Here is a 72,089-nt window from a genome sequence, read left to right on the forward strand (position 1 = left end):
TAGAAACTGAATTTGGTGCCTTATTTGCATTCAGGGAGAATATACCTTATTCTTCTAAATAGATCTTTGAGAAAGAAAACAATGGCCAATAACTGTTAGAATTAAGCAGATACGTAACAACTTTGTTCAGACATAATCATTTTTTACAACTAAGATATTTCAATATACATATTTAAAATCTTTTTTTCGGGGCACCTGGGTGGCGCAGTCGGTTAAGCGTCCGACTTCAGCCAGGTCACGATCTCGCGGTCCGTTGAGTTCGAGCCCCGCATCAGGCTCTGGGCTGATGGCTCGGAGCCTGGAGCCTGTTTCCGATTCTGTGTCTCCCTCTCTCTCTGCCCCTCCCCCATTCATGCTCTGTCTCTCTCTGTCCCAAAAATAAGTAAATGTTGAAAAATAAATAAATAAATAAATAAATAAAATCTTTTTTTCATGATCTAAAATATGTAAAAAATGGTTTCCTTTTTTGATAGTCCCTACAATATTATATTATGGATATTTAGTTTGTGTCTTATAGGAAGATAAGAATTTTAAAAAATGCACCTTTGTCTTCCAGTAACTTCATACTATCCAGATAATATCCACTATATTGAAAGCTGATGTCTCATAGGAGTTTTACTCTAAGATAAAGAATTATTCCTAAGTATACAAATAAACAAAGTATTGCCAAGTGACAGACCATACTGTGTGATCTTGAAAGGCAAACTTTCACTGAACCATGATTGTACATATTACAAACTTCCATATGGAAATATTTACAAGGACAATAAAATAGATCAGATTTCAGCTATCCTCATTTGACCATATTAATGTTCAAAATGCTCATCTATTCCATATTTACTCTTAAGGAAAAAGGTCAGAATAAAATATGACATTTTAGATAAAACTCTGACCTAAAGTTTGTGTTATCCAGTGTATTAACAGCAATAGTCAGTGAACAAAATTTGGGACATTTAGCATTCATAAAATATATTTTCACTGTGAAGAATTTCAAATGATCTAAAATGAAGACTAGCTTTTCTTTAATAAACTTTCATAATTTTCAACATTATTGATATATTTTAAAAACATCTGGTTGAAGGGGTGCCTGGGTGGCTCCAGTCTGTTAAGTGTCTGACTTCAGCTCAGGTCATGATCTCCTGGTTCATGGGTTTGAGCTCCGTGTGGGGCTCTGTGCTGACAGCTGGGAGCCTGGAGCCTGCTTCAGATTCTGTCTTCCTCTCTCCTCCCTCTCCTGCTCACAGTCTGTCTCTCAAAAATGAATAAACATTAAAAAAATTTTTAAAAATCTGGTTGAAGAATATAGTAGAAATATAGGATTATAAATATGGATCTGATGGAAATTTGGGGAAATTATTTTGACCAGCCCACCATTTTCAGGCTGGTAAGTTATTAATGTGCTAAGGTTATATATGAAGCATCTGAGAGGCTCAGATAACAAAGAAAGTTGGAAGGTAGAAATTCTGCTATATCCTAACAAACTACTCTGTCTTCTATGCCAAACTTTTTCAACATGTGGCCAAATTACTGTGTGTGTGTGTGTGTGTCTGTTTACATACACCTATGTGTATGTACATATAAGTTTTACAGCCAAGGAATGTTTTCTCCATTTGAGGTCAACATGAAGATTTGTAATAACTTGGTTGCTAAAACTTTTTTTAAATTTTTTTTAATGTTTATTTTTGAAGGAGAGAGAGACAGAGTGTGAGTGGGGGAGGGGCCGAGAGAGAGAGAGAGAGAGATGCACAAAATCCGAAGCAGGCTCCAGGCTCTGAGAGCCCGACGTGGGGCTCGAACTCACAAACCGCAAGATCATGACCTGAGCCGAAGTTGGACACTCAACTGACTGAGCCACCCAGGTGCACCTTGGTAGCTAAAACTTTAAGTTGTGCTAGAAATTAAGCCCATATACAGTAATATTTCTTTAGTTTTTTTAAAACTTATTTTTTATGCTGTTCTTCTTCAAGTTAATTAGATACATTTAACTAAGACTGTGAAAAGCTATTTTTCATTTCTACATTACCAGTGAAACACAAAATACTATGACATCGTATTTTCCCTTATAACACAGAAATGGTAACACATGGTAAGGTCATGATAGATTACTTTGAAAACAATAAAATCATAGTAAATATTGATGTATTTTTCTTCTCCTAAATCAGAAAGCTTTCCAAAGTTAAAGGTTTTTTTTTTCTGTTCAACATGCTGACATGCCAATTATGTTTGTTTTGCACATGGGATCAATAGATATTTTATGAGTTAATTTAATGTTGACTTCTCATAGTGTCTACTTCAGAAGTCTGGGAATACTTTCAGGCCCCCTACAAAAATCCTTAATATATACTGAGTTGTAATCTATGACTACATAATGTGATTTCCTAAATACATATTGGACCTATGTATATATTTTTTAAGTTTATTTATTTTGAGAGAGAGAGCACATACAAGCAGGGAAGGGGCAGAGAATTCCAAGCTGTGCTGATATCACACAACCTGATGCAGGGCTTGATCCCATGACTCTGAGATCATGACCTGAGCCAAAATCCAGAGTCAGGTATTTAACCGACTGAGCCACCAAAGCACTCCAGGACCCATATTTTTATAATTGCTTGTGTAAACAACTAGCATTACTGTAAAAGGACCCTTGCTCTGCTAAACACTGTGCAGTTTAGCTTTTCTTTGGTCAAAACAAGATATATTTTAATATGCTCAAGAAACTAATGTACCACATCCTAGAGATGAACCTACTCATAATCAAAACTTCATAACATAAAAAACATAAAGGGCAACAAATCATCTGAAATGCAAATAAAATCCATTTTCATTAGTGAAGTTACATGTCTAAGAAAGCTACTTACCCTGAAATGATAAAGACTATATGCATTTAAATTGGTAACTCTAGGGGCGCCTGGGTGGCGCAGTTGGTTAAGCGTCCGACTTCAGCCAGGTCACGATCTCGCGGTCCGTGAGTTCGAGCCCCGCGTCGGGCTCTGGGCTGATGGCTCGGAGCCTGGAGCCTGTTTCCGATTCTGTGTCTCCCTCTCTCTCTGCCCCTCCCCCGTTCATGCTCTGTCTCTCTCTGTCCCAAAGATAAATAAACGTTGAAAAAAAAAAATAAAATAAAAAAATAAATTGGTAACTCTACCAATTACTTATATGATTATCTATGATTTCATGTTTCTGAAGACTGTTGTGACAGAAACATGTAGTCTTCAGTCATTCATATCTTTCATAAGTCATATCACTTCTAACTTTTTAAAAAGTTTGTGATTTTGTTCTTAGATAATGTCTGGAAAGACACACTAACACGCACAGTGTTTCTCAAACTTCATTGTGCCTATGAACCACCCACACACATGAGCCATCCTGGTAATATTCAGGTTCTGATGCAGTACTTCTGGGATGGATCCAGCCAATTCTGCACTTCTAACAGTATCTCCCATGATGCTGATGGTACTAGTCTAACCTAGTGACTACATGTTGAATAGTAAGATTCAGAATGTTATCAGGTCATAAGAACTTCTGGTCTACATGGAGACAAAACATGCAATTTTGAAACTGTTGTACCTTTGAGGGACTCTACACTAGTTCTAGAGAAATCAGAGAGACCTAGTAGTCCTGAAGGTTCAAGTACTAGTAGGGTAGCTGAAAACTGCACCCCTAAAATATACGCACATTCTAATCCTGCAAACTATAAATATTACCTCACATGGCATAAAAAGGGGTCTTTGGAGATAGGATTAAGTTAAGGATTTTGAGATGGAGAGATTGTCCTGGATTATCCTAGTGGGATAATCACGTACATTTTTATGAGAGAGAGGCTTAAGAAGGCTTTACACACAGAAAAGTCAATGTCTAGATGGAGCAGGAGAGATTTGAAGAGACTGACCTGAATGTTTAGAGTGATGCAGCTACAAGCCAAGGAATCCCAGCAGACACCAGGAGCCGGGAGAGGTAGGAATGATTCTCCCATACAGCCTCTGAAGGGAGTAAGGTCCAGCTAACATGTTGATTTCCATGCAGTGGTACTGATTTCAGACTCTGAAATTCAGAACCAAGACAAAATTGATTTGTGTAGTATTAAGCCACCAGGTTATTTGTTAAGAACAGCCACAAGAGGGGCGCCTGGGTGGCGCAGTCGGTTAAGCGTCCGACTTCAGCCAGGTCACGATCTCGCGGTCCGTGAGTTCGAGCCCCGCGTCAGGCTCAAACAGCCACAAGAAACTAATGTAGATAGATTTTTGTCAGACACTTCTTTTTGTTTTTTAAGGATTTCATTTTTAAGTAATCTCTACACCCAACATGGGGCTCAAACTCACAACCCCAAGATGAAGAGCTGTGTGTTGTACCGACTTAGCCAGCTAGGTGGCCCAGAAACTCTCATTAACATGTTAGAGTATCTATAAACATGTTACCCTACAGCTTAAGGAAGATTTTCCTCAAGAATCTGATGCTTATATGAGTATTATTTTATTACATTTCTATTTTAAGTTCTTGGGAGTATGAATATTTTCATATTTTGCATTGGAATCTACAGGTTTTAAAATTGTGAAATAAAAAATTACAATATCTTAGAACACTGCATAAAAAGATACAATGCCAAAAAAGCAAACTTTAAAAAATGAGAGCATTAGAAAATATTCTCCAAATAAATCAAGGAATTAAATCAGTAGGTATATGGAAATTATGCTCTTTAAATTAATATCACTTAATATTTTTTAGTGATTAGGTTTTCCAAAAATGAAACTCAAGTAATAATTTTAAAAAAAGATTGTCAATTCTAGCCCATCTGCATAAGTTTAGCTGCAATATGATTCTAATCAAATCACGAATAGAAATTAAATTAAGTCAATTTTGATTTATACCTGAGGTGTCTCAATCAGAACATTTCATCAAACTAATCACACTAATTCCCACCTAATGTCATGAGAGTAATCTGTGCAAAGCAATAGAAAAACAAATTTTCAATAAGCATTTCAGCAGCTAATTTCTATTACTATGTACTCAAAATCAATAGAAAGAGAATAGACATTTATATGTATATGTATATGTGTGTGCCCAAATATGTTATATTAACACTCCATAATTCTATGCTATGTTGAGAAAAACAGCAACTATTATTTTAATCCAATTTTAACAATTACTATTTTCTTAAGAAAATCATAGACTCAATTAAATAAGACACTCAAGGCCTGGAAATTTTCTTTTTCTTTTTTTCTCATTTGAATGTCCATCAACAAAGATTAAAACAACCTGGAAAACAGTCATGTAAGTTTCTCCATTTCTTATTTTGTAAATAGGTAGAGGTATTAATTTCCTTTACCTCCTAAACATATGAAGAATTGAAATGATTAAGTGCATATTGTTAAAATAGTAAAAAGATACTATAAGGCTTATTATAGAAATAATAGTTTCCTCTATGTACACATTTATCTATGAATCACCAGATCTGACAAACTTTAAGTTTTGCTTATGCAACTTACTTGCTTTTATTTATTTAATATACATATTGTGTTACCTCTCGATTCTTAACTTTTTAATGCTATACAGTGCCTTAAACTTATAGAAAAAGAAAATTCAGGTATACGTCCCAAAGCACCACACATAATTCTCTATTTCACTAACCTTCCAAGATATTTATACTAGAAACTTCATTTGAAACAATATTCAGTGTTTTATTATTGGAATATAAATATTATTAATAACTAAGTAATTTATGCAATGTTCTCTTGTACTCAGAATTCATATTTCCCAGTTCTTTCAGGTTTTTTTCCTTGCAGGTAAACCCTCATTAATCTGAAAATTTCTGTTAAGCTGTAAAATTGGAATACTGCTCTCCCTAAAGAAAGAACACATTAAATAATATACTAGTTTTATGTTTCTTCTTAATGATCACTCTTTTATGTGCCTTTATTTTAGACCGGTTGCATTCTTTGCCAATAGATCTCACAAATCTCTGTTTTTGGTGAAGAATATTTTCTTATAGCTTTCTCTATGCCCTTGAATATTTAAAAATACCTTTATTTCCTGTAATGACTGACTAATGTTTGGCCTTCTTTTAGTCAGGGTACACTGTAAGTGGTTGTAATCAATGAGAAAATCTTTTTGGCCTACATGGATATTGATCTATATATACTGGTCTTAACCAGTGAGATGGATGAAGGAGAAACAAAAGAGTAAGATTACACAGGGGAAATTTTTTTGTGACTGGCCTGGAAATGTCATTAGCATATTCATAATGTTAAACAGAAATCAACCACATGGCTACAGTGAATACAAGAAAGTCTGGTAAGTGTGGCCTACGTATGTGTCCAGGACAGTGAATAATGGGTATGGCAAGCAAATAGAAATCTCTAGCAAAAAGCCAACTATCACTTTTGTTAAAATGTTTTTATCCCTTTATTAACATAAACTTGGTTTCAGAAAAGTAGTGAGGCATACCAAACAGCAGAATGCCATCTCATTTACCTGTGTAATGTACATGTACATCGAATGTACAAAAATGTATCTTAAATAACATAATTTAAAAAGCAATTTTTATTTAAAAATTTTTAATGTTTATTTTTGAGAGACAGAGAGATAGAGCATGAGTAGGGGAAGGGCAGAGAGAGAGAGGGAGATACGGAATATGAAGCAGGCTCCAGGCTCTGAGTTGTCAGCACAGAGCCCAATGCGGGGCTCAAACTCCTGAACTGCAAGATCATGACCAGAGCCTAAGTCGATGCTTAACCGGCTGAGTTACCCAGGTGCCCCATTAATGTAATTGTTAAACATATCATAACTGTATACAAATAGCAATATATAAATTTTATTTCTCTTATTTCCATTAAAAGTTCTCCATATTATCAATAATATGATTTCTCATTTCTCTTTCTCCTTATTAATAAGGGACTCAAAGTAGCTATGAGTAACTACGCCAGCTTTTAAGAAACTCCAAATAACTATAGTTAATTTATAAGTTAGATTAAATGTAGTATTAATTTCATAGCAAATTGTAACCAAAAAAAAAATCTAGTTCAATTTATTAAATAATTGTTCAACTGGTCAGAATATTTGCTTTAAAAGAATGACTGAATGATTCTTTTAACACTTGATATATACTCACATTAGGTAACAGAAATTGAAAAAAAAAATTATTGTCTGTATCACTCTAGAATATTTAGGTAAGCAATAATGAAGACTTTACTTTTTGACAGTAATATGCATTTTTAAAAATATAATTGTGGTTAGAAATTATACAGCTTAATCACATTCATAAAGCTAAGTAGTTTTATACCGATAATAAATGATCACTTATCTAGTAGCTATTAAGTATAAAACTACAATGGTGAATTTGTAACTTGAACAAACCACTGAATATCTTGTGCCTAAGCCAATTTCTCATCTATAAATGTGGGTACTTTTAGTATCAACATTAACAGGGTAATTGTGAAGATTGAATTATTTAATTGACATTAATTACATAGAAATGTGCCTGACACTTGGTGAGCACTCAATAAATTCCAATTGTTTATACTTGCACATGTACTTTAAAAAATATATATACAATCCTGGAAATTATACATTCTCTCCATTATGTTACAGATAAGGAAAACAAACCTCAAAGGGTCCTTCAATAAGTCTCTTATCACTTTAACAAATAGTAAGCAAAGACTGTATGAAATTAAATTTTAATGATATGAACCAGGATAAAGCTAATTGTATAAAATGGATAATGTATGAAAATACAATAATCTAACAAAATGTTTAGGCTCTTTTGCTAGTAAGATTTTTCAAGTTATTTTTAACTGGTAACCACTATAATAATTTCTAGATAATATTAAATGTATTATACCTACAAGAATTAAACTTATTTCCCCAAATGGTCAAAAAACTCAATGTGAGAAGCATTTTTGGTGAATTTAACAATAAAGAGTGATTAACATGCTGAGTATATATTTATCCCTTCTTTACAATGCTGTATGATACTGTCTTGTATGTGCTCTTACATGAACATTTAGGTTTTTTAACTGGTAACTTATAAATCTCTAGCCCTTTATAAGAAGCTGGTGAAGCTAGTGAAAGATATGCCCCAGTAAAACAGAATGTTAATCAAAAAACCTAAAAATAAGGAATTCATATGATACTGGATCTATGCAGGAGATAGGTGATTGGGAATCCTAAAATGATTATATAATTGAATTATATAAGTTGGATGTCCACATATTTCAGATCCAAAGAGCATACAATCCAAATAGCATTCAGAGCACTGTGGATTCCAGGTGGCGGTCTTTAAAGGAAAAAGAAATAGAACTGATGTGTTTTAATATTTAAATACATTGTTGAAGGCAAGTGGATGAATTACTTGTATAAAATGAGTAACTACATAGAAAATGATGTAAGTGAAAATAATTTGACAATAGTTACATAGTTACACAAAGAAAAATAGAGATATTCAAGAGAAAACAGGAACTATATTACATTAGACTGAGCATTTAGTTTATTTATTTTGAGAGAGAGAGAGCATGCCCTTGCACACATGCATGTGTGAGCAATTAAGGGAGGGACAGATGGGGAGAGGGAGAGAGGGAGAGGGAGAGGGAGAGGGAGAGGGAGAGGGGAGGAAGAGGGGAGGGAGAGGGAGGGAGAGGGAGAGAGGGAGAGGGAGAGGGAGAGGGAGAGGGAGAGGGAGAGGGGAGGGAGAGGGAGGGAGGGAGAGAGGGAGAGGGAGAGGGAGAGGGAGAGAGAGAGAGAGAGAGAGAGAGAGAGAGAATCCCAAGCAGGTTCCACACTGTCAGTGCAGAGCCCTATACCGGGCTTGATCCCATGACAATGAGATCATGACCAAAGCCGAAATCAAGAGTCAGTTGCTTAACCAACTGAGCCACCAAGTGTCCCTGAGTATTAATTAGTGAGTCTTTGCATAGACAGAGTGCAGATATTATCTATTTAACAAACTATTGCGATTTTACCTGTGAGGGATGACAAGGATGAAAAGGCTGATGGTTTATCTACCTTGCAGCCGTCATGAATTTATGTAAAAAATACATAGATCATAAAAGAGACTTTCAATTATGTAATTTAGAAATATAGATATAAGTTCTATAAAAAATTACCATATGAGTTGAGGAGGGCTGCTTTGAAAGCAGAGAAGAGATAAGGAATGTGAGTAGAAGTTTTTATTATAGGACTTCTAGACATACGTTTTTAAAGCAATGTGGATATATTACATCAATGAACATTTTTTAAATATTAAAAATTTATTGTTGGAGAATAGATTTTTCTGTTTCATTAAAATATATGTTTTAAGCAAGCAGCTTTATTTTCAAACATGGACAATTACATTCTATATCAGAGTTGCTTTCCATAACATATATCCCTTCAATTATACACAAAGATTTGTCCATAACACTATATGTTAATTATACTTAAAAAAATGACAAGAAAAAAATAAAATAAAATTCAGTTGCCTCTGTTAGAAAAAAAAGAAAAGATCTGTCCAAGTATCCTGTTTCAAAATAGTCTTTTTTTTTTCATTTATTTTGCAGATCTTTTCTTTTTCTTAAAGTTGTTTATTTATTTTGAGAGAGAGAGAGAGAGCGCGCGAGCATGAGCAGGGCAGGAGCAGAGAGAGAGGAAGAGAGAAAATTCCAAGCAGGTTCTGCACTGTTGGTACAGAGCCTGATGCGGGCTCAAACCCACAAATGGCGAGATCATGACCTAAGCTGAAATCAAGAGTTGGATGCTTAACTGACCGAGCCACCCAGGTCCCCCTGCAGATCTTTTTTAAGGAGCATCTATACTTTATGCATACACTGATTGAGAGGAAAGCATTATAAATCCAGAGAATGTTGGTCAGATTTACATTTATTTTATAAATATTTGAGACTTTTTAAATATAAATATGTTTGTAGGCAGGCATACATGTCTTGCCTATTTGTTCAATCTGCAGACAGTTCTAAGAGTACATGTTCATTCTCAAGCTGTAGTTTGGAATTGCTGTCTCAGATCTTACAATTTGGGAGAAAAACCTGCAGTCATCAGAAAACTGTGTATCTCTACACTTGTAGAATTGGACTGTTTTTAACTTCACTTGTTATTTTTCTTCATATCTTCCTTGGCATTTTAGAGTATCCCTTCCATTGTTCCCTGATCCTATGAACATATTGCAAATATTTTTTTTCTTTAAAAGATGCTAGATTTTAATCCCTATTGTTAAATGCCTCCATCAGTATTACTTAAGACAAGTTACTATATCTAAGTAGTGAACATACTAAATTGGTAAGTTTGCCAATGGTAATGAGTCACCACTAAGCAATAGAGGTTTCATTAGAAATGCAAACAGAGAGACCATCAACATCACTTTATACTATCTATGCTCCATCTCTTTTATAGAAACATAACCCTTCAAAAAGGTAATTGGTTAGCAAGTGTCTTCAAAAGCATGTCATCTATCTGTGACTATGTACAAGACCAAATTAAAAAATTCAAATGTATTATGTTACAATACAAAACTCTATTGACAGCAGGCACATAAAAAGTCAATTGTTTTGGGGTGCCTGGGTGGCTCAGTCGGTTGAGCGACTGACTTCGGCTCAGGTCATGATCTCACAGTTGGTGAGTTTGAGCCCCACATCGGTCTCTGTGCTGACAGCTCAGAGCCTGAAGCCTGCTTCAGATTCTGTGTCTCCCTCTCTCTCTGTCCCTCCCCCACTCACACACTCTGTCTCTCTCTCCTTCAAAAATAAATAAACATTAAAAAAATTTTAAAAAAAGTCAATTGTTTTGAAGCAAAATCATGTAAAAAGCATGAGCTTAGGTTTTAAGATTTTAGTGATAAGATTAATATAATATATAAATGCATAATTTATACTAGCTTTATACTTTTTAGTTGATGTATCTGGAAGTGAATGTAACAGAAAATGGAGCATATAATCCGTACACACCATTAATAGATTTCTATCCCATATAGATTTTAAGCCATTTCTGTTATTTTCCCCCTTTTGATATGAAGTGTCTTATTAATGCATACATAATTCGGTAACATTTCAGGCTGTTGAACTTTAGAACACAGCAGAGATGTGCAATTATATTTGGGTAATTCGCTTTGAGAAATTGCTGGCATGTACCATAATTCTATCATTTAAACCTTCTCCTTCAATTTTATCTGTTGATAATTTCAATTATTTTATATTGCCAATAAGTCACTGATTACTATACCAGTGAGATTTTGTTATAGATGTTAGTCAGAGAAGCAAATTAGCTTAAATTATGTACTGTGCAAAGCCAGCAAATTTTTCAACACTGAGAACTGGCATTTAATATTAACTTTATACATGGATTGTTTGGGTGTACTATTCTTGGAAGATAATTTGTGTCAGGTGCCTGTCCTCAGTTTGGAGCACACAAACTTGTACATTCCTGAAAAACAGTTTCAAGCTCTCTTTCTTACTTGCTGGATCACTGGTTTTATTTTGTTTTGCAGGATAAAGGCATTTCTTACACACATATCGCTGTAAGGTTTTTTATTTGTGTGTGTGTGTGATACCTGATCAGTATTTATAAAGCTATCACAGTGCCCTTCCCATAATTTCCTGCTGTTGTATTTTGTGTAGAGAGCACCCTATACTCAATTCCACACTGTCCATCTCTGCAACATTTTCTTCATGATCTGCCCAATGTAGCGTTAAAGATCCCAATTCTTAGAGGATTCTACACATAGCCGTAGAAAAGTTTAGTAAACTATTCTTTATACCTTTTGAAAATGCTGCCTCTTTGTTTTACAAAATTACACCATAATGTATTGCCTTATTTTGAACAGTATAATATAGGAATGTATAGTATCTTTAAGTAACATTATTCATGATACTTATTAGTGGCTTATGTATTAAAGTCTTCAACGTAATTTAAAAATCATTTGTGGCCATGAGCTATATTTTGTATTTCATTTACACCACATGGTACATACCATGAGGTTAAGTATTTTGGCAAGTCAATCTACCAACCTCATTTAATTGATATTTATAACTTATTTATTGCCTACCTACTATGTGCCAGACACTGTATTGGGTGTTAGGTACATTTGTTTCTGTTACCGTGAAGCTTTACTCAGGCTCTTAGTAGCATGTAGCAATTTATTAATTTGGTGCCTTAAGGAAGAGTATATTTAAAAGTGTTATGCTTGGGCGCCTGGGTGGCTCCAGTTGGTTAAGTGTCTGACTCTTCATTTTGGCTCAAAGTCCAGAGATTAAGCCCCTTGTTAGGCTGTGCATTGGGTGTGGAGCCTGCTTAAGATTTTCTCCCTCCCTGGAGAGGCTGGGTGGCTCAGTCAGTTAAGCATCCTCTTGATTTCCACCCATGTTATGATCTCATGGTTAGTGAGTTCCAGCCCCACATTGGGCTCTGTGCTGACAGTGTGGAGACTGCTTAGAATTCTCTCTTCCTCTCTGTGCTCCTCCCCTGCTCTCCAGCACTTGTACGCTCACTCTCTCTCTCTCAAAAATAAATAAATAAACATTAAAAAATACTCTTTCCTTCCTATCCATCTGCCCCGCCCCCCCCGCCACTTGTGTGCACATGCACTCTCAAAAGTTTTATGCCTAATGAAGTCTATGCTTAATGAAAAATTTATGCTGAGTTGATTTTACTTTAGGGTTTTTATAGTTTGTCATGAATAAAAAATGAGATTATTAAACATTTGACAATGTTGGACTTGGGGAATAGATGAACTTTGATACTTCACCAAATAAAACATCATATCTCTAAAATGAGAGAGCCTTTTATGGAGTAGCACTCAACTGACAGGCTGGCTGTCTTCATCCAAAAGCCAGGTGAACTCTAAAAAGATCTCTCCCTGGTTTGCAGAAAAAGGCAGAGTTCTGAAAGTCAGAAAGAAGTAGTGCATAAGGAATCCAATTGTGATGAAAATTGCAGATACAGAGGAAATATCCTAGGGTTGCATTGGATGAAAGACTTCTCCTAAAATCTTTGAGAATACAAAAAAAAAGTTTGAAAATATGAATAGACATAGCTGGAGGCAGAAAAATTAAATTGATAAAGTGAAGCAATATGGGCAGCAAAACTAAAAACACAGGTATATATAGACATGCATTCTATGTCAGATTTTAGGTGACTGCAGTGTTTAATTTTATGTGTCAATTTGCCTAGGCCACATCACCCAGATATTTGGTTAAACACCAGTCCGGATGTTTCTGTGAAAGTATTTTTTAGATGAGATTAACATTAAGATTAATAAATTTTTAAAATTTATTTATTTATTTTGAGAGAGAGAGCAAGAGCGAGCAGGGGAGGGTCAGAGAGAGAGGGAGAGAGAGAGAATCCCAAGCAGGCTCCCCACTGTCAGTGCAGAGACTGACATGGGGCTCAAACTCGGGAACTGTGAGCTCCTGACCCGAGCTGAAACCAAGAGTCAGAAGCTTAACTGACTGAGCCACCCAGGTGCCTCAAGATTAGTAACTTTGATTAAAGCAGCTTACCATCCATAATGTAGATGGGCATCATCTAACCAGTTAAAGACCTGAAGAGAAAGCAATTGAGGCTTCCTAAGGAAGAGGAAATTCTATCTCCAGGTTGTCTTCAGACTCAAGCTCCAACATAAACTTCTCCAGAACTCTAGCCTGAAGGTGTACCGGCCAGCTTCTGCAATCACATGAGCCAATTCCTTAAATAAATTTCTCCTCTCTTCTTGATATCTGTACCTGTATTTATATCTATCTATATACCTATCTCTATCTGCCTATATACCTATCTATATATTTACATATCGCTATACATTTGCCTATAGATCTATGGATAGAGAGAGATCTATAGCTAGATAGAGAGACAGATGCGAAGGTTCAGAGAGACAGTAATGTCCTCAGGTTGGTCTTCAGGGGAAAGACTTGAAGAACTCTCAGAAACAGTCTCCTAGGGCAAATTTTAGATACTATGAAGCTGCCAGGAGGAACAACTGGACTGAAGATGTGCAATGGAGTATGCGTTCAGGTTGCTATGGCCTTGGACTGTTGTATATACCAAACCGGGGACCCATGCTTTTGTGCTAGAAGCCCGTAAACCTGCCCCAGGACCTTTGGGGGTACTAAGAAGGTTACAGATTTGCAACCCAGTCAAGCACGCATCACTCCCCCATTTTTTAAAAATGTTTATTAATGAGAGAGACAGACAGAGAATGAGTGGGGGAGGGGTGGGGGTGGGGAGAGGATCCGAATCGAGCTCTGTACGAACAACAGAGAGCCTGAAGAGGGGCTCAAACTCACTAACTGTGAGATCATTACCTAAACCGAAGTCAGATGCTTAAGACTGAGCCACCCAGGCACCCCGCCCCCTTTCTGGTTTTGGGTAGGCCCTGCCCTGTGCAGTCTCTGGCCAAGCCCGTTCCCCCATACCTGGGCAAGCCTCTGGGCGAAGCACTCTAGCATGGTGTCTCTGCATGGGGTGTTTTCGGGCCACCACGAAAACTGGGGTTTGCAGTATAGGCGGTAGGAACCAGAGCTCCGTACTGAGAAGACTAGCACCAGGGGCCATCCGGCATCCGGGTCATCCAGGAGTTTCTCACGCCTCCCGCGCAGAACCCTGGAGATCCCGCGAGATCCCAAGATCCCGTGAGATTGGGCTGCCTCAGGGAGGAGCGGTTGGGTCCACAGTGGCTCGGGCCTGTTTCTGCCTTGCTTGGAGCTCACCCCCAATACTCAGCACGTCTCAAAACGTGTCTTTCTGATGCCTGTTCGCAACTCTGACTTTTCCGTTTGAAGTCTGAAACTGGCCCCCTTACCCGGAGAACAGGGAGAGTGAAGAAACAAGCAGAGCTCCCCATATTGGTAAGTGGCAGTTGAATAAGCAAGATGTTAAGTAACAGAAATTCAACTGAGTAAAAGTTAAAGATGTAATTGGTTTTATTAAATGATGCATGAATTGGTCAGTAACCTGTGAAATAGAGGGGCACTGAGGTGTTTATAAGAAGTAAGTTTTTATAGAAGGAGGGCGGGGCAAAAAGTTACTAACAAAAGAAAAGGGTTGTTTCCTGCTGTGTGGCTTTCCCTTGGGGGTAAAAGCTGATTATGAGCTAATCTGCGGAAGACTTTGCAGAATACCTCATTTTTGGGGGATGGAGAGGGCCCAAGTGGCAGACTCATTGGCGCCGATGGAAAAATTCCTGACTGATCGCGTAAGACTCCTTTTCTGGGGGGGACTTTGAAACCGCAGTTAGATGAGGTATCAAGCCCCGGTTTGGGAACTTGGTCCAAGTGACACCATTTTGGGGCCTGTGTTTTTGTTGTTTGTTTGTTTGTCTGTTTTAAACAAAGGGAGCTCACATACGATGTGTGTCTTGGTGGCTGCAAAATGAGTAAATCTCTGCACCCACACGCTAGAATCTTGAGTTTGTATATAAAGAGGCCTCAATGGGGTTCAAATGGTCTCAGTAATACATCACTACCTCAAGGCTGCAGCCTTAAAGTGGCTCTTAGTGTGGGAAAAGTGGGTCCACTGCACCTTCCAAGGATGGGAGTGGGGGGGGGGGGGTTGGTAAGGAGCCTCTCCAATTATCTGGCTCCAGGTTGCTGGTCAACTGGTGGTCAGGTCCTCTTAATGGCTTTTTGACCAGCTCATAAAATCCCACAGAGCCCATTTTAGACCATGTGACTTAATCGGTCACTAAGGGGCTTTATTAGCATGTGAGTGTCTCATTTGGTGGCTGTCTGGCTGCATCGGAGGCAGATGCCACAGCAACAATAGAGACACATGCACAAGAAGACACAGATTAAGATAATGATTCCCAAAATAAGTATGTTTTTTCCACCAAGAGCCCCATGATCTGAATTACTGATTTATTAAGTCCCCTGAGCTGGGGTCAGACACTCCATGCCTTCACTTGTGTCCTCGTGTGACTTAAGAAAGATGGCATGTTAGCAGAATGATCCGTTGTGAACACACAGTATTCTGTTTGGATAATGGTGCAGGTGCCTCTTTACAAGATAGTAATATTGCCCCAAACCCGTCCTATTGTGGAGGACAGTTTTTCTCATTAGAGACACTGAAATGTTAGGTATAATCTAAGGTGTGCTGGGTGAATTTACTAAGGGCTCTGTATGTGCTGTGATAACCTCTCCGGGCCAGTGAAGGGAACAAAGGCAGTGGCTAAATGATCATACCAGTGGAAAACAGAATGTGCCCGTTTGGCCTTGAGAGAGCGCCTGGCAACTTTTCTTACAGTAGGGCAGATTCTGTCCTATGCTCATGGAAAACCCAGGGTGCAGTGGTCCAACCACCCGGGTTGAAGCCAGGGCTAAAGATTTGTGCCGCACAATTATTGGGTCCCATTGGTGGCTACCCAGTACATACCTGGGCCGTGCTACCAGTCAGCATCAAACCAGTTGCTGTCCTTTAATGCAGCACAATGACTACATAGTTCCAGTGATATCCATCCCACATCACTGGTACAGTTGGGTTGGTTCTGTTTAGATTCTTCTAGTCCCAACACAGGGGTGTGTGAGTGCTCAAATGTCCATAACCAGAGGTAAACAACACGAACCCATCTCAAATCTAAATGTAGCCACCCATGGCTCTGATGATGGTATTTTAGGACCCTTCCAATTAGCTATTTGATTGGTTGCCTGTGTAGCTTGATTAATAGAAAAAAATCACATCTTCCCTTCCATAAAAATTACATCTGTGGCCCAATCCTTGGATATTAATGTTGCTGCAGCTTTAAGAACTTAACCTAGTTGTGCGTTCCATACATATTGATGGGAGGAAGCAGCACTGTCAGGCGTGAAGAGATGGACTGGGGATCAGGTATGCCAGACTAGAACCCCTCTTTCAATGATGTATGTTCCATTCTGTGTATAGTGCATTACAGCAGGTGCAACTTGCAGGAGGAAAACAGGATTCCAGTGGAGATTGAGTAGTTCCTCCTCACTCAGGTGAACTGTAACTCACCCATTTTGGTGGACACCCCATTGTGAATTCCAATACATCATGCCTTTCCCAGGTGATGGGGCTTAGGTGTTCTCAGCAGCATAATACGTTGATCCATAGTGAGACAGCAATGGCTGTTTCCCTCCCCTTCCATACCTCTGTGGTGTTGCATGCCTTGGCAGGAGTTCCCATCTGGCATATGGGACAACATGCCCAACTTGCTTCTCATTGGAAAATATTAAAGCTTGGGAGAGTATTTCAGTCCACTAGGCCAACCAAGGTGGTTTTACATGTTAGTAATTTAACCTGTGTTAATATTCTATTTTTCCTTTCTACCAACACTGCTAACTTGCAGATTATAGGGGAGGTGGAACCTCCATTCAATGGCATGTTCTTTTGCAGTCTTGCACGTAGTGACCCTTGAAATGTGACCCCTGATGACTGTCTATTCAATAAGGGTATCTGTACATGGTAGTCAGCTTTTCTAATTGCCTAATGGTGGCAGCCCAGTTTGCTTGGCAACAAGAAAGTTTGGGTTAGGCCACACCCAGAGTCCACACAGATTAAGGCATACTTAAAACTTTCACTCAGAGAGTGGGAGCCAATGTAATCAATTTGCCAAGGACTCAGTGGTTGAGAACTATGGTGCATGGTCCCCAACTCTTTTGGCAGTTGCTTTGGATATTGCTTAGAATACACAGGACATATTGTCACTTCATTAATCAAGTCACTGCATCTCAAAGACAATCTGGCATCCTTGGCAATGTACCATCCCACCCAGATACTACAGTAGCAACCCTAAGCACCCAGTTGGCTCTATCTACCGAATTGTTGGTTGCCTGGGCTTGTACCTGGGGAAGATCATCAGCTTCCTGAGTCTCAGTGGTGGCAGCACCTTATGAGCCACAACAGAGAAAATGGCAAGAACTGCTTCAGGCTCTTGCAAGTGAACCCAAATATCATTCTACATATTCTGGCTTATTCATGACCATCCTAACCATAGGGTTAATCCCTTTAGAACAGTCCAATGTCATTGCAAAAGGTTCATGGCAGGACACCTTAATGATCATAAGCCAAAGTGCTAACTTCAGTACACTGGCTGCTGTGGTTCGTTCCTGTTTCCATCCAAGTGGTGTCAGTGTTGGGCTGAATAGTGACCATGGTCCAGGTTGGTGGATTGCCCCAACTGGACCCATCTCAGTATTCAGTTCCTATACTATCTCAGTATTTAGTTACTTCTCATTTTTAAATAGATACCACACCATGCAACTCAATATATTATATAACGACAAAAATAATTACAATAATAGAACTACAAGCCTTGTTATTTGTGATTATGAAAACACAGATATCACGTTTGTTTTCAATGTCAGCCACTAAAATACCAAAAATTGGGGATGTCATTAAATTCAAAAAAGATTTAGATTTAAATTACACATTGAGGGGTGCCTGGGTGGCACAGTCGGTTAAGCGTCCGACTTCAGCCAGGTCACGATCTTGCGGTCCGTGAGTTCGAGCCCCGCGTCAGGCTCTGGGCTGATGGCTCAGAGCCTGGAGCCTGTTTCCGATTCTGTGTCTCCCTCTCTTTCTGACCCTCCCCCGTTCATGCTCTGTCTCTCTCTGTCCCAAAAATAAATAAATGTTGAAAAAATAAATAAATAAAAAATAAATTACACATTGAGATATTAACAAGCATGTAACATTTTCTATCTGAAGCCTAAACTCTTCCATGTTCTCAATTTAATCTACTTCCTGCCTTCAAAAGAACTTGAGAAATAAATGATAATGAATTTACTTTTATCCTTCATGAATACTTTAATGTGGGGTTGACTTATGAGCAGGAAGATATGTGTTCTACCCTATCATGAATCTCAATCAGTAAAATACTCTGAGAATAAATAGCTTTCCCAGTGAAGCAAATTAATTTCTCCAGGACAGCAGGTAATTTAGTTAATCATCTTTTCTACCTTTGTATATAATACCCTGCTCTCCTGAAACAGTTACATTTGCCTTGCAGGAGGAGATTGCTCAACTCCAGAAACCTTTGCTTATTTGACTTACTTTACACTTATATCCTGGGCTATTTTGTTTCACAATTTTCCCATCCTAAAAAGCGAATATGTATGCCAGTATGTTTTCAACCTCTCTAAATACTTTGGCTCAAAACACCTTAGCAATTATCAGGATGAATCCATTATTGTACTACTATAAATATACAGATACTTTATTTTCAAACTGAATAAGCTATATATTACACTTAGCTGTCAAATTTCCATTTCAGGAGACTCAATAGGGAGACCAGGAGATATCATTAATGTAATTTAAAGTAAAGACTAAAAACAAAAATTAGTATGAAATACTCTCCTGCCATTGATTTAACAGAAAAGACTTTAAGAGCAAATGAGCAGTAAAAATATGTCGTAACAACAGGCATAAATTGTTCTTTGTTTTATTTAACCCAGCACTACGACCTACCAGTTTATGAAGTACGGTTATACTCTCGACACCACAGTTTGATGGCATTGATTAAATAATATGGCTGTTAACACCTAAAGCAGTGGTAGCTTAAGCAACACTGTAATAAAAAGATTACTATGAGCACATTACATTAGGTAGGCAGTACAATAAAATTTTCTAAGGGTCTCTAAATATTGTAATTTGGAGGAAAATATAAATGATGGTCCATTAATTTCTATATATTTTCTGCTTTATGCAACAGGAATAAAACAAAAGTATCACATAAATAAGTACTTGTGGCAGTAATACATTGAAAAGTATATGGTGAAAAATTTTCATTTTTTCACTAAGATTTTATTTTTAAACTCAGTGGTCTATGCACTTAAATTGCATAGGAATGTAGGGGAATAGAAGAGATAAATAAATAGAAGGAACTGATTCAAAAATAAAACTTGAAGGCTGCATACAAATCACAATGCGTTTCAGAATGTGACATTTATTGTAAATGGCACTGAAACATTAAGAATTCTGTTGTAAAATTATTATTTTATCTTCCAATTAAACAGGAGCATTCATCAGAGGTTTAAACAAAGTAGTTCACAGAAAAGAAGTATTTCTGTCAGACCAGACAGGGATTAAGGATTTCCCAGTTCTACATCCATCTCTGAAAGGATTCTACTCTCCAACTTGCATTTCATTATCTACAAAATGGCAAACAGTATGACCTATATTTTTATTAACATTGGAAGGGGATGGGCATGCTTCCATTCCTGGCTGTAATCCCATAGTAATCTCTATGCTATCCTAAAATATAAACCTCTGTGTGACTTTACACTTCCCTCTGCCTTTTACATATTAAATCAAAGGCCAGGTCTTGCTTTGTTCCAAAGCATAGTTTTTATCTTATGTTACCTCAAAAGCACAGTATGAAACAGGGTGAGGGTGTAGGCGGTATGGTATGTGTGGTGTGGGTGAATAGGAGTGACAGAAGGAAAAGTTAGAGGCGGGAGAGGAGGGAGAGATCTGCAAGTGACTTCTCATGCCAGTTGTAAAAGACTCGATTCATCCAGGACAACTGGGAATCATAGATGCCTCCCAGAATTGTCTGTTCAAAGGAAGGTTGTCTGGGACATATATCACTGGGATCCCATCCTTTCAGTGTTCTTGTTGGGAGGGATGAGAGACGTTAACTCACTTCCCAACTGCACTTGTCTATGGTTTCAGTAAAGAATCTGTGGCAGAAAGCAGAAAAATGTATACCGTGCACTTGCGTTGGCATGCTGAAAACAGGTTGGCCTAGAGGTGAGATACAGAAAAACAAAGCTCTCTGTTACAGAGAGCTCTATCTTTTTAGAAGTCTATATAAATGAAGATAGATAACATCATCATTATGCTGGTGCACCCTCCCCCACCCTTTATTAAAATATGCCTTACACACAATTTATGTTATATCATGAAATCAGACTTTAAGTTGAAAGGATTCTTACCATCCACACTTAAAACAGCCCCTGGGTTTTTCTCTGTGCATGAGAGGAAGAGAAAGAGGTGACTGAGAACAGTGGGAAATGTTACACTTAAAGAAGTCTTCTGATATGAATAAAAACCTTAAGAAGGAGATTTAGGAATTTCTGGAATTCCTAAGAGACAAAGGAGAGGACATGCTTTGTTTTTTGGTAAAAGTACGTGACATACATTCCATTTACTTTTTAATTAATTATCCCTTTGACTTATGCAAATGCTCCAAAAACTGTTTATAAAAGAGCATACTATCATAGTTCTAAACAAATATATTGCAGATAATGGTGAGAAGTACATCTTTATGAAAAGTCTTTATATTTGATAATGCAAGTCCACCAACTTTTTCCTCTTTCAAAATGTCTTTTCTGTTTCCGTTATATTACATTTTAATATACAATTTGTACTTAGTTTGTCATTCACACACACTGCTGTAATTAATTTAAATCAGTATCGTATTAAATCTATAGATCAATTTTGGGAAGATCAGCATAAAGTATTAGGTTCTCTATTCATGTATATATGGAATATTGAATTTACTTAAATTTTTAAAGTTTTTTTTGAATATCATTGCATATTTATCTATGTGGAGATCTTGCATATGCTTTGTTGCATGTAATGAGAGGTGTGTGATTTTTAGATTCACACAAAATTTATTGGAAAGTACAGAGAACTTCCTTATCCCCACCGCCCTCACACATGCACATACAATCTAAGTATCAATATCCCATACCACAGTGGTGCTTTTGTTATGAATGATGAAACTACACTGATACATCATTAACACCCAATGCCCAGAGTTTACGTCAGAGCTCACTCTTTGTGCTGTATATTCCCTAGATTTTGAAAAATAGATGATGGGCTATATCCATCAGTAAAGTATGATACAGAATGGTTTTGTTGCCCTAAAACCCCTCTATTCTCAGGGCAGCTGGGTGGCCCAGCTGGTTAAGGGTCTGACTCTTAGTTTGGGCTCAGGTCAGGATCTCATGGTTTGTGAGTTTGAGTCCCACATGGGGCTCTGCGCTGACAGTGCACAGCCTGGTTGGGATTCTGTCTCTCCGTGTCTCTCTGTCCCCCCCCACACACACCTGCCCCCCACCACTTGCTCTCTCTATCTCTCTTTCAAAATAAATACATAAGCTTAATTTTTTTTTAAGTCCTCTATTATCCACCTATTCCTTCCTTCCTTTCCCAAACCCTGTCTACCACTGATCTTTTTACTATCCCTAAGGCTTGACATTTCCAGTATGTCACATAGTTAGAATCATACAGTATGTGGCCTGTTCAGTTTGGTTGCTTTCACTCAGTAGTAAACATTTAAGATTCCTCCATGTTTTTCCATGACTTGATAATACATTTCTTTTTACTTACTGCTGAATAATATTCCATTGTCTGGATATACCATAGTTTATCCATTCACCTGCAGCTTGGTTGCTTCTAAGTTTTGGCAGTTAACGAACAAAACTAGTATAAACATCCAAGTTTGATTTATCATCTAACATCAATTCAACTTTGCAATAAAGTAAACCTTGCCAGCCATTATATGTTTTCTACTTATGTGTTGATGAATTCAATTTAATTTTGCTTAACATATTTGAATTTGTATTTATGCCAGTGATTTGGTATTTTTTTTTCTTGCATGGTCTTTGCAAGGTTATGGTACTAATAATATACCAGCTTCATAGTTTCCTTTCTTGTACTGTATTTGTAAAGTTTAAATACTATTGATATGTTAGCCACATAGAATATCTTGGAAATATTCCCTTTTTTTTTCTATTCTCTGAGAGTCTCTATGAAGTTGGCATTGATGCTTCTTTAAAATATTTTAAGAATTCTCTAGTCAACCTTTTTTGGCAAGGTTGTAGATTAAACCTTGATTAAAGTATTGCATAAATATAGAACTGTTTATACTTCTAACTCCTATTGAATTAATTTGAAAGTCTATGTTTCTCAAGAAATTCATTTATTTCATATAATTTAAAACATTTATTGGCATAAAATTTTCCTCTGATAGCTTAATATCTAACTGATAGAATCCATTTATTTTCATTCTGGTGAACTATAAATTGTAGCTTTTATTTAGTTTTTGATCAGTCTTTCTAGAGATATGGGCATTTTATTAACTTTTCAAAAAAACCAGCTTTTAGTTTTGTTGGGTTACTCTTTTATATGACCAATTTCTAACTCATTGCTTTTGTTATCACCTTTATTATATCCTTTTAAAAAAATTTTTTTTTAATATTTATTTTTGAGAGACAGAGACAGAGCACAAGTGAGGAAGGGGCAGAGAGAGAGGGAGACACAGAATCTGAAGCAGGCTCCAGGCTCTGAGCTCTCAGCACAGAGCCGGACGCAGGGCTCAAACCCACCAACCATGAGATCATGACCTGAGCTGAAGTCAGACACTTAACCGACTGAGCCACCCAGGCACCCCTATTACATCCTTTTTGATGTAGGATATTGATTTTTAGCCTCTTTTTCTTTTTTTCTTTTTTAAAGTTTATTTATTTGAAGGGAGGGGGAGAGAGAGAGAGAGAGCAAGAGAGGAGAGGAGGAGAGACAGGGTCCAGAGCAGGCTCTGTAACATCAGCGCAGAGCCTAATGCTGGGCTTGAACTCACGAACTGTGACATCATGATCTGAGCTGAGATCAGGAGTCCAAAGCTTAACTGACTGAGCCACCCAGGCACCCTCTGCCTCTCTTTATTTCTAATAAATGCATTTCAACTGTAAATTTTCCTACAACAATTGCTTTTAGCACTTCCACAAAATTTTATATCATATTTTCACTATATATCAAGTCTAATTATTTTCATATTTATATTTAATCTTTTATTATTTGCATATAAGTCAATTCCATAACTTCTAAATATGTAGATGTTTTAGTTATGTTATTGCTAGGTTTGAGTTTAATTTTGTGCTGGGACACCACATTCTAAAAAATTATTATTTAAAAAATTTTTGACACTTGATTTATGGCCTATTGTGGTTTAAATTTGGTCTATGTGTATCCTATTTTGGTGAATGCTCCCTGTGAATTAGACAATAAAATATTCTGCTGTTGCACATATAATGCTATATATATGAAAATAAAGTACAACTTGTCAATCATATTGTCCAATCCATTATCTACTTACTGATACTGTGATCTTTTTATAATTTACTGATTTTATTTTTAAAATCTGCAGTATAATTAAGAATTTGTTATAATCATCACAATTTATGAATACAGTAAATAAAACATAGTTTTTAAAATATAAACGATCATTTTTTATCTCTAGTAGCATATCTTGCCTAACATTTTATTTTAGGCGATATTGGTATAGCTATGCTATCATTTGTGATATATATGTGTATGTGTGTGCACACATGTGTATGTTAGCATGACATATCTTTTTGTCATTCTTTTGCTTTAAGTGCTGTATATCTTTAAAAATACATAGTTCATAAACAGTTAATAGTTGTGGTATACTTGTTGTAGTGTAGTTACATTATGCAGTTGTTGGGTGACAATTTATTCTCTAATATTTCTAATTGGAATATTTCTTTGATTGACATTTAAAGGTACACATACTTTTGAGATTAAGTCTGCCACCATACTCTTTGTTTGCTATGTTTCCATTTGTTCTTTGTTCTTTCTCTTTACCTTCTTTTAGATGAATCAAATGCTTATTATTATCCTGTGTATCCCTTTATGAATATTGTGATTATAATTTTAATCACTTTTTAATCAGATTCAACTAAAAAGAGTAATGACCATTTGATTAAAAAATAGGCAGAGGTATTTCCGATCCTTAATAGCCACATGTGAAGAGTGGTTATCTTGTTTGAATACTCAGATATAAAATGTTTTCATCATCAGAGCTGAAACTAATTCATACACTTGCCTTGAATGACACCAAGCCTAATAACAAATTTTAATTTTTTCAAACTATAAAACACTTACTGAAATTGACCATTGCTAAGTCATTAAAAAAAAAAAAAAAATGGGCGGAAGACCTGAATGGACATTTTTCCAAAGAAATGGAACAGTGGCTAACAGACACATGAAAAGATGCTCAACATCACTAATCATTAGGGAAATGCAAATCAAAAGTACAATGAGATATGTCACATCTGTCAGAATGGCTAGAATCAAAAAGACAATAGTAAGTGTTGATGAGGATATGAAGTAAAAGGAATCTTCAGACACAATTGGTAGGAATGCAAATTAATACAACTGTGGAAAACAATATGGAAGTTTCTCAAAAAATTAGAAATAGAATACCATATGATCCAGTAATTCAACCAATGAGTATTTGCCCCTTTCCCAAAAAAGAAAATAAAAACACTAATTTGAAAAGATAAATGCACCCCTATGTTTATTGCAGCATTATTTACAATAGCCGAGATGTGGAAGCAACCCAAGTATCCATCAATAGATTAATGGATACAAAAGACGTGGTGTGTTTATATGTATATGTTTACATACACACATACACACACACACCAGAATATTACTCAGCCATAAAAAAAAAAGAAGTCTTGTCATTTGCAACAACATAGATAGACCTAGAGGGTATGTTAAGTGAAGTAAGTCAGAGAGAGAAACACAAATGCCATATAATTTCACTCATATGTGAAATTTGAGAAACAAACAAAGGAACAAACAATAAAAAGGGACAAATGGTTTAACAAACTCTTAAGTACAGAGAATAAACTTGTGGTTTCCAGAGGGGAGGTGGTTGGGGAGTTGGATGAAATAGATAAATGGGATCAAGAATACAATTATTGTGATGAGCACTGAGAAGTGTATAAAGCTATTGAATCATTATAATTATACCTAAAGCTAATATAATGCTTTATGTTAATTATACATAAATAGAAATAATTTTTAATCATTTTTAAAAATTTACTGTAATGATTATATATCTTTGAGTTGTTACAGTGCATCCAAAATGAATATTTTTATATTTTAAGAATAAGAAGGACCTAAGACACTTTTAAGGAAAACAACTCTTAAATTCCATTTGTTTCTAGAAAGACATTTATGTACACAGATGCATGTATAATATGCAGAGATGCATAGATCTTTAGTATACAAATATGACTTGGGGATAAGCAGATCTCCAGGGAAAGCTCATACTTAGTTCATACTCAGTCATTTCTAACTCTTTTCTCTGGGATCTTGGCTTTTCAACTCATAACCACTTCCAAAGTCTAAACTTCAATCTCAGTCTTTCCAGTTTACTTAGAATGATAGAAACACCAAGCTGCTACTTCCCAGAAAGTCTCTATTCTCTCTACTTACTGTATTGGTCTTCCTTTATCTGCAGTCTTTTGGCTGACTTGATTGCTCTTTGCAATGAGGAGAGTGGCTTTTTTTGAGGTACTGGGGGTAATTTTTTACTGACTTTTTCTCAGGATTTGGGTAACATCAGCTACTGTCTCATGTTCGGAAACAGATTTGTCATAGTCTCTTTACATGCCTTCCTGACTTCCCCTTCAGTACCCAGCACAGCGCGTAGCACACATACTTCCTCAATAAATATTAGTTTAATGAAACATTGTACAAGCCACTTTAATAATACAACCTCTTAAAACTGCATGGAAATGAGAACCATGAAAAATTCTAAATCTATGAGTACTTTTGAGAATTACCTGAAATGTGGAGTGAATTCTTTTAAATGAATAACAGTTAAAAGCCTTAGCTGTTGTATAAACTACCCACTGTAGAGGACTGACTATAGGATAGATGAGTAAAATAATAATTATAATGTATTACAGTAAATGCATTTATAGATAGAGCAAAGAATCATCTGCGAACAGGGAAGATGAGCATTTGAATCATAATGGAGAGTTTGAGAAGGCCTCCCTGAGGTCAAACTTTGCCTAAAACCTGAAAGCAAATTAATTATCCAGGTAAAGAATAAGGAAAAGGTCATTACAGACCAGAGGAATGGCACAAGTTAAGGCCCAAAGGTATGAGAGTAAATCTAAAACATAAGAAAGGGGCATACAAATGTAACTAAATGCTTGGGGCATAATTGATTCCATTAAATATTAGTCAAATAAAGAAATGATAGAATTATAAATCCTTGACATTTGTTAATCCCGTAGTAATTAGCCCCTCCATATGAATAGCCTGAAGAATGGTTCTGATAAATTATGAAAGATATCAGGATATAGAGGAAGATGGAGTTATTGAGGAGTGTAACTCTCACCCACATTAGCTCATGTGATAGAGAAAGACTTCTATGTCATCTACAACATATTCACTTCTGCTGCTCTTGGGGACAGTGTGCTTCATTGATCAATCATGTTTCTGCTCACCGCAGAAAGTATTTTCTTATGTAATAGATATTCTAGATACAAGCCCAACACTGCTTTGGACCGTAGGTATGGTCATATCTCCAGATTTATTAGTGTTACAAGTGGTTTAAGGTACAAATTCCTCTTTACCTTTTTGAAGTAGAAGTGTTAATGTGTTTTATAAAAATACAATGTAAACTAAAGAGTTTTCCCCTGCAGAACATTTTTTTTGATTGAAGAATAAGAATATATTATGGTCATACTGCTGCCAAATGGTAAGCACTCATTGTATTGTCCTTAAATATATGACAATGAACCTCAGGTGAGTTGTTGAAAATATCATCATTTGTCAGGCAGAAATCTTACATTTTGCCTCTAGAAAAAGTTCTTGTTCATTTAAATGTATTAAATATAATGTATAAAAATTCTCAGACCCTCATTATGAGTATCAGACTTCTGAACATCAAGTTTACTTAATACTTCATTGTATTTTGAGTGTACTTGGTACAGTCTACAAGATGGACTGTTACAAATCAAGAAAAGAACATTTTTAACATTTTTATTTTTTTGAGAGAAAGAGTGCAACTGGAGTAGGAGCAGAGGGAGAGGGAACCCCAAGCAGGATCCACAGAACCCAATGCAGGGCTCCAACCCACAAACCATGAGATCATGACCTGAGCCTAAACTGGACGCTTAAACTGACTAAGCCACCCAGGTGCCCTGAAAAGAACATTTTTTTTTTTTAAAGAAATACATAAGACCTAAAGAAGGAAATAGCTTTTCAGTTGTTAAGAGCAGCACATAAGAACTTAAAGACCTGGAATAAGAAACCTAGTAACTGTCAGCTTAAACTTGTGATTCAAAACTAGCATTAAAGAATTAGGATTGCCTTATAAGTACAACACAGGGTGTCTAAGGAATAATAAAAGGAATAAGTTTAATTGCCAATATGTTACAAATGGGTTTCATTTTACTACTTTAAAAGTGTTGCCCTATTTTAACATCCTTTTCTAATTAAAAGACACGTTTTAAGAGCTTAATTGTTAATACCACTTCACCCTTTTATTTTAAATTATTGATATGCTTGGGCCTGAAAATACATTTCTCAGGGCACATGCTGCCCCAAATGAATTCACTGGCTAATTTTCTAGGATAAAGACTACTATACAGATCTATAAAAATCAAAGAAGTGGAACACTGCAGACTTTAAACTGTCACCAGTTGTTCAAACTCAGACTATTCTTCATGAAGGCAAATAGGTGTTAAGCCACACATACTGGAGCCTTTTGTAAATGGCCCAGTGATATTTTGTTAAATTTATAAATTACTATAAATTACTTTGATATTGATATCAAGGTATCAATGTGGTTACAGCTATACTTAAGAGAAAATCAGAGATCCTTGGAAGAAAGAGTCTTTAAGATGATTCCTTTATTCTTTTCAGGAAATATACATTTTATTTTTAAAAAAGCTTACCTTTTCTTTTTTTTTTTTTTTTTTTTTTTATGAATAATATTTTATTTATCTTTTAGACACAGTACCTAGATAAAAGCCTAACATACTATACATACTCAATTTTTTAATTTGAACTAAATTAGTTTCGGAGCCATAATCTCCCTTTGTTTTCATCATTCTATGTAATAAATTTTGCAATTCTTTTTTTTTTTTTTTTCCTTTGGTCATTTTATTTTATTTTTTTTTTTATTCGTCAACTATATTTTAATAGATTATGTTTTTAGAGCACTTACACGTTTACAAGAAAATTGCACAGAAAACATACCTACTCTCCCTCCACCTGTATGCAGTTTCCCCTATTATCAACATCTTACATTAGTATGGTACATTTCTTTTTTTTTTTTTTTTTTTTTTTTTTATAATATATGAAATTTATTGTCAAATTGGTTTCCATAAAACACCCAGTGCTCATCCCAAAAGGTGCCCTCCTCAATACCCATCACCCACCCTCTCCTCCCTCCCACCCCCCATCAACCCTCAGTTTGTTCTCAGTTTTTAACAGTCTCTTATGCTTTGGCTCTCTCCCACTCTAACCTCTTTTTTTATTTTTTTTTTTCTTTTTTCCTCCCCCTCCCCCATGGGTTCCTGTTACGTTTCTCAGGATCCACATAAGAGTGAAACCATATGGTATCTGTCTTTCTCTGTATGGCTTATTTCACTTAGCATCACACTCTCCAGTTCCATCCACGTTGCTACAAAAGGCCATATTTCATTTTTTCTCATTGCCACGTAGTATTCCATTGTGTATATAAACCACAATTTCTTTATCCATTCATCAGTTGATGGACATTTAGGCTCTTTCCATAATTTGGCTATTGTTGAGAGTGCTGCTATGAACATTGGGGTACAGGTGCCCCTATGCATCAGTACTCCTGTATCCCTTGGATAAATTCCTAGCAGTGCTATTGCTGGGTCATAGGGTAGGTCTATTTTTAATTTTCTGAGGAACCTCCACACTGCTTTCCAGAGCGGCTGCACCAATTTGCATTCCCACCAACAGTGCAAGAGGGTTCCCGTTTCTCCACATCCTGTCCAGCATCTAGAGTCTCCTGATTTGTTCATTTTGGCCACTCTGACTGGCGTGAGGTGATACCTGAGTGTGGTTTTGATTTGTATTTCCCTGATAAGGAGCGACGCTGAACATCTTTTCATGTGCCTGTTGGCCATCCGGATGTCTTCTTTAGAGAAGTGTCTATTCATGTTTTCTGCCCATTTCTTCACTGGGTTATTTGTTTTTCGGGTGTGGAGTTTGGTGAGCTCTTTATAGATTCTGGATACTAGCCCTTTGTCCGATATGTCATTTGCAAATATCTTTTCCCATTCCGTTGGTTGCCTTTTAGTTTTGTTGGTTGTTTCCTTTGCTGTGCAGAAGCTTTTTATCTTCATAAGGTCCCAGTAATTCACTTTTGCTTTTAATTCCCTTGCCTTTGGGGATGTGTCGAGTAAGAGATTGCTACGGCTGAGGTCAGAGAGGTCTTTTCCTGCTTTCTCCTCTAAGGTTTTGATGGTTTCCTGTCTCACATTCAGGTCCTTTATCCATTTTGAGTTTATTTTTGTGAATGGTGTGAGAAAGTGGTCTAGTTTCAACCTTCTGCATGTTGCTGTCCAGTTCTCCCAGCACCATTTGTTAAAGAGGCTGTCTTTTTTCCATTGGATGTTCTTTCCTGCTTTGTCGAAGATGAGTTGACCATACGTTTGTGGGTCTAGTTCTGGGGTTTCTATTTTATTCCATTGGTCTATGTGTCTGTTTTTGTGCCAATACCATGCTGTCTTGATGATGACAGCTTTGTAGTAGAGGCTAAAGTCTGGGATTGTGATGCCTCCTGCTTTGGTCTTCTTCTTCAAAATTCCTTTGGCTATTCGGGGCCTTTTGTGGTTCCATATGAATTTTAGAATGGCTTGTTCTAGTTTCGAGAAGAATGCTGGTGCAATTTTGATTGGGATTGCATTGAATGTGTAGATAGCTTTGGGTAGTATTGACATTTTGACAATATTTATTTTTCCAATCCATGAGCAGGGAATGTCTTTCCATTTCTTTAAATCTTCTTCAATTTCCTTCATAAGCTTTCTATAGTTTTCAGCATACAGATCCTTTACATCTTTGGTTAGATTTATTCCTAGGTATTTTATGCTTCTTGGTGCAATTGTGAATGGGATCAGTTTCTTTATTTGTCTTTCTGTTGCTTCATTGTTAGTGTATAAGAATGCAACTGATTTCTGTACATTGATTTTGTATCCTGCGACTTTGCTGAATTCATGTATCAATTCTAGCAGACTTTTGGTGGAGCCTATTGGATTTTCCATGTATAATATCATGTCATCTGCAAAAAGCGAAAGCTTGACTTCATCTTTGCCAATTTTGATGCCTTTGATTTCCTTTTGTTGTCTGATTGCTGATGCTAGCACTTCCAGCACTATGTTAAACAACAGCGGTGAGAGTGGGCATCCCTGTCGTGTTCCTGATCTCAGGGAAAAAGCTCTCAGTTTTTCCCCGTTGAGGATGATGTTAGCTGTGGGCTTTTCATAAATGGCTTTTAGGATCTTTAAGTATGTTCCTTCTATCCCGACTTTCTCAAGGGTTTTTATTAAGAAAGGGTGCTGGATTTTGTCAAAGGCCTTTTCTGCATCGATGGACAGGATCATATGGTTCTTCTCTCTTTTTTTGTTAATGTGATGTATCACGTTGATTGATTTGCGAATGTTGAACCAGCCCTGCCTCCCAGGAATGAATCCCACTTGATCATGGTGAATAATTCTTTTTACATGCCGTTGAATTCGATTTGCTAGTATCTTATTGAGAATTTTTGCATCCATATTCATCAGGGATATTGGCCGGTAGTTCTCTTTTTTTACTGGGTCTCTGTCTGGTTTAGGAATCAAAGTAATACTGGCTTCATAGAATGAGTCTGGAAGTTCTCCTTCCCTTTCTATTTCTTGGAATAGCTTGAGAAGGATAGGTATTATCTCTGCTTTAAACGTCTGGTAGAACTCCCCTGGGAAGCCATCTGGTCCTGGACTCTTATTTGTTGGGAGATTTTTGATAACCGATTCAATTTCTTCGCTGGTTATGGGTCTGTTCAAGCTTTCTATTTCCTCCTGATTGAGTTTTGGAAGAGTGTGGGTGTTCAGGAATTTGTCCATTTCTTCCAGGTTGTCCAATTTGTTGGCATATAATTTTTCATAGTATTGCCTGATAATTGTTTGTATCTCTGAGGGATTGGTTGTAATCATTCCATTTTCATTCATGATTTTATCTATTTGGGTCATCTCCCTTTTCTTTTTGAGAAGCCTGGCTAGAGGTTTGTCAATTTTGTTTATTTTTTCAAAAAACCAACTCTTGGTTTCGTTGATCTGCTCTACAGTTTTTTTAGACTCTATATTGTTTATTTCTGCTCTGATCTTTATTATTTCTCTTCTTCTGCTGGGTTTGGGGTGTCTTTGCTGTTCTGCTTCTATTTCCTTTAGGTGTGCTGTTAGATTTTGTATTTGGGATTTTTCTTGTTTCTTGAGATAGGCCTGGATTGCAATGTATTTTCCTCTCAGGACTGCCTTCGCTGCGTCCCAAAGCGTTTGGATTGTTGTATTTTCATTTTCGTTTGTTTCCATATATTTTTTCATTTCTTCTCTAATTGCCTGGTTGACCCACTCATTCGTTAGTAGGGTGTTCTTTAACCTCCATGCTTTTGGAGGTTTTCCAGACTTTTTTCTGTGGTTGATTTCAAGCTTCATAGCATTGTGGTCTGAAAGTATGCATGGTATAATTTCAATTCTGGTAAACTTATGGAGGGCTGTTTTGTGACCCAGTATATGATCTATCTTGGAGAATGTTCCATGTGCACTCGAGAAGAAAGTATATTCTGTTGCTTTGGGATGCAGAGTTCTAAATATATCTGTCAAGTCCATCTGATCCAATGTCTCATTCAGGGCCCTTGTTTCTTTATTGACCATGTGTCTAGATGATCTATCCATTTCTGTAAGTGGGGTGTTAAAGTCCCCTGCAATTACCACATTCTTATCAATAAGGTTGCTTATGTTTATGAGTAGTTGTTTTATATATTTGGGGGCTCCGGTATTCGGCGCATAGACATTTATAATTGTTAGCTCTTCCTGATGGATAGACCCTGTAACTATTATATAATGTCCTTCTTCATCTCTTGTTACAGCCTTTAATTTAAAGTCTAGTTTGTCTGATATAAGTATGGCTACTCCAGCTTTCTTTTGGCTTCCAGTAGCATGATAAATAGTTCTCCATCCCCTCACTCTCAATCTAAAGGTGTCCTCAGGTCTAAAATGAGTCTCTTGTAGACAGCAAATAGATGGGTCTTGTTTTTTTATCCATTCTGATACCCTATGTCTTTTGGTTGGCGCATTTAATCCATTTACATTCAGTGTTATTATAGAAACATACGGGTTTAGAGTCATTGTGATGTCTGTATGTTTTATGCTTGTAGTGATGTCTCTGGTATTTTGTCTCACAGGGTCCCCCTTAGGATCTCTTGTAGGGCTGGTTTAGTGGTGACAAATTCCTTCAGTTTTTGTTTGTTTGGGAAGACCTTTATCTCTCCTTCTATTCTAAATGACAGACTTGCTGGATAAAGGATTCTCGGCTGCATATTTTTTCTGTCTAGCACACTGAAAATCTCGTGCCAATTCTTTCTGGCCTGCCAAGTTTCAAATGAGAGATCAGTCACGAGTCTTATAGGTCTCCCTTTATATGTGAGGGCACGTTTACCCCTTGCTGCTTTCAGAATTTTCTCTTTATCCTTGTATTTTGCCAGTTTCACTATGATATGTCGTGCAGAAGATCGATTCAAGTTCCGTCTGAAGGGAGTTCTCTGTGCCTCTTGGATTTCAATGCCTTTTTCCTTCCCCAGTTCAGGGAAGTTCTCAGCTATTATTTCTTCAAGTACCCCTTCAGCACCTTTCCCTCTCTCTTCCTCCTCTGGGATACCAATTATGCGCATATTATTTCTTTTTAGTGTATCACTTAGTTCTCTAATTTTCCCCTCATACTCCTGGATTTTTTTATCTCTCTTTCTCTCAGCTTCCTCTTTTTCCATAACTTTATCTTCTAGTTCACCTATTCTCTCCTCTGCCTCTTCAATCCGAGCTGTGGTGGTTTCCATTTTGTTTTGCATTTCATTTAAAGCGTTTTTCAGCTCCTCGTGACTGTTCCTTAGTCCCTTGATCTCTGTAGCAAGGGATTCTCTGCTGTCCTGTATACTGTTTTCAAGCCCGGCGATTAATTTTATGACTATTATTCTAAATTCACTTTCTGTTATATTATTTAAATCCTTTTTGATCAGCTCATTAGCTGTTGTTATTTCTTGGAGATTCTTCTGAGGGGAATTCTTCCGCTTGGTCATTTTGGATAGTCCCTGGCGTGGTGAGGACCTGCAGGGCACTTCCCCCGTGCTGTGGTGTATAACTGGAGTTGGTGGGCGGGGCCGCAGTCTGACCTGATGTCTGCCCCCAGCCCACCGCTGGGGCCACAGTCAAACTGGTGTGTGCCTTCTCTTCCCCTCTCCTAGGGGCGGGATTCACTGTGGGGTGGCGTGGCCCGTCTGGGCTACTTGCACACTGCCAGGCTTGTGATGCTGGGGATCTGGCGTATTAGCTAGGGTGGGTAGGCAAGGTGCACAGGGGCAGGAGGGGCAGGCTTAGCTCGCTTCTCCTTAGGCGATCCACTTCAGGAGGGGCCCTGTGGCAGCGAGAGGGAGTCAGATCCGCTGCCGGAGGTTTGGCTCCTCCGAGGAAGCACAGAGTTGGGTGTTTGCACGGAGCGAGCAAGTTCCCTGGCAGGAATTGGTTCTCTTTGGGATTTTGGCTGGGGGATGGGCGGGGGAGATGGCGCTGGCGAGCGCCTTTGTTCCCCACCAAACTGAGCTCTGTCGTCCGGGGGCTCAGCAGCTCTCCCTCCCTTTGTCCTCCAGCCTTCCCGCTTTCCGAGCAGAGCTGTTAACTTATGACCTCCCAGATGCTAAGTCGCGCTTGCTGTCGGAACACAGTCCGTCAGGCCCCTCCGCTTTTGCAAGCCAGACTCCGGAACTCTGCTTGGCCGGCGAGCCGCCCCTCCGCCCCGGCTCCCTCCCGCCAGTCCGTGGAGCATGCACCGCCTCGCCGCCCTTCCTACCCTCTTCCGTGGGCCTCTCGTCTGTGCTTGGCTCCAGCGACTCCGTTCTGCTAATCCTCTGGCAGTTTTCTGGGTTATTTAGGCAGGTGTAGGTGGAATCTAATTGATCAGCAGGACGCGCGGTGAGCCCAGCGTCCTCCTACGCCGCCATCTTCCCTCCGTCTCCCAAAGCTTACCTTTTCTAATGAAACCTGTAACTCATTTAAATCAGGACTTGCATCTTTTCAAATACTGCATGTTACTAATACATAGCGACTGTGAAATAATTAAAACAATAAAGATGTTAATTATTATCAAAAGAATGAAAACAAAATAGATGGTACCTTTATTTTTTAAATCTTTTAAAATAGCATTTTCTTCTTCCTATAATTGGATGTTATAGAATTAAGTCAGCAAAATTAATCTAGCACCATACAAGTCTTTTAGCATCATAGCTCCTAAATTCATAATAAAACCTCTATGACTAATGTATCTTCATTTTATGTAATTTTGATGTTTCTAAAATAATGCCTTTATTCCACACTTTTTTTTGCTAAAAATTATTTTTGTTCTAAAACTCTTGAAGTCAGTATTCATCAAAGTGTGCAGTGTCCGAAGGCAGAGAAGCAGTCCAATCATGTGAACCTGAAAAATTGAGAAGAAAACTGATTTTCTCTGCTCTTCTTGCAATACTGACTTTATTTAGCAAAGTGAAACAATAACAAAGCATTTGAGCTTCCAGAGTAAAGCTTAATAACTAACAATAAAAATGTTTTAAAATGGATATTTAATAAATTACAGAATGGCAAATAAAAGAAATGTGACAGCTTTTTGGAATTTTCAATTGAACTTTGTGTCTCTCTCCTGCAAATAATATAAAAAAGCACTCCTATAAGCTATCAAGTAGTTGTTCAGGCAGTGAAGTATTTTCAGAGCATATCTAATGAAAGTAGAAATGAAAAGCAATGGAAATCATTTGAAGTGTCACTTCGAAAAACTTACTTTAGATATAGTTTGCTTTTATTTTTTTCTCCTAAAAGAAAGGTATTGAAAAAGAAATCTATGTTCATTCACCTTGATGTGTGAATAAAATAAACAACCAACTTAATTTTAGATGGTGAATTGGTTAAGATTTTATATCTGTTGAAGGGTTTCATATGTAGTGGTTTAAGGAGAAACAGTACCTAACTCTGTTTATTATGTGTAATTCTTATTAATTATAATAACCAACATGTAGTTAAAAAAAAAAAACAAACAAAAACTAATTTGGTGCGGACCCTGCTAGATATTTTCTTGAATTTTCTTCTTGGGCTCCATAAAAACTCCATAAAATGACTCCTACTAATTATCCTCATGGTATTGATGAGAAAACAAAACCTGAGAGAATGTGAGGAACTTTTCCAATATCAAAGAGCTCAGAGCTGCTGGACTGGAATCTGAACCCAGGTCTGTCAGCTTCCAGAATCTCGTTCTTATTTTTATGCCATATGTTTTCTGTCAGTTTTGAAAATGATTTTTGATAACCCTCACTTTTAAGCAGAGAAACTTTGTTAGAAGTTAGTGTTGTAATAGCATCCACCACAGAATTGTTTGTGACTTGATTAAAATATATTTTCACCACCCATATTGACACCTTTGAGGAAGAGGAGAAAACCGATATAGGTTTAGAATATAAACTTTACAATGGCTTAGTTATGTAGTATGTTACTTAAGTAATTTTCGTAGTCAGAACCATGTATCCCATTTCCTACCAAATAATATAGGGGTCACAAGTGTTAAACAATTTCCCATTTTTTTTAAATGTTCAATCATTTTTGAGAGAGACAGAGCACTAGTGAGGTTGGGGCAGAGAGAGAGAGAGGGAGGCACGGAATCTGAAGCAGGCTCCAGGCTCCGAGCTGTCAGCACAGAGCCTGATGCGGGGCTTGAACTCACGAACTGTGAGATCATGACCTGAGCCAAAGTCGGACACTTAACCAACTGAGCCATCCAGGCACCCCAAATAATTTCCCATTTTTAATAACTTTGTTTTTACACAGTTTCAAGAGTGGTAAAAATAATTTCCTTATACTCTTCACTTTAAAATTTTGTCATTTTTAGTGTCTGTATGCATATATTATGCATACATCGTTTTTATACCGTTTCTTACAACGTTTTACCGATGAGTGTTAGCATCCATTTACCTGAAACTATTATTAATATCATGTTTGCTAAATGGAAGTTTTTAAAAATCCTCGTCGTTCTATCATTCCCGCACATTAAGTGGAATTCAAATCTAAATGCATAACATTCCTTCTCCCTCTTTATATTTTTATTTAAGTATGAATACTTGCATTCTCATTTTATTTATTGGGTTATAATTTGTAGATATTATTAATGCATCAGTCTGTGTTCCTTGGAGTCAGAAAAGAATAAGTTACACAAAAAGGTGGAGGGGGAGTCTAGGAACAAGGCTACAGAGGGCTTATTGAGCCAGTTGAGGCATAACCCTGAACAGCAGGCTATGGGAATCTCCCAGTGTCTGGAGATCAGGCTGGTAGCAAATAGTTTGTGTTGCTGATGTGCGTAATAGTGTTTTGCTGGCTATCATTTGGGATCTAAAATTCATGGAAACCTTGCTTGCTGATGGTTTAGGGCAATTTTAAGGTAAAAATTTGAGTTTCTTTTATTTATTTTTATTAAAAATTTTTTATGCTTATTTATTTCTGAGAGAGAGAGAGGGAGAGAGAGTGGGAGAGGGGCAGAGAGAGAGAGAGGGAGAGAGAGTCTGAAGCAGGCTCCAAGCTTTGAGCTATCAGCTCAGAGACTGACCCAGGGCATGAACCCATGGACCGCAAGATCATGACCTGAACTGATGTCAAGTGCTTAACCGACTGAGCACCCAGGCATTCCTCTTTTCTGTTTGTTTGTTTAAGTTTATTTATTTACTTAGAACACAAGCAGGGGAGGGGCAGAGAAGTAGAGGAAGAGAGAGTGAATCCCAAGCAGGTTCCGCACTGTCAGCACGGATCCCAATGCGGGCTCAGACTCATGAAATGTGAGATCATGACCTGAGCCAAAGTCGGAAGCTTAACCCAATGAGCCACCCATGCACCCCCCAAATTTGAGAGTTTTAAATGTCACTAAATAATTTGCAGCAGGAATCAGACCAGTTTAATTCTATATCATCTAAGTAGATAAGGAATATGATTTGAATTAAACCAGTTGATATATATGAAAACCTTAAAAAAATTTTTTTTAATGTTTATTCACCTGTGAGAGACAGAGAGAGACAGAGCACGAGCAGGGGAGGGACAGAGAGAGAGGGGGATACAGAATCTGAAGCAGGCTCCAGGCTCTAAGCTGTCAGCGCAGAGCCCGATGCGGGGCTTGAACTCATGGACCATGAGATCATGACCTGAGCTGAAGTCGAATGCTTAACTGACTGAGTCACCCAGGCGCCCCAATACATATGAAAATCTTAAACGTGGCCTGACATAAGATAAGCACACAATAATGTAAGTATCTGTTGTTGCTGCTGTTAATGGTGATGTCATTGCTACAGCAGGGACCATTTCCAGATGTAGCCAGAGCTGTGAGATTGCTGAAAATTTGATCCAAATCGTGCTCTTCTGCGTCGTGTAACTACACCACCATTTGAATTCTCTACTGCCTTAGGCTTCTCTGTTTGCAGATACAAAGTTCCTAAATATTGAAGTTTAAATACTTGGAGGAATCAAATATTAGGCATTTCTGATAACCTTCTATCCATCTCTTCAAAAATACATCCCACCTTCATTCTGTCTTGATCTTACATGACACCAGAAATATATCTGCTGGTACTGCCATAGCCCCTAAAAAGCACATGTGACAACAAAATGTGAGAGAAATCACCATCCACAAAATTTGCTAGGCCAAAAAGGAGCATGAAATATTATGTGTACAAGCATTTTCTGTGTGATTAATTTAGATGTACAAAGTAAGTAAAATTTCAGGTAGAGATGAATTTAATGGGCTAGCAGATCGCTCTGTTTAATTTAATAATGTGGGCAATTGATGAAAGCACTTTTCAGTTGTTGATTCATTGATATAAATATGGGCCTATATCTGGCAATCAGTGAAATGGGAAGCATTCACTCACTGATCGGGATGATGGGAGAGGAAACTTTGAATACTAATTCTGGTCTTGCTTTCAGGAATGTTTCCTCCCACCTTCGTTTCTCTTCCTGGAAAATTATGTCTTTCCTCAAACGTCAGTCAAACATGGACACATGAAACTTTTCCTGAGTTTCGTGACTACAGTGCCTTTTAAATTTACTTAAAGTGTAACCCATGATAGGTTATTTTAATAGGATAGTTAGCAGTGAGATCATGGAAGTTAGTTAATTTGAAGGATGCTGTTTCCTCATTGTAAAAAAGAGGGGTGATGTTATACATATCTCACAAGCCTGTTCTTAGGGTTTAAAGAGAGTATGTATTGAAACAGTGAGAAGCATCAGAATGATAGGAGTTATTTCCATGTAGATAGACCATGTTTATTTTCTCATATATATAAAGAATATTCAAAGCCCATGTAACCAAAATGCAGTAATTTTGTTGTATCTACTCCTACATTCTCAGCTACAGCTATTAAAATTAGCAGTGTTTCTCTGTGTTTCATCTGTTTATGTATCAAGGAATGCACTTGACAATGGAAATGCAGTGATGAGTGGAAACTTTTACAACTCTGCTTTCAGACAGTTTATAGATGTTGGCCAAGAATTAAGCCAGTAAATAAATAGGTAAATAGTAGTTAACTATGTGAAATGTGTGGGAAGAGAAGAAATTTTTCTAAGAAGATAAAAACAATATTTGAAATGACACTTAATAGGCGAGAGAATGGCCCATTCAAGGAGTAGATGCTGCCACTGATGGGGAAGGAGGAAGTCTGGTGAGTAGTAGTGCCAGCAACCAGTGTGGCTGGAGCAGGGAGCAAGGAGTGAAATCATGTCAGATGATGGGATAAAGCCGGAATGGATGGCAGATGCCAGACTGTGCACAGCTTTGCATTTATCAGTATTTTTGTACGTATCCTAACAGCAACAAGACAAAACCCAGAAAATACAAATTCACAGACCGAATGGCGATATTTCATGAAGATAAGGAAGATGTATTAATTTCTTAGGGCTGATATAACAAAGTACCACAAACTGGGTGTCTTAGAACAACAGAAATGTAGGGGTGCCTGGGTGGCTCAGTCAGTTAAGCGTCTACCTCTTGATTTTGGCTCATGTCATGATATCATGGTTCATGAGATCCAGCCCCGTGTCTGCTCTGCGCTGACAGCTAGGAAGAGGAACCTCCTTGGGATTCTCTCTCTCTCTCTGCCCCTCTCCTGTTCATGCGCACTCTCTCAAAATAAATAAACATTAAACGACACAAAAAAAGAATAACAGAAATGTATTGTCTCAACAGTTCGGAGGCCAGAAGTCTGAATCAAAATGTAGGAAGGCCCATGCTCCCTTTGAAGATACTAGGGAAGAATCTTTCCAGAACACTTCTCTCCTACCTTTTGGTAGTTCCTTGGCTTGTGCAATATAACTCCAACCTTCACATGGCGTTTTCCCTGTGTGTGTCTACGTTCTGATTTCCTATTTTTATAAGGATACTAGTCATATGGAATTAGGGCCCACCCTAAAAGCTCCGTCTTAACTAATCACATCTGCAGTGATCCAGCTTTCAAATAAGGTCGTATTTAAAATACTGGGGGCTAGTAATTCAACACAATTTGGAGGAGTTGCAATTCAGTCCATAAAACGATGTATGTTTTAATGGTGCAAAATTGATCATTGGTGTCAAATAAAAAATTTACTTCTCATCAATGTGTATTTTGTTGGTTTTACTGTTCACTACTAAACATCACCCTGTGTTTACAGCTTATAGTCCACCATATTTGAGATAATCTGAAAGATTTAAATTTCTTTATTTTATAGTCTAAATAACAGTTGAGATATACTTATGTACACTGTATGAAATTAATGCTAGGGTAACTGCATATTCATTTTTCATAAATTATGTAGGCTTCAATTTAACAGATATGCTAGGATTGTCATTTATATGTTTTCTGTATAAAATCTAAACAACGTTTAGATGACACTCAAAACTCATATGTATTCCCCTTACCTTTCATGAGAGAGTAACACTGCAAAAGTGCAAAAAATAAAGGACTTGAAAAAAAATACAGAATTCAGGAGGAAGTGAAGCACGGAACATGATTAAAAAATTCTGGAAGAGAGTAGGAAAACAATTGGGAGAGCATAAGAAAAGACAGTAGAAATGTGAATGAGTTAGGACCTTAATGTACCCAATGAAAACAACAACAACAAGATAAACAGGGCACAAGGGCATAGAGGTAAATCAGAAGAAAAAAAGAAGGTTAAATCAACAACACAATTAATGTTAGTATAAAATATTGAGTACTTAATACATTTAAATAACAGATATGGCATCTGGGCAGCTGAAAATTAAAGAGTCCTGAATATTAGGTATAAGACTGGTGAAAATAAAACTTATATGGAACTTCTGGTAGATAAAAATCCTGAAATGTTTCCAAATATAGTGTGGGGGGGGGGGGAGAAATCCCAGAGAATATGAGGGAAAAGACACATATGTAAAAGCAATATATAAGACCAGATGATACATAAATAGAATCTCCCAAAAGAAGGAAACTGGAGAGGAAAGATTATTATGTACACACACACACACACACACACACACACGCCGAGTATACCAACATTGTGAGAACTGAAGTGTAGCCTCGATCTTTAGACTGAAAATGACCAAGTGGCTAGAATAATATCCAAAAAGAGAAAGGAGGTATTCTTATACAATTATTTGACTCACTAAAAATGCCAAGGGTAAAATAAAAAATGAAGGCATATATTGAAAAATTACTTAGGTATCCTCTAAGATGCTGCTGAGATTTAATATCATAGAACATTTCAAGCCCTTATAAAAATATAAATATAATTTATGGGAAATATAAATAATGAAGCCTTTCTGCAAGCAAAAACTTGCCAGCAGTGTGAACTGTGATTTTATAACACTATGTAAATATGTCCTATGGCCTTTCATAGGTGCCAACCAGAATGTTCGGTAAGCAAAGTGTTTGTTACAGTTACACATAGATGTTATGTGCCAATAAAAGTCATGTTGCTGCACAGATTATATTCTCCAGCTTGTCATCCTTTCAGCATATGTCATTTAAAATGTGTGAGTGGTGACATCAGTCATAGCAGTTCACTTTTTTTTTTAGATTTGCACCACAAACATGAATTGGACATGCTGAGACATATAGTAGATACAGAAATTAAGGAAACTGAAGAAAAAAATTGAATGACAAAGAAAAAGATCTTTGCATTCCTTAATTTAGGGAGACATTTGAATAGCTGCAACCTTCAGTTTATGTTTACTATATGGAGACAGTCTGGGTACATTGCACTGATTGAAAATAAAAGTTCAGACTCATATTTTGGGAGAACTGTTTTCAAAGTATTGAAGTTTACATTGCTAAAATAGAACGTAAATTGCAATGGAAGTTATACAATCAAATGAATAGATTACTAAAAATAGAACTTACACTGAGTGAATATGCAGTTCTTTCCTATGGATGACAATACATTGTATCCAATCTAATATAGTCCATAAAAATTAAAATTCCTAGCATTGTGTTTTATAAAGGAAAACATTGATCTATCCCTTTTAATATGTCACTCTGAAAATGCAGAGTTTAAATAAAAAAATGAACTTAAACACATGAAATGTAAATTACCGGTTTTCTAATTTATTTGAAGTTTCATTTACATAATACATTTATTTTACATGCATTCTTGTCCAATGTATGATGTCGATTATAAATGATACTTTAAAAGAATTAAATATATTTCTAAAAAATATGTTAAAAATCAATTGCCAATTGAGAAGGACAGAAATGTCCTTAAAGTGCCTTCAAATTAATTCTTCATGGTCACAAGGTGAATTTTCTAATGAAAGAAAAATGATTAAAATTAAAATTTTTTCTAAAAGTTTAGTATTAGAATTTTGGATTTAATCTAATTGTGGTTATTGTCTTTCAATGGAAAAGAGGGGGGAAAACAACTTTTTTTAAAGAAGTATTAATAAGTTCATAGTTTGACCAATTTTATTCATTAAAAATACTGCCATATATTACACAGTAAAACATAGAAATTCACTTAACCAGAAGTCTCAATAAATCAAAAGATCAAAAATGCTTACAAATATATATTTAAAGGTGAAAACAAAAATTTTAAATATAAAATATGTTTTGAGAACAGAGAGTAATGTAAATATTATTTGTTACTTAGACTATATGTACCTAAGTCTGACCAGTCTAATTTATTACAAATAAACTGTCAGGGACCTTGTTTTTTTTTTTAAAAAGTCCATGTATATCTAGTATATAATAGTTAAAACAGAAGGACATGTATTTTTACCAACCTATAAAAGTTTTGTTCTTGTTGCTTAGTTTGAGATTCTTTTTTTTTACTGTTCAACTAAAAATAGCTTATATAATACATGCCATAAGCAAAATATTGAATATAATATTAATAAATTAATTGTATTTGCATCCAGAACAATACAAATAGGCCATCAGTTATACATACAAACACACACACACACACATGCACACACACATATTTACAGCTCACACATCTGTATACACATATATACACAGCTCATAGATACATATGTACATGCAACTCACATGAATTTATCATGCATTTGACATACTGGAATCTAAGATAATTCATCCACTGAGTAAAAAGATCATTTGAGTGTCAATACACAATACCTCTACTAAATAACGATGCCAAATGACTAAAGTAAAAACAGCATAACAGTCAAGAGGGTAGGTATAAGGGTTGGAGAGAGGATGAACCTTCAACATTGGATAAATCCATTTGACTATATGCATGAATATAAAGTATTGATAAATATTGTTTAAATGTAAGCAGAGTAGAAGCAGCTGCAGCTTTGATACCTAAAAGAGAATAGGATGTCTCTGTCTCAGTTGCAATGCTAGAGGACGTCTAGCAGAAATTTGGCAGGGAGAGTTGATTGCAGGATTTAAATGTAAAGATATAACATAAAGTGAGGAGTTTAACACCAGGGAAATTAAAAAGATATAAGGAAATTCTCTAAAGAAATTATATATGCTTCAGGGGAGAGCAGATGTTTTTATAGTGTCTGTGGTCATCCAGGGTAAGCATTTATTTATGAAATACCCTGTGTGAGGCAGGTGGCATTAGTTTTCTAGTGAGCACTCTTAAAGTGAAGCTGTTTAGTAAGCATGCAGCTTTCACGGAATAAATGTCCCAATTATTTTTTTAAAGGTGCCTCAGGGGAATAGACTTATATAGACTGAGGCAGAAGTAACACACCTTACTAATTTAAAATAAATAATACAGTACTCCATTCTTAAATATAAATTGACAACCAAGTTGATAGCTTTCAGTATAAAAAGTGAAGATAGCTAGGTAGATAAGATAAACAACAAATTTTTAAAATCTGGTATAAATGTAGAAAAATACAATTTAAGTTATAGGTGAAAATACATGAAAAAATCTTTCTTAGAGATCAAAGTATATATAAGTGGTGAAATATATACTCCTTGGTATAGGGTTATAATAATATAAGAACTATAGAAATATAGGATTAAAAGGATATTATGAAGAAATAAACAAATGTAGAGTTAATGGAAGTAAAAATTATGATTGACAGGAACACCTGGATGGCTTAGTTGGTTAAGCGTCTGATTTCGTCTCAGGTCATGATCTCACAGTTTGAGGGATTGGGCCCCCATTGGGCTCTGTGCTGACAGTGAGAAGCCTGCTTGGGATTCTCTCTACCTCTCTGTCCCTCCCTTGCTCACATGCACGTGCACACTCTGTCTCAGGAAAAAAAAATTGATTGACAAGGAAACCAAAGATTCAAAAGAATAAGAAACTATCTACAGGGGCATCTGCGTCGCTCAGTTGGTTGAGCGTCCAACTCTTGATTTCGGTTCAGGTCATGATCACATCATGGGATTAAGCCCGCATTATGTTCCATGGTTGAGGATTCTCTCTCCCTTTGTCTCTCTCCCCCACTCACTCTCTCTCTAAAATAAATTTTTTTTAATTTAAAAAATAAAAAATTTTAAAAAGAAACTTTAAATTCCCAGTGTGTGGGAATGGATTTAAAAATTTTTTTAATGTTTTTTATTTATTTTTGAGAGAGACAGTGTGAGTGGGGGAGAAGCAGAGAGAGAGGGAGACACAGAATCTGAAGCAGGCTCCAGGCTCTGAGCCATCAGCACAGAGCCCGATGCAGGGCTCGAACTCACAAACCGTGAGATCATGACCTGAGCTGAAGTCGGACACTTACTGACTGAGCCACCCAGGCACCCCCAGAAATGGATATTTAAAGAAAAGGGGTATGGCCAACTAGTCTTTGACAAAGCAGGAAAGAATATCCAATGGAATAAAGATAGTCTCTTCAGCAAGTGGTTCTGGGAAAACTGGACAGCGACATGCAGAAGAATGAACCTGGACCACTTTCTTACACCATAGACAAGAACAAACTCAAAGTGGATGAAGACCTCAATGTAAGACAGGAAGCCATCAAAATCCTCGAGGAGAAAGCAGGCAAAAACCTCTTTGATCTTGCCCGCAGCAACTTCTTACTCAACACTTCTCCAGAGGCAAGGGAAACAAAAGCAAAAATGAACTATTGGGACCTCATCAAACTATTGGGACCTCTGCACAGCAAAGGAAACAATCAGCAGAACTAAAAGGCAACTGACAGAGTGGGAGAAGATTTGCAAATGACATATCAGATAAAGGGTTAGTATCCAAAATCTATAAAGAACTTATCAAACTCAACACTCAAAAAATAAATAATCCAGTGAAGAAATGGGCAAATGACATGAATAGACACTTCTCCAAAGAAGACATCCAGATGGCCAACTGACACATGAAAAAATGCTCACCATCACTCATCATCAGGGAAATACAAATCAAAACCACCATGAGATATCACCTTACACATGTCAGAATGGCTAACATTAACAACTCAGGCAACAACAGATGTTGGCCAGGATGCGGAGAAAGAGGATCTCTTTGGCATTGTTGGTGGGAATTCAAGCTGGTGCAGCCACTCTGGAAAACAGTATGGAGGTTCCTCAGAAAGTTAAAAATAGAACTACCCCACGACCCAGCAATTGCACTACTAGGCATTTGTCCACGGGATACAGGTGTGCTGTTTCGAAGGGACACATGCAATTTTTATAGCAGCACTATCAACAATAGCCAAAGTATGGAAAGAGCCCAAATGTCCATCGATGGATGAATGGATAAAGAAGATGTGGTATATATATACAATGGAGTATTACTTAGCAATCAAAAAGAATGAAATCTTGCCATTTGTAACTACGTGGATGGAACTGGAGGGTATTATGCTAAGTGAAATTAGTCAGAGAAAGACAAAAATCATATGACTTCACTCATATGAGGACTATAAGGACAAAACAGATGAACGTAAGGGAAGGGAAATAAAAACAATATAAAAACAGGGAGGGGGACAAAACAGAAGAAACTCATAAATATGGAGAACAAACTGAGGGTTACTGGAGGGGGTGTGGGAGTGGGGATGGGCTAAGTGGGTAAAGGGCACTAAGGAATCTACTCCTGAAATCATTGTTGCACTATATGCCAACTAATTTGGATGTAAATTTTAAAAAATAAAAAAAGAGAAAAAAAAGAAAAAGAAAAAAGGAAAAGAAACTACCTACAAAGAAATTCTTCTAAAATTATAAGCAATGATACAAATAAGGAAAATATATGAGAAGTGTCAACACCTGAAAGATACAGTACCTGAGAATAAGAATCGAAGAGTATATAAGAATAGAGATTATCAATCAGATAATAAAATTTCTAAAAACGTTTGGAAAACACCTTTCTGAGTACTGTATCAAATAATCTGACCCATGATATTCACATGCTTATAGTCTCATGTCAACAAGAATAAAGAGAACCCAAGTGATACATGTCATTTGCAAAGAAATGCATATCAGATTGGCATAAATCTTGTTATCTGCAAGTCCAGATGCCAGAAAACAATGCAAGAGCTCTTCAAACTTTGAGATGAAAATGGATTGCATATGGATTATATAAAAATCCATAAAAAATGAAATAAAGATATCGAGAGAAGAGGTGAGAACAAGGAAATCGTGGCTTCCATGTGGAAAACAATGCAGAGGGTAATTCCAGAACAATAGCTTCAGTGCAACTCTGGAGAGTAAATAGGTCAAATTAGAGGTGGAAGACAATGGGTACTAGAAGAGAGGTCTACAGGGAAGAAATAATAATTCTGTTAAATATCCTCAATTTTACCAATCTAGATAAGTGCAAAAATAAAGCAAACCTACTTTGTAAGAAGAGACATAAAGTTAATTTAGAAATAGCACGTACATCCAGACACACATGCTCAGACAGACAGACACAAACACAAAGGGCATAAAAACACCTGCTAATTCATATTCAAAGCAAACAATGTGTCAGGGTTTTCAGTAATCAAAGGGTTTTCAGTAATCAGAGTGTTTAAAAAAAGGAAAAAAGAACAGTGAATGTTTCTCAGAGTCCCAGGATTCATGCAACTTTAGCAATAATGAAATAGTAATGTGATCCTGCAATAAAAAGCAATTACAAAATATATAGAAGAACACATTGGTTTCAAATTTACAACATATTTAGAGACAAAGCACTATGACCTTTTATAGATATAGAACCATAATTAACAGACTTGAAAATGTTGAAAATAAATGTAGAACTAATTAAATAAAGGATAAAGATAAGGGTAATAGTAAGAAATAAAGCTCTTTCTACTCCTATACTTCTACCGATTTTAGTTCTATAGATTTTAAGTTCAATAAATTTTAGTATATTTTGTTTGGTCATGCTTGACCTCTCAATGTTTTTGTCTTTGGAAACTGTTTTTGGCTGTTCTTTTGTTGCTATTTCAGATGAGTATTAATTACAATAATTGTGTTAGGTTACTACAAATAAAAAATCACTTTGGTGTTTCAATGAAATTGGCTGGATTACATCAATAGTTTGGGAATAGTGTACATTTTATAGCACTATATCTAAGTCTTTTTTTTTTTCTTTTCAGTAACTTTTTGTAATATTCTTTAAATAACTCCTGCACTTTTACTGTAACTACTTACAGGGTAAGTTTTTCTGCAAATACTTAAAAAAAAAAAAAAAAAAAAAAGGATGTATGTAACTTTGATCACTTTGCTAAACATAATTTCTAGAACTAATTACTTTGGTTGCATTCCTTGTATTTTATAAGTAAATAATCATAGGATTTATACAAGCAGAATCCTGAAACTTCCTTTCAATTTTGTGTATTTATATATTTATGTTACCTTTTTCCACTGGCTCAAATATTAGGAGTACTAATCATTGATAATATGCATGCCTTTGAATTGACTTTTATCCTAAATTTTATTGTGGATTATCCTGTTTTATACATATTTTGCAGAGTATATTTCTATGATTTCATATAAAATATTTTATCATAAACAGTTGAATTTTATAAATTTTAGAATTTTTCAATATGACTTTAGTGTATTATTTTGATTAAATACATTAATAAGTTATTTTTAATAATTATTTACTCCTATCATAACTAATAAGACATAGGAAATAGTAGTCTGCTGGCTTCAGTTTTCTAATGTTTTATTTGGAGCATTTGTGTTAATATTTATTAACATGATTGCAAAAGTTTTCTTGCTTTTAAATAATTTTGGATATGCATCATACATGATTTATAGCCTGTTAAATATTCATTATTCTCTATGCTTTGAAATATTTTCATCTGCATTGGATTTCTGCATCTTAAAGTTGAAGACTTTGATTCAAATATATAGTTTATATATAGGGACTAGTTTTTGGTATACAGTGATCATTTGAAAACACTGGGTACTGGAGACAAGAAAGAAAGCTTAACTGAAAAGACCACAGACTGGGATCTTGGAGGAATTAAGAGTGATAATGGATCGTAAGTCTGCATAATGCCAAGAGATTTTTAAAGCTAGTAAAGAGGAAGGGAGGCTCTGAAACTAAATAATAATTCATGAAAAAAATGAAGGCAGAAGATATCATAAGTGGAATGTAAATATATAGAAAGTATTTATTATTTTAGTGGATGAAGCTTGCAAGCAACCAACTAATTACATAAAGATTTCTCAGTTAGCAAAGCTTCCTACTGGGAATATAATAGAAGCTGAAGCTATATGTGGTCTAGTAATTCCTGCCAGTAGTTAGTGCCCTGTGGCTGAGAATGCGGGAAACAATATCAGTATATGATAAAATAACCTCCTGGTAGTTGCAGGTCTCCAAACAAAAAATTAGGCCTTTAAAAATAGTAGGATCTTGTTGTAACCATATTCCTTGACAAATTAGAAAAGGTAGTAAATTATAAAGGGCATTTCTATGTAAATAGAAATTTCTTACTCTTTCCTTACTCTTTCTTTCCTTTTTTTTTTTTTTTTTAAACTTACTGAAGTCTATAAGCAGCTAACTTTTACCAGGCATGGCTGACTAATTTTTAAAATAAAATTAAAAAAAAAGAAAAAGTAAATGAAGATCTAAAACAAATTATTAAAATATTATAGGAACCTTAAAAAAAATCAGGCAATATTTATTTCACCCAACTACAGTTGTACATAAAAGCAAGTTAGCAAGAATACTATTCCATTATCGTAGTACTAGAATTGAATATTAAGCAGAAATAAAAAATAAAGAATGAGTCTGTATTCATTTTCTTTTCCCAAGTTCTAATGAGAACAGTGTCTTTACATTATAACTTACTACTTTGTTAGTTTGTTTCATCTTACTTTATGTTTTAAAAATGTTATTTACTTTGAAAGAAAGAGTGTGCAAGAGAGGCAGAGAGAGAGGGAGAGAGAGAGAGAGAGAGAGAGAGAGAATCCCAAGCAGGCTCCACACTATCAGTGCAGAGCCCCACACAGGGCTTGACCTCATGATCCCTGAGATCATAACCTGAGTCGAAATCAAGAGGTGGACACTTAACAAACTGAGCCACCCAGGCATCCCTCAAATTGTTTTAAAGTAGAATTGGGCGTTCTGGTTTATCCTATCTGACTAACGTATCTTCCCTTGTTTTAGCCAAATGTTGAAGCTTATTTTTATAATAAATATAATGCAAATAAAAATGGCTTCTCTGTTAAAACTGAAGGTTTTACTTAAGTTTGTTTCTAAGAATATTTTTATTTTACTAGTTTCTTGTATTTCTGGTGCTCTCCATCAACTTATCCTGAAAAGGAATAGCAAAGTAGGATTTTATTTTACCATAAAATGAAAAGAAAGTATGGCGTAAAAGGTGGCTTACACCATCTCAGGTTTTCCTGGTTCGTTTTACACATGATCAATAACTATCAAACCTAAATGAAAATATATTTATTAGAATTCATGTAGTTTCTATATAATGTGCTTCAAAGATTGAAAACAAATTTTTTAAAGGTATGCATATTTTATATTGTTTAACACTTCCCAAAATAAGTCATAACCCATCAAATATTTTAAATACGGTTATAATTTCAGGCTATCATAGATCTTAAAATGCTAATATCATTATATTAGCATTTTATAACCTTGTTGATTACGTTTTTATATTCATAATAGCTTGAGTGGTATTTTTTTCATTTATGTCATTCAATTTTTAAAAATAAATATTTGACAAATTTTATAAAAAATTTATAGCAATTTATCATACCTTTTTCATTTTTTTTTTTACAGCATACACTCTGATGTGGGAACATTATAGCAGCAAAACTTTGAATTTGGGTACATTGTTATTCAGAAACTGGTTAGATTCATTGTATGTAAATAACATGACACATAGAAAAACCTAAATACATAGAAATTGGTGGTATTATTATTAATTTAACCTCTTAGGCCAGCCATGGAAATCAACCCCTGAACTTTTAAGTAATTTGACCAAGTGTAAATATATGTTGAGGAGTAAATTTCCTGGTTTTATATTTTAATTCTCTTAAGTTGTCACAAGTTTGGGTAAATTTAATTTTAACATGGGGAACTTCTTATTAAATAAAAGTAAAATGGTGTAAAATTGCAAACTATACCCAAAGACTCTTTTTAGACAGAATAATAATATGTTCCCTTTAGTATGAATAGATTTTTGAAACTCTGCCATTTTGGTAGTTTTACTTTATTTCCATCTCTGCTCAAGTAATTAGTGAATGCTCTAATTTTAACAAATAGAATTATTTTATAACTAATAATATTTTTCTTTTAAAGTGTAGACCCAAGACATAATCCAAATCTTTGTTTATCACTCCAGTGAACTTTTTACACTTTATGGTCTTGAGCAGGAGTAGTCTTGAGCATTATTGGATTAAGAACATGTCATAGAGTTAAGAATATTAAGCACCAAGGATATCAGGAAACTAATCTGCAACATTCAATGTTTGTATTACTGACATAATTTCTCATAAAAAATGGTAAGCAGTGTGCCCGATAGGAGTAAAGAATTTAACTTAACCATCACAAATTTACTTGGTCAATATCGAATGGGTAAAACAGGATAAGACAGGAGAGTGCAATGTTAATTTAGGCTAGAGCCACACATAAATAAATGACAGTACTGCTCTTCCTAGCAGGACTTTTTGTATTTGAGTAGAATTGATATACGATGTTACATTAGTTTCTGGTGTACAACACAGTGATTCAACTTCTCTATAGGTTATCCTATGCTTACCACAAGTCACCATACAACAGTATTACAATATCATTAGTTATATTCCTTATGCTGTGTCTTTAATTCTCATGATTTATTTGTTCCATAACTGGAAGCCTGTATCTCCCACTCCCTTTCAGCCATTTTGCCTAATTCTGCCTCCCTCTCCTCTGGCAACCATCAGTTTGTTCTCTGTTATTTATAGGTCTGATTCTGCCTTTTGTTTGTGTGTTTATTCATTTGTTACTTAAATTTGATGTATAAGTGGTATTTGTCTTTCTCCTTTTAACATCAATATCATTACTTAAAATTGGAAGAATAATTATTTCTTTAAAAAAATTTTTTTTTACATTTATTTATTTTTGAGAGACAGAGACAGAGCACAAGTGGGGGAAGGGGCAGAGAGCGAATGAGGCACAGAATTCCAAGCAGGGTTCAGGCTCTGAACTGTCAGCACGTAGCCCGACGCGGGGCTCAAACTCACAAACCTTGAGATCATGACCTGAGCCAGAGTCGGACGCTCAACCAGTTCAGCCACCCAGGTTATTTCTTTGTAAATAACCACATTATACATCTCACCAGTGGTTCAACAATAAAATAGTCAACAAATTTTGTATTTGGATTTTGCTTTTCCCTAATCTCTATGGATATTAGTTTTCAATGTTCATGTACTCATCTAGTAAGTGATACAGTACTTTATAATATTTTCATGTGATTCGAAATGTATTTTCAACTACCACAGTAATTTCTCTTACAGTGTAAAGAAACTAAATTATGCTTACATATCATGGGAAAAAGTTGTGAGATAACAAAACATTCAAATATGCAAAAATATCGGCTTCTCTAGATCATGTCAATAAGAATTTTATCAGTTTTGTTCACTGTTTTACTTCAGTGCCTGGAATTATGCCTGGCACATACTAGGCACTCCATAAATATTTGCTACATGAATAAAAAAATCAACGTGAAATACTTTCAAACTGAGTACCTCTCTACCATCATTGCAAATAGTCAGTGCATCTTTACTGGCACAATTTAATGTTACTATGGTACACATTTGCATATGCCAAATTCTGAAAACTGATTTAAACTATTAACATACATAGGAAATAAGAAAAAATTTATGCCCTATGCTATTAAAAATTAATTTATACACTGAGCATATAACTAATTTGTAAGTTACAACATAGAAGATGTGAGCTTTAGAAAGAGAAACAAAACATAATTATTGCCTATCGAACATGGACATGAAATGATTCCACAGTACTCTATACATTATTTTCTCTCAATCTGTCTGTCCTTCTACTTCCCCCTCTTCTCCTCTATCTCACACACATACTCACCTGTCATATATTATGTGACATATAAGAAACTGTCATATATTATGTGTGAGCCATTGTGCTAAACATTTAGAATAAGACAGTAAAAATAAATAAAGGCTTTGTCCTTATAGAGTTTACATTCTAGTGATTGAGGCAGATAATCCAACAATTACATAAATTACCACTTGTAGGATGGGCTGACGGTAAGGCGGAACAATGGCAGATATGAAACTCACTAGTACGAAGGTGTAGACTCGAAAGAAATGTATATGACTCCAGAGGTTAACTCAAGATTTTTGGAAACCCATCCATGTTAACAGTTTATTTTTAGTGTGGAACTTCTTAGATTATGCAAAGATAACCTGTTTTGTAAATCTGCAGGAGAAAGCTTAGTAAGTAGCATTTACCAAATTAAATAAAGCCATAAATGGGAATGTTTGGGATTTAGAAGAAAGTCAAGAAGACTAAGAATATTAAAGAAAAGGGGAGGAAGAATAGAAGCTTGGTTTGAAGCAATAATATTTTTGGGTTTTTTTGAAGAGGTAATAATGTATTTATTACATTTAATTGTATAACTAGATGAGGTCATTCAAGTAGTGGGTAGACAGAGAAGCCATAAAATGTGAACACAGATTCCTAGAGCACTCCATTAATTAGAGTCAGAAAGAGGAGGAAATTCAGCAAACACGATTGGTAAGTAGTCCTTACCATGGTGTAATGGGACCGTGGTGTCTGTGAAACCAGGCAAAAGTATTTCAAGGAGTCCTCAATAGTTTCAAATGTGTTGAGAGTTGGTTAGAGCATCCAAGAATGTATAAACCAATATCAAATTCATAATCTCATTGGATAACCAAATAAATATTATGCAATATTTATTTTTATTTTCATTGTATAGATAAAAAATTAAAGTCTAAAGAAGGCACATAGCTAAGCTACCAAGTGACAAAAGGAAGGAATACAACCCAGATTTTCTGATGCCCTTAGTGCCCATCCCCCCAAATGATAGATGCTACTGCTGCTATCTCCCATTATGTACAACTTAAAATGCCATCTTTGCATTGGTATTAAGTTTAAAGTGTTCTGGAACAATGACATTCACATGCAAAAAAAAAATGAATATAGCAGATTTTACCTGTTTCATAAATTAGCTCAAAATTAACTCAAAATGATCACAGACTTAGATATAAAATTCAAAACTACAAAACTCCTAGATGACAACATAGCAACATAGGAGAAAACTTGCATGACTTTGATTATAACAGGCACTTTTTACATATAACACCAGAGATACAACGCACAAACAGAATAATTGATAAACTAAACTTTATTGAAATTAAAAACTCCTGCCTAGTGCAAAACAATGTCAGGAGAATAAGAACCGAAGCCCTAGATTGGGAGAAAATATTTGAAAAAGACGTATCTGGTAAAGGACTATTACCCAAATTCCACAGAGCTCTGAACAACTCAACAGTAAGAAAATAGACAACCCTATTAAAACATGGGCCTGGGTCACCTGGGTGGCTTACTTAGTTAAGCATCTGACTTCAGCTCACGGTTTGTGAGTTCCAGCCCCGCATTGGGCTCTATGCTGTCAGCATGGAGCCCATATCAGATCCTCTGTCTCCCTCTCTCTTTCCCTCCCTGCTCCTGCTCTCTCTCTCTCAAAAATAAATAAACATTAAAAAAGGGGAGGTGGCAAAGAGCATGGCAAAATCTTCACCACAAAAGATATGCACATGGCAAAGAAGCATATGAAAAAATGTTCCATATTGTATGTCACCAGGGAAATGCCAATTAAATTAACAATGAGATGCTACTACATACCTATTATTATGTCCAAAATCCAGAAGACTGACAACACCAAATGCTTACAAGGTACTGGAAGCAACAAGAACACTCATTCATTGCTGGTGGGAATCTAAAATAGTATAGCCACTTTGGAAAACAGTCTGATGATTTCTTACAAAACTAAACATATCCTTACCACATGATCTAGCAATTTCATTCCTTGGTATTTACACAAAGAGTTGAAAAATTATGTCCATACAAACACCTTAACTTGAAAGTTTAAGGCAGCTTGATTCATAATGGCCAAAAAATTTCTAAGTTTAAACTAACTCTTGTAAAATATATGGTTAAACATAAGGTACATGTACAAGAGTTAAAGCTTTATATAGCATAGAAAATTTTTCAAATGCTTGTTATATATTTTTAAACACAAAGTTGTTTACCTGACAATTTTAATATCCATTTAGAGTAATTAATTAGTGCTGTCTCTAATCATAAGTAATCTACACTCATATACACACTTTTAAGTACATGTGTATATAATACTGATGAAATCTTATTGGCATGTGATATGATATATTTCTGCCATTTTCAAGCTTCTATTTTGATTTAAATTTAAGCTCATATTCAAAAGCTTAATTTCCTGCTTATCTCACAAGCAAAGAATATTAATCTTGAAGGAGCTAACACACTGGAATATAATTTTATATTGACTCAGAATCTTAAAATCACTAACCCTCTGCATTTTTGTGGATTAAAGCTTTTTCTGGCACAACTCTGGGCCTTTCTTGTTCTCTCTCCATTTAATTTGGTGCATTCTTGGTTCACTTTTACAAACCCACTATATATTTTTTTTTCGTGATCATAAGCCCACATACCTAATTGTACCCCTTATGGAAGTTATCCAAAAGCAGCTGTCTTGCTTTAAAATAGGAAGAAAAAGGCTTAGGTTTTGTGGTTATAAGACTCAGGAGATAGGAAACCATCCCCAGAAAAGCACTTTCTGTCACATCTTATAGCTTCATACCCTTTTGATTGCATTGGGAGAAATGAAATGATATAGAACTTGCTGAAGCTAGATTACACAGGAAACAATAGGTATATTAGAAAGCTATTACAACTAAAATAGTTTTTGGAAATGTTACTGAAAGTATTTGAGTAAAGAATAATTGAGCTTCTCCATATTAGAAAATAACTTTTAAATATATTTGAAAGGAAAATGTAAGTGCTTGTTTTAATAATGAAAGTAGATAAATATGAAACTAGAGTTTTGTGTTCTAATATGTGCCAACTAAATTCTCAAGGTATTTACAGAACTGAGCACATTGCTTTCATAGTAATTTAATATTAATAACATCTATACCATGTTAGTTTATTATACACATTTCTATTTGCAATCAGCTGTTTCTCCTGGATGTGGAAGGTTTTGTATCATTTTAGTATTGTAAACATGCCCCAAAGACAGTTAATTTAAACCTCTTAAATAATAGTAACTGAGAATGGTTGGTGTCTAACACATGACACAATATCTCCTAAAACTTGTACTAAGGCAAAGCTGAGTGATGTACACTTCTTGCACTCCCTCTTGTATATGACGTCATCAGTGATGCTAAGTGAGGATGAACTAGACAGTGTCTAAGCCCTAAATTTTTTTGTTCTCATAATGTAATGGATCAAAGTAAAATCACAGAAGACTGATCATACTGGACCAAGGAAAATATGTCAGATCTCTCTCTTAATTTGTTCTACCCACACATGCTTGAAATAAATTATACAAAAAGAAAAAATAAATTGATGCATGTGACAGCCTGCTTAATTAAATTTAAGGAAAATTTAACTACTCTTCTGTGAAAGGACAGCTACATTCCCAAATTGAACCAAAAGACAGACAATACATACATATTATTTTCCAAACCAACTAACCAAACAGAAGTACCTTTGTCATAAGAAATTATCCAGTGAGAAGCACTTGGGTGGCTCAGTTGGTTAAGCGTCCAACTTCAGCTCAGGTCATGATCTCATGGTTTGTGAGTTCGAGCCCCGCATTGGGCTCTGGGCTGACAGCTTGGAGCTGAGAGCCTGGAGCCTGCTTTGGATTCTGTGTCTCCCTCAGTGTCTGCCCCTCCTCTGCTCACACTCTGTCTCTCTCTCTCAAAAATTAAATAAATAAATAAATAAATAAATAAATAAATAAATAAATAAATAGAAGTTATCCGCTAAAGCACAATTAAACAAACACAAGAGAATTGAAGAATACTCACTATAGATTAAGCAGATTATTTTAGGCCTAAATATGCTTGTATTCCTGAGAGAATATTTTCCTCTAAATTGTGTACATTCCCCAATTCCTGTTCTTCCAGTTCTTTATAAGTACAGCCAACAATTAGAATAACAACAAAGGAAACAAACTGAAACAAAATTACACCAGAATATTTTTGTGTGATAACTCCTATAGTGCCCTATTTTTCTTTGAACTATTCAAAGAAGGAAAAACCACAGCATAAGGAAAAACTCATTGCTCATATTTATTAAAAATGCATAAAATAAAATAAAATAAAATAAAATATAAATAAAATAAATAAAAGACTGCAGAAAGCATGGCCAAAGGGAAAGGAGGAGAAATGAATTAGGTCAAGATAATGTAAGTTTGGCCACTCCAGATACTACATGAATTCTAAGATCCTATCACACAAAGCGTGATTAACTCTGAAGCTCTTGAGAGAGTTTGATGTTCTTTGTTTTTTCCAACAGCAGATCTCTTTATTCAGGTAGAATTGCGTGTAACAGCTAATATAGACAATAAACCAAGACTGCTTAGCTTGAAGCAGGTTGGTGGATGAGACCCCATAAATCATACCTCCATGACTGCTAAGGCTCCATGTATTCTGGAAGAGCCCACTTTGCTTATGATTTCTTTTGATCAGGAATATCACCCATACTTTGTATATTTTTAAAACATTAGGCTTTCACTTCTTATTTCTTTAAAAAATAGAATGTGACAAAAAATTAGATATAAGGAAAAGTAAAAAATATTTTTCTATCTGTGATAAAAAAATTGACCTCCAAGGCCAGGAATTTTGATTTGCTTTAATACTTAGTTTTATGTAATCAGAATGCTAATAAAACTGGGAATGATTGTCAGCTTTAGAATATTCCCTCCTGGGGCTATTAGACATAACGCTTTTTGCATGTTGCTATTTTGTAAGATGACTAAAAATTAACACTAAGAAACAGTTATTTTTCAACCATTTTTTGGAGAGCAACAACAAATTCTAAATTTAAGAACAAAATACAGTAGGGGCACCTGGGCAGCTCAGTTGGGTAAGTATCAGACTTTTGCTTTCAGCTCAGGTCATGATCTCACAGTTCATGAGATCACGCCCCACATCAGGCTCTGTGCTGGCAATGCAGAGCCTGCTTGGGATTCTCTCTCCATCTCTCTCTACCCCTTCCCTGCTCTCTCAAAAACAAATGCTCTTCCACATGCTCTGTCAAAAACAAATAAATACATTTAAAGAAAAACACACAGTAGTATATTTAAAGTAATATTTAAAACAAATTCATGTTCTGTTAAGTTGCAAACAGATAAAATGTCAGCAGCTTATTTATTTAGTAATGGTTTATAGAATTAGAAAAATAAGTATTTTTTGAAGACATGAAGTTTATTTTCATGAATTCTCTATAATATACTGAGGTATTTTCCTTTAGTTTTTCTCTGGGTAGTTTTTGTTTTGTCACTTAATTTTCATATCGGTGCCTGATAGTACTGATTAAGGCCATACCTAATTAAACTTATATTCTTTTCAGGGGCGCCTGGGTGGCTCAGTTGGTTGAGCGTCCGACTTTGGCTCAAGTCATGATCTCACAGTTCATGGGTTTGAGCCCCGCATCAGGCTCTGTGCTGACCTCTTTCTTGCTCAGAACCTGAAGCCTGCTTTGGATTCTGTGTCTCCTCTCTCTGACCGTCCCCCACTCATGCTTTGTCTCTCTCTGTTTCTCAAAAAAAAAATTTTTTTATATATTGTTTTCAAAAAAATATACATATAAAAATTTACTGTGGACAAGACTCAAATGATAAATAGTAGTAGGTTTAGCAAGACTTTAAAAAAATGTTTATTAACAATGAAATGGGAAAATTACTTTTAATTTACTTAGAAATGATAGAAAATATAATACTGTTAATATGAATTGTACTTATAAACAAGTCATTTTTTTTTTGTCAATGAAAAGCCATGTCCTTATAACTGTTCAGTTATCCTTTAAAAAAAAAACACTCATTGGCAAACATTAGAAATAGACATTAACAAATATTAATCTTAGAACTTTAAGACTAATATATCTACTGTTGAATAAGGAGTGATAATGTGGAAAGTATGAAGATCCAAAATTCCCCCCAAAATTATTTTTTTTATTTTTTTATTTTTTAACATTTATTTGTTTTTGGGAGAGAGTGAGAGAGCGGGGGAGGGGCAGAGAGAGAGAGAGAGAGACAGAGGATCCAAAGCAGGCTCCATGCTGACAGCAGAGAGCCCCATGAGGGGCTTGAGCTCAAGAATCGTGAGATCATGACCTGAGCTAAATTCAGACACTTAACTGAGACACCCAGGCCTCCCCCAAAATTATTTTAAATAAAAAGTTCTATAAATTTGATCAATTAACAAGTAGTATTGAAAGGATGAAAATATCAGAGTGTTGGTGTTTATACCTTTCCTCTGCACTCCTACCAGAGCATTTGAACATCACTATTAGGCTGCTTTTATCACTTCTCTATGGAGAAAAGAACCAATAGAAGTTGGGCAGAATCCTGAGCAAGGGGACTGAGAAGAAACACTAGATTTATAGGGATAGAAGTAACAGAAAAATAGGCAATAGGAAGAAAGTTCCCAGGATTTGGGAGTACCAGAGTCAGGGCAAAGAAATTTTCCATAAAACTCTTAATACATTTCCTTGTTAATCCTTTCAGTTTTTTGGAAAAATATTAATTGATGAAATTTCTATTGTGGCCACATTAAAAAAAGAAAAAAGACACTATTCCTTAAATGAATATGGCAGTTTTAGCTTTATATGCCAAACATAAGTCAAACATGCAATAACTTTGGAAATATTTAGAACTTAATATTCCATTAATTATTTTCAAACTCTATCCCAGTGCCTTCTCCATCACTCAAGATAGCTGTCTGAATCCTACTGGGTTACAGGACAGTGCTAGCATAGCCCATGTTCTTGGCTTCCCTGTGTAACAGCTCCCACCTATCCACCTACCTTCTTTTTTCTTAAACATTTTTAAAGGTGAGTCTGAGACAATTCTACTGAGTTCTCTAAAATGCCAAGAAACTATCAAATGTTCTTGGTGAAGCTCCATTTCCTAGGCTTGAGGTGAGGCACGAGTAACTCCCAACCTTTATTGTTGGCACTGAGAAGTGATGAGAATGGAATGAAAACACAATAAATGGTTATATTTTATTACTACCAACTTTTCAGAGAATTAAAGGCAGGTATCAGGAGAATCATTGTCACCACAAATATCCCCTTCATGGCTACACCAATAGTCCTTTTGAATTTTAGAGTTTTTTTGGTAACTTTTCATTTTGAAATGGACTCCCAAGAGACTGTACAGGTAATGCAGAGAGGTCTTCTCTATCCTTCACCCAGATTCCTTCAATGATAATATCTTACATAATCATGGTACAGTATCAAAACCAGGAAACTGACTTTGGCACAGTACTAACACAGTTAGAGACCTTATTCAGGTTCACTTATTTTACATGGAGATATATATTTTGGTGTATAAGTCTATGTAATCTCATCACATGTGTAGATTTGTATAAGCATAATCACCATTAGAAAACCAAAATGGTCTCATCACCCAAAGAAGCTCTTTGTGTTATAGCCTTCCTCAAGACCTTAATCCATGAAAAACACTAATTTGTTCTCCATTACAATAATTGTGTAACTTGAAGAAAGTTGTGTAAAAGGAATTACACATTATGTACCCTTTTGAGATTGGCTTTTTTCGCTGAGCATAATAATCTTGAAATCCATCAAAACTGTTGTGTAAATCAGTAGTCAATTCCTTTTTACTGCTAAGTAATGTTCAGTTGCATGGGTATACCACCCTTCGTTTTCCCATTTACCCATTGAAGAACATTTGGATTGTTTCCAGTTTGGGGCTTGTATAAGCCCAATGCTTCTATGACTATGGATGAATAGGTTTTTTTATGAAGATAATTTTTTCATTATTCTAGGATAAGTATCCAACAGTGTGATTTTTCGACTGTATGGCAAATGCATGTTGTATTTTTATAAAAAGCTGCCAAACTGTTTTCGAGAAAGACTATCATTTTACTTGCCACTGGGAATGTATGTATGAGAGATTCAACTTTTCCACATTCTCACCACCGCTTGGAATAGTTAGTATTTTTTATTCTAGCCATTCTAATAGGTGTATAGTACTCTCTTATCATAGATTGAATTTGCATTTCCCTAATGACTAATGATGTTAAACATCTTTTCATGTACTTATTTTCCAAATTCTGTCCTTTCTAATGAAGGTCACTGTGTAACTCCTTTGCACATTTTCTAATTGGATCATTTGCTTTCTTACTGTTGAGTATAAGGACCTTTTTATACATTCTGGGTAAAAATCCTTTGTAAGACATGTGATGTGCAAATATTTTCTCCCATTCTATGGCCTTTCTTTTCATCTAATTAATAAGGTCTTTTGCAGAACAGAAGTTTCTAATTTGGATGACATACAATTTATTGATTTTTCTTTCAGTGAACCTATTTCTATTTTAACCTCCAGTCCTGACCATTTTGTGTACTGATGTAGGTGATGTTGAAGGAGTCACAGACATTTCAGGGTACTTCTTTGCTTGTCTTGCAGAATATATGTACGTCTAACTTCGATATATGAGTAGTAGATATTTTCTTATCTTGGATTTTGCATCATATGTGAAATTTAAATAATCTGTTATAACAGTCATTAATTCCTATAATTTCCATTAGTGACTGATGGCAGCACTATCTTTTAAGGGCAAGGTAGAGAATTTATGCATATTATGATAAATTAAAATGATAGAGCACAGACGCCCCACCGCATTTCAAATATTTCATATATATACACACACATATACAAAAGAAAGGATTTAAAGGAACTACACATATATAACATATATATGATCATACGCTACCAGAAGTTTATCTTAAGGAATCATAGAAATTAAATCACTGCATATTTTAATTGCAAAATATATTGCTAAGATCATTACATGTATGTCATTAACTCCATCACACAGTTAAGTCTGACAGTTTGCCAAAATAATTCCTAAAATTATGTATTATCAATGGATGATGGGAATCCTAAACTTCTATTAGAACTTTTATGATATACTCATATTTTTCAATTAATAGCTTTTCATCATCCATAATGGATACTAATTCATACAAAGTCTATGAGGTCAGATACTTTGAGCCTTTTTCATTATGGTCTGATAAAGCTATAGTTTAAGCTCTTCTTTTTACAACTCAGAAATTTAGTGAGCATCATGAAGAAATTATATACTGTTGGAGATCATCTTGATGTTTATATCCTATTTTATGAAAGCATAAAGGCTAAAAATTAGATTGGGTATAGAAAGAAAACAGTTCTATTTCAAGCACATATTTAATTGACTTTAATAAAAAGGGTAGTGACCAAAAACAATGATTAGTTATACATAACAGTCACTTATTCAAGAAGTATTTGTGCAATGACAACAGAGCAGTTTGTCTTCATCGTGAAACATGAGAATAGATTTTTATTTTTTAACAGATTGATGTGTGACTTTTGACACGGCACTTAACCTCTGTTGTTCAGATGACCTTCTGTTTAAAATGCCTGATGATTGGTACTAGTTTACCAGTGTATCTTCCAGTAGCTTTTGATGATTAATTAGCTACATGGGCACATATATACACTTACTAAGATAATGGGTAATAATGAGAGGTTTCCATGTCCTGTTTGTTAGAGTAGGCAATTCAGACTACTGCCAGCATTAAAATTGGGTAATTTATATAGTTTTATTATGTCCAAATTGGAATATTCTGGTGAATGACTGAAATTATATCCTGACGTTGTTTTTTTCCCCCATTTCTTTCCCCATTTATGTAAGATAAATTAACTTAAATGACAAAGGAACAGAAGTGCAATTGACTTTGTTGTATTAGAATTTTGGCTGAGTGCATTTGATAATTCAATCAAGTCCTTCTGTCAGTGCCAATTTGTTATAACATTTGATATTCTAGTAACAATAAGAATTTTGCCATAATACTCTTACCTTCCACAAGCTGGGAATAAACTTTCAGTGCATCAGTTCTAAGGAAACAAGTGATACTTTAGATTGGTTAGTAATTTTCCATTTGACTTTGGCAATTTTATAAGGAAAAAAAATCACATTTTAGATTTAATTAGACACAAGTCAGCAATAAGTGGTACTCTTCTTTCTTTTTTTTTTTTAATCTGCAATTCCACATCTATTTTGTATTAATTTTATATATGCATAGTTATGTTTCTGGCCTCTGTTCTCTTCTTTTAATATTAATATATCTCCTTTCTGATACATCATTTCCTAAAAACAATGATTTTTGTTATGTATTGCTGCATTAAAATTATACCCAAGCTTGGAATAATAACAAGCCCTTACTATCTCACACTTTTTTTGGATCAGCTATCCAAACATGAATTCATCGTGTGGCTCTGGGTCAAGGTCTCTTATGAGGTTGTAATCCAACTATTGGCTGGGCGGCAGTGTCAACTTGGGGGAAGATCTACCAAATTTGATCAGTCTTGGTACCTTACCACTTAGAGCTTTCCACAAGGCCGCTTCATGATATGGTAACTGGATTCCTGTCCTACAGAGAGAGCAATCTGAGGAAGAGTGAGAAAGAGTACACTCAAGACAAAAGCCACAATCTTTTTACTTTTTTACCTATTATCTAAGTGGGTATTACATAATATCTGCCCCATGCTATTTGTTACATATAAGTCAGTAAATCCAGGGATCACTTAATGTGGGAGGATTACAGTGTGTGGAGACCAGGAAGGGCAAAGTATTGAACTCCATTCTTGAAGCTGCCTACCACAAGGTGTATTTATAATTCGAATTTCTATCTGACAGGGAAGTGCCACCAATGTATCCTTCTTTAGGAGTATCTTGACTATCCTTGAGCCTTTATTATTTTATATAACGTTAATAAGCTTACAAAGTTTCCAGAAGAATAATATTTGTATTGCTACTTTGATTTAAATTGCATTGAATCTGGTAACGTATTTGAAGATTGATAAATTGGTAATGTTGATCATTCTTATCTGTGAAAATGGGTTAAATGTTGATTTATGTATCTTTTAAAGACATGCCATGAAGTTTATTTTTTTCTCCTTTAAAGTTCTCACACTGGGTGTTAGATTTATTAATTAATTGTTCATTTATGTATTTATGTTTTTATTTAACATCTAGTATTTCCATCTTTTCTAGTAAGCTCATGGACAAAGAATTGAACAAAACATAAAAATCCCTACAATTGTATAATTTTTGTTTATTTAGAAAAGAGAAAAAGAACAAGTGTGTAAATAAGTAAAGTTTACAGTAAGTTAGATAGCAGGAAGTGCTATAAAAATAAGACAGGAAAGGGAAAGGAAGAATGAGAAGAGAGGGAGAATTTAATTTTATACATAGTGGTTAGATGTCTCCCACTGAGAAGTCAGCATTTGAGAAAAGACTTGAAATTGATGAGTGAGCAAGCCAGGCGATTACCAGAGGAGAGAATATTTAAGGCAAAGAGCCAAGGAAATGACAAATCCCAGAGGCTGGTGTAGGCTTAGTTTGATTTAAAAGATCAGTGAGGTCTTTGTGACAAGATCAGAGAGAATAAGTGGAGGATGACACCAGATCTGAGTGGGAAGCCAGAATCTCTCATGCCTGTTATCCATTTTAATAGCCATTCATTCTTCTCTGAGTGATGTAGAAAGTCCATGGATGGTTTTAGAGCAGAAGAGAAATATAATATGACTGACTTTTGTTAAGATCCGTGTGGAGGCTATTGCAGGTAGCCATATGGAATGGTGATTTAATCCAAAATGTAGTAATGACTGTGTTGATAAGTGATCAAACTCTTGATATATTAGAAAAGTATAACCAAAAAAATCAGACAGATAAGACACAGTTTATGAAAGAAAGATAGTTGTCAAAGATGATCTGTAGGGAATTTTACAGGAGCAATTAGAAGGATGTATTAGCCATCAGTTGATAAGCAAATATGAGACATGTTTGACATGGTGGCAAAAATCAGTAATTTGCTATAAAACATCCAAGTGAGTTTATAGTTGAAAAATAAGTCTAAAGTCTAGGCTTCTGCATTAATCTTTTACACCTTCTTTTCAGTGTGACTCCAGGATTCTCCTCTTGTTCTTTGCCTATATTTTAGGTCTTATATTTTCTTTTCAGATTTATTTCATTTTTATATATGCCATTTTTTGGTCAGAAGCCAGAAATTAATTTAAAAATCAACGAAATAAATGAAAATTTATATTAGAAAGTGAGTAGAGTTCTGCAGATAAATAGAATGACGTGATGATGTATTACTAAGTCTCTGGTTAAGGAAAGGCCACTCTGCAATGGGGCATTAAGGCTAAGACATAAAAAGATAAGATGTCAGCTATATGAAAACCAAGGAAAAACATATCTCAGGAAAAGTAACCAACTATTGCAAAGATCCTGGGACAGGAACAGTCTGGACTTTTTAAAAAGCCAGTGCCATTGAAAGAATGTGGGAGTGGAGGTAGTTAAGGGAGATACTGGTAGAATCATTCATGTAGGTTTTGTAATCCAGTTTAAAGTGGTGGGGTTTTATTCTTACTGCTTTGGGAAACCACTGAAACAATTTAAGCAATGAAATTCCATAAATAATTTTGTCTGGAATAACTGGCTGTGTGAAGAAAGAATTGTGAAGGCCTTATTGGAAGCAGAGTGCATATTATAGTAGCTTAGGAGACAGTTAATGGTGATGTGGATGGTTGTCGTAGAGATGGAATATGTGAGGGAATTTGATATACATCTTAAATTGAAGAATTTGATGATGGATGAGTTAGGGGTTTGGGAAAGGGAATATGTCCTTGATTTTTATGTTGGGTAAATGTGATAGGTAAACAGAATTGGGAAAAACTGCAGAGGCACAGATCACTGGGGAGGGTAGGAATCAATCATTCTGTTTGTGTCCATGTTAACATTAATACGTTTTAGATTTTCAAGTGGAGATTTCAAGGAAATTTATACATGCAAGGTCTGTGGAGATGATGGAGCTAAAAATCACAGATTTGGGAGTCAGCAGTATGTATAGTATTTACATACATGGGGAAATGTGATCAGAGAGAGAAAGAGAAGCAAAGGCAGATTTTTGTTTAAAAAATTGTTTAAAAATCATAAAGCTTAACTATTGAGTTAATTGGAAATAAAAATACTTGAAAGTACTCTAGTAGTTGTATCAAAGACAGCGTTTTTACCTTTTTATGCATTTTAAGAACTTGTAAATATACTTACTTAAATCTGCAATCATAATACAGCTAATACTTAAAGAGAGAGTTCCTACCACATTTTCAACTTCTGTTTCTTCAGTCTTTCAAGCTACATTTTCGATTACAGCCTGTCTCTAATATTGAGTGACCTTTTTCTATTACAAACTGGTCTGAAATACTAACATGGTATAATGTCAAAGATCTTACGCCATCTGTCTTTGTACGTACTTTGTATTAATCATTCACCCAAAAGGTTTTCATATATTCTTTAAAAGGCCATTGGCCTTTAGATCCATTATTATTGTTCCCAGCATCATTGCAATGTAATAAATCATTAAACTATTTATGTATTTTAAAAAAACTAACCTATACAATTGAATCAGTGTTGAACATGTTTAAATGAGAATGCATTTATTACTAAAGGAAAACATTAGGGGTTAGAATAAAGTTAGTCAGAAATGGAAAGGAAATCAATTTAGGATTTCAGATAATACAGAATATATGTAGGTAAATTATTTAGTGAGCCATCTGAAAACAGAAGACTCTGATTCTTAACAACATCAAGAAGTTTCAGCTGCTGCTTCTTAAATTCCTTTAGCACAATCATGTTGAAAAGTAGAATTGGCTAATTTGACTTTTCTACAGAACCAAGGCTAATCTCTTTAATGTTGGTTATACAGGTTACAGCACTTTACACTTCTCATTCTTTCCATTACTGAAGATATTAGACAAGAAGCTCTTTATTATGCTTTTACTTCTCTAAAAGGAGCTTTTGATGTAAAAATGTTATTTTATAATTATAGTCATAGCAATGGAATATTTAACTCCTTTCCACTTCTAATAATTCATATACCCAACCATCTGATGCCACAGACTGATACTGCATTTAAAATATATTGCAGAATGTACAGGGCAAAAATTCAATGTGAGTTTAGTAGAGTGTCACATTTAAAATATTTGTTTTCTAAAACTAAGTTTGAAGAAGAAAAAATATCACATTTTGTAAAACTCCTTCTGTCACATCAAAATATTGTCTAAAATGTTGTGAATGAAAAGATACATGAAATTCATGCATCCTCTAAAATCTCTGTGTTTTCTTAGGAATGATTATGCAAAGAAAAAGGTATATAGGATCCTCTGTTGCTCTGCTGCAGATTATGGAGACTTAAAAAAATTGATGCTGAATTAGTAAAAGCATTAGGAGAAATGATGCAAGTAAATAAATTAGTCAATTATTAAAACTGAATCAGTGGAACAGCAACAAAAATGTATATAGGAATGTGGACATCTATGAATGGCATTTCAGAGGTCATGATACTAATTCAATAAATTATAATGAAATCCTATTTATAAAATGGGTAGAACAGATATGTGTGTGTATGTTTATTAGAGTATTGTGCATTATGTATGATGTGTGTGTGTAAATATTGAATGTGGTAGTGTAATGCAAGTAACCTAATTGTCAGCTTCAGAAGAAAGTCAGTAATTAATGCCTAAATAATTTTTAAAGGATTTAAAAGAACAAAGAACAGAAGTGTGTTACTTTTAAATGTTTGCCTAAATACCAAGTATGTTATTTAAAAATATTTTGTTAAACTGGGGCACCTGGGTGGTTCAGTTGGTTGAGTGACTCCTTGATTTTGACTCAGGTCATGATCCCAGAGTCATGGTATCAAGGCCTGCATCAAGCTCTGTGCTGAGTGCGGAGCTTCCTTAAGATTCTCTGTCTCTCTGTCTCTGTCTCTCTCCCCCCCCCCCCCACTTGTGCACACTCTGTCTCTTTCTCTCTCAAATTAAAAAAATATATATATTTTGTTAAACACTGGAAGAAAAAGGGAAAAAGAGCTGAAAGTTTTTCCTTTACGAGGTAAGAATCAAGGGGGCAGAAGTGTATGAGGAAGAAAACTGCTGTTCTGTTTGCTTTAGTTTTTGGTAGAAATTTGTCTAAGCCACTTCATTTACACTGTTTCATAAATTTGTGGTTTATATATGTCTGGAGCTCTTGCAAACTTGTTTTTTGCCGACTAACCTTGCAACAACCTCTGTTTTGGCTCAACCAAGCTTAGCCCAAGTAGCTGGCACAACCCAGTGTAACTTTACCTATGTCTACAGCAAGCATTTCTCACCTCCCCCTAAGTTTTTATCCTGTGACCTCCAGACATGCAAATCCATGGGACATGCATATCCCTGTCACATGTCGCACTCTGAAGAGACATCAAAGCAGTTTTGACCAATGAGAGAGAGAAGTGAGCAGATAAATGCTTATTCTTCCACCCAGGCCTGTGTTATTGACAGGCAAAGTAACATACTGTTTTCAGAAAAATTGTGTCACTTGGTACAAACTTAGTGGTAACCACCCTGGTAACATCGGGTTTTATATTCTCTCTGACATTGCTTGCCTTGGTCACATTTTCTCTCCTCTGATTTCTTTTGGATTATACTTCCTTATCAAGTAGTATCCAAATGTGTTTGCCTCAAGGTCTCCTTTCTGAAGTGCCCACGAAAAAGGGCTGATACCAGAAATAAAAACGTGATAAAATACGGCATGCATTCACTTCACAGGTGTTAAGGGTATCACATTTGATTAATTGGGACAAGGTGTAAGTGGATGGAGCAGTGTTGGATATATGGGGCCTGTGGCTCCTGAATAGTATGAGGGCAACGATAATGATAATGACTGAAGAGTGGATAGGCTTCTGTTAATGACATTGGAAGGCCTGCAGAAAGAAAATTATAGGCTCAGGGCAGCCAACTAGAAATTGAAAGTGTACGTAAGACTGTAAAAGCGAAGAGCTGCTGTGGCAGCTTTGGGTAAACTCATCTCTTACTGGCTTAGGACAGCTTTTAAGCTTTTATTGAAAATTAAGCCACAGACATAATTGTAAAAGTAGCCAGAGCTGACAATTAAAATTAATAGCCAGCCTTGACAGTGTTCCTATATTCTAGCAAGGCTCTGATAAGTAAATACTGGGAACTTTCAACCTGGCAAGGAGATTCAGGAAATTGAACCTGAAGATATTTGAATGCTTATATTCCTCTGAAGCCTCTGGGCCAACATAAACAGAACACCCTTTCTAGTATCACATGTGAAAAATGTCCTCATGCCTAAACATGTACAGTGATCTCTCAAGAAGCAAGTTCCCCACAATGAGATGGGCTTTCTCCTCAGTGTCTATCTGTATCACTTCTCATTGCCTGTAGGCCATTAATCGGGATAATTTCTTAGAAGAGCCTAGGAAGGGCAGTGTGGTTCATCCGTCAAAAAGAAATAGTTTATTTGCCATGAAGAGTCTCGTATCTGTTAAATAACTCCTGCAAAAACTGGGGGAACACTTTGTAAGTAGACCAGAAATGTGTTAGAAATAGAGTAAGTGAAATATAGAGAATTTATTGATGTGGCCACACTGTAGCTCACAATTCTATGTACTGGAAGGAAAATTGGACCTGGTACTCATAGTTTTCTTTAATGTCTCCTTGAAAGTTGAGCATGATGATTAGCCTAGAATAAATGAGGTGAAAATGACCGTACCAACCTTATTGGAGTATAGACTATCCTGAATATTTTGGATTTTTTTCTCCTATTAATATCTGGTTATTTTAATTATTGGAGGATATGTTTAATGACTTAGTAGGAAGACAGAAAAGGAGTTATTTAACTCTATTTTCTTAAATTACCCAATATGTCTGTATTTACACCAATAGATGTTTCTATTAGTTTCAGGTGTATAATATAGTAATTCAACACTGCCATACAATACCTGGTGTTCATCAAAACAAGTGCACTCCTTAATCCTCATTACCTATTTAACCCATCCCCCCCACCCACCTCCATTCTGGTAAGCATCAGTTTGCTCTTTATAGTTAAGAGCCAGTTTCTTGCTTTGCCTCTCTCTTTTTTTCCCCTTTGCTTCTTTGTTTTGTTTCTTAAACTCCACACAGAAGTGAAATTATATGGTATTTGTCTTTCTCTGACTGACTTATTTCACTTAACATAATACTTCCTATCTCAACCCATGCGTGTATTGCAAATAGCAAGATTTCAGTCTTTTTTTTATGGCTGAGTAATTTTCCATTGTGTGTGTGTGCATGTGTGTGTGTGTGCACGTGTGTGTGTTTATATCTTCTTTATTTATCAGTTGATGAATACTTGGGCTGTTTCCATAATTTGGTAGGTAATGCTGCTATAAACATTGGGGTGCATGAATTCCTTTGAAATCGTGTTTTTGTATTCTTTGGGTAAATACCTACTACTGCAATTGCTGGATCATAGGGTAGTTCTAACAATAATATTTTTGACACTAATTACTGTTCAGGACTGATAACATTGACTAAGGATAAGTTCAGTATCAAGACCCCAAGCAGAAATAGAGTGTCCACTTGCCCACTGATGTTTCACGGAAATCTATGACCATAGTAGATAATATGTAACAAGTTCATAGATCCAGTAGGAGAAAATGGAAAGTAACATCTTGGGTATATAACTATTAAATAGTACTTTAACAATAATTAGGCCAGATTATGTAGTTTTTACACATCTTTTTTCTCTAGCCTAGATATTTGCTTCTCTTTTCATAAAACTCACATTTTAAAGAGAAGATATGTTTAAAAAATGAGAAGAAATGCAAGCATCAGTTATTATTTTTAATTTTTTAATGTTTATTTATTTTTGAGAAAGAGAGGAAGAGAGAGAAAGAGACAGAGCATGAGTGGGCGAGGTGCAGAGAGAGAGGGAGACAGATTCTGAAGCAGGCTCCAGGCTCCAAGCTGTCAGCATAGAGCCCAACGCAGGGCTCGAACCCATGAGCAGTGAGATAACCTGAGCTGAAGTGGGACACTCAACCATCTGAGTCACCCAGGTGCCCACTTATTTTTATGTTTTTGAGAGAGAGAGCATACATATGCACTCATGCAGGTGCACATGCAAGTGGGGGAGGAGCAGGGGAGAGAGAGAGTCTCAAGCAGGCTCCATACTGGGCATGGAGCCCAACATGGGGCTCAATCCCAGGACCATTCGTGAGATTATGACCTGAGCTGAAGTCAAGAGTCAAATGCTCAACTGACTGAGCCACCCAAGCATCCCAGTTACCATTTTTAGCATTTACTCTATACTTAATGAAAAGCTAACAGTGAAATGTGTGGGATTATTTGAATTAACTTTTCGCTTACCTACACTTAACCATGACATATTTGATCCACTGGTATACTAATCAGATAATTTCATTGTGTACATTTAATCTTACTAAATATGTGTGTGTGTATAAAGAGAAAGAGAGAATTTTCTTTAAAATAATAAAATACTAAAAGAATTTGTCTTTAAAAAACTAGAGAAAAGTTGGCCAGAAACATACACACACACACACACACACACACACACACACACACACATTTTCTAAAGTGTGACTAATTTAAAATGACTAAAAGAGTATGAAGAATATGAATATTATTCAAATACTAAGAACTAATTCATTTATTTTAAAAAGTCAAATAAAATATTTTCCCCTAAAGGGATGATAGGTACAGATGTAGATCTATGTTAAATTTTATAGCAGTAGTTGATAAAGATATGTTGAAACAAGTTATTGACCCAACAATGTTTTATGTTTTATAATAGTAAGAATATTTCCCTTAGTTTAATGAAAATCTTATTTAAATAGAAATAATTCTTGGGAAACTAATCATGTATATATTTTCATTCAAATCCAAACGTTCATTGTATAATTCTATTTAAGCCATGCTTTAAGTTGAATTTTTTAAAAGTCCGTGAGATATTTTTAATAAGAAAACTAGCGCTCTCCCAATAAAATCTAAAGAATAATTTT

This window comes from Leopardus geoffroyi, chromosome C2 (genome assembly GCF_018350155.1).
Source record: "Leopardus geoffroyi isolate Oge1 chromosome C2, O.geoffroyi_Oge1_pat1.0, whole genome shotgun sequence".
In the NCBI taxonomy this organism is placed as follows: domain Eukaryota; kingdom Metazoa; phylum Chordata; class Mammalia; order Carnivora; family Felidae; genus Leopardus; species Leopardus geoffroyi.